Source organism: Oratosquilla oratoria, chromosome 3, assembly GCF_046742065.1.
Source record: "Oratosquilla oratoria isolate Oo_2021 chromosome 3, ASM4674206v1, whole genome shotgun sequence".
Taxonomy (NCBI): domain Eukaryota; kingdom Metazoa; phylum Arthropoda; class Malacostraca; order Stomatopoda; family Squillidae; genus Oratosquilla; species Oratosquilla oratoria.
In genome coordinates, this window is record NC_134779.1 from 65,674,868 (window position 1) to 65,746,956 (window position 72,089).

The 72,089-nt window shown below is 39.9% G+C and overlaps 3 protein-coding genes across 6 annotated transcripts in view; 2 read left to right on the forward strand and 1 right to left on the reverse strand.

Annotated features, from left to right (window-relative positions):
• The first annotated feature begins 1,982 nt into the window (after positions 1-1,982).
• Hpr1 (THO complex 1-like protein Hpr1) lies at positions 1,983-48,851 on the forward strand. Its single transcript, XM_076182045.1, has 14 exons — positions 1,983-2,145; positions 10,128-10,233; positions 14,345-14,537; positions 16,993-17,175; positions 25,448-25,590; positions 27,666-27,806; positions 34,306-34,445; positions 35,977-36,100; positions 36,808-36,909; positions 37,925-38,028; positions 38,176-38,325; positions 44,579-44,726; positions 46,148-46,405; positions 48,541-48,851. The coding sequence occupies exons 1-14, from the start codon at positions 2,027-2,029 to the stop codon at positions 48,697-48,699; spliced, it is 2,070 nt and encodes a 689-aa protein (XP_076038160.1). The 5' UTR covers positions 1,983-2,026; the 3' UTR covers positions 48,700-48,851.
• A 578-nt stretch (positions 48,852-49,429) lies between these two features.
• Positions 49,430-50,244, forward strand: LOC143018497 (uncharacterized). The gene is made up of 2 exons (XM_076173879.1): positions 49,430-49,441; positions 49,510-50,244. Exons 1-2 carry the CDS (start codon positions 49,430-49,432, stop codon positions 50,242-50,244), a joined length of 747 nt encoding a protein of 248 aa, XP_076029994.1.
• A 12,084-nt stretch (positions 50,245-62,328) lies between these two features.
• Positions 62,329-72,089, reverse strand: part of LOC143023514 (uncharacterized) — a 551,512-nt gene continuing 541,751 nt past the window's right edge. For all 4 annotated transcript variants that reach the window (XM_076182052.1, XM_076182061.1, XM_076182068.1 and 1 more), the window contains 3 exons: positions 70,746-70,873; positions 67,167-69,546; positions 62,329-63,797 (listed from right to left, as the gene is read on the reverse strand). In XM_076182052.1, the coding sequence (XP_076038167.1) occupies positions 63,466-63,797; positions 67,167-69,546; positions 70,746-70,873 (2,840 nt within the window). In that variant the 3' untranslated portion in view covers positions 62,329-63,465. The remainder of the gene's footprint in view (positions 63,798-67,166; positions 69,547-70,745; positions 70,874-72,089) is intronic.

Below are 72,089 nucleotides of genomic sequence, written 5' to 3' on the forward strand. Positions count from 1 at the left end.
TTGTACAGAAAAGCCAGAAATTTTGATCTGGAAACAAAGAAGCTTCTGGTCTCAGCCCTGTTACAACATCACTTCGATTACGCTTGTAGCTCTTGGTACAGTAGTCTGAGCAGAAAAAACCAGTCCCGGCTACAGGTTACACAGAATAAGATAATTAGATTCATACTAAACCTACCTCAACGTAGTCATATTGGTATTGAAGAATTTAGCAAGGTAGGAATGTTACCAGTAAAATATCGTGTCCAGCAGCTGAAACTAAACCAGGTTTACAATGTCATTCATAATTCTGCTCCCTCATATGTGAGCTGTAATTTTACATTATCGGCTGAGAACCGAACCCGGAACAGTCAAGAGTCTCTTATCGTACCTCATGCAGGTCCCTTCACCAAAAACAGTTTTCACTTCACAGATGCTCAACTATGGAACTCACTACCTGTGTCCATTAAGAAGACAAATAGCAAGGTTACCTTCAAGAAAAAAGTCAAGGGTTACTATATGTCTCAGCTATGGACAGAGAACAGCCTTGATTTTGTGTACTACTAGCTTAGTGAGGGATACCTGAATCCATGAGTAATACCATCCATATCTGCGTTCACTCATAACTGTTTCTGACCTCCCCTCCCCCCCTTTTTTCAGAAGTTTAGTTAAGCATAACAATGATTGATGTTTACAAATTGGTTTCCACCTTTGTTTTGCCAGTCATAATATGGCATATGCCTCAGGTAGGTTCCGAGAACAGTTATGATCTGACCTCTTTCCTCATTCTCCTTGTTGTTTTACTCATTGGAGTACTGGTCCCCTGTACCCTACCTCTGGTGCTTCAGGCTATAATGTACTACTCATAGTAATTGCCCACTCCGTCCTGAGATTCAGGTAAAATGTTAGATTTAATTGATAGGTAACCCTAGCTGCAGTGTAGGATTCACTATAACTACATGTTATTACAGATGTTGAATATTGTAGTATATCATTAATGGTCCTACTCTGATATAGTACTCACTCATACATATTGATACAGATGTAGAAAAATGCAATATATTATTAATGGTACTACTCCGATATAATACTCACTCATACTGTTTTGTTACAGTTTAACATTATTTTGTTGTTCCTTTGATTAATGCAAGGTTCCTTTTGGATGGTGCTCAAATATTCGGACTCAATGTTCCTATGTGTACAAACATTTCAGTAATATTAGCAAATCTATAACAATGTTTACGTGTCATATGTGTACTGACTGGTATTACTCATGAGTGTCTCTGGTCCCCTCAACCCCCTATGTATGTTTGTCCGTGTGACTTAATGTAGAAAAATTACCTGATGAGGACCACAATGGAAATAAGCGTTCATGCTTTTTGTGTTATCCTCGGCAATTTACATTTATTATTTCGAACTATGTGTTCTTGTCATTATTTGCACTTCATATACATTGATTTATTGCCAAATAAAGTCTATCTATCTATCTATCTATAGCAAAAGAAGTACAGAGTTGGAAAAAAATCCAAAAGAACAACAAAATTGTATTTAAAGATATAGTGACACAACAGATGAAAGAATAAACTAAGGACACTGTTATCAAAGTGATGAGAGAGAAGGAGAATATAGTAAGACTTAGCAGCTAAAAAAAATGTATGATTATATTAGGAATGGAAGAGAAGTATATCTAAATAGGACTACAAGAATACAGGAATAAAAGGAAAAAGTAAATAAGAGATTAGAAGTAGTGAATAACATCGATAATGGGGCATGGGACACTGAAAATAAGCTGCGATAATTTGTAATTACGCTTTTCTTTTACATTATAATTATAGATATTATTACCTCCGACAGTTGTAATGTTCTTTCTTCTTCTGTAAGTATAAATTACACTAACATTATATAATTCCTGATTCTTGTGTTATGTATTGTAAGCGATGAATTACAAATTGGTTCTCTCAGTAAACGACAGTTTTGTAATAAATACATACAACTTCAGATACGCGTAACGTTCGGAGTGACCGATATTGTAGTAAACAAAACTTGTGTCATGGCTGACGCTGGCGAAAGATTCAACCGAGTGTTCACGAAAGTGCAAAATGCCCTTCCAAAGTGCATAAAAAATGACACAATCGAGCCAATCGTCAGTATATTTGCTTCAAAATCAGCGTAAGTATAGGGGTCCGGGAACTTAATATGATCAGAACATGGTGATTACGACATTGCCCTGTGACACCGGGAGAAACCTTGATTATTTTGAAAAGAATTTAAGTTTGGGCAATTTTGTTTTGGCCTTTCTGGATGTAAAGAATTCAACATACAGGTTGACTACGGTCACTTCTAAGATTCATATTCGTATCCAAAAGGCTTGGGGACGAGTTGTCTACCTTGATAGGTTTGTCATTAGACATAACCGAGTACAATTATACAATAATAACAATTATATCAAATATGTTAGTAGATTTTTATATTTTTGCATGCTATGTATGCATCTACTAGGGGTTACTATAAAGCCACAAATGTGAATTGTGTGTTCAGGGGTGCTGTTTGGCCTTATGGCATGTATATTCCTAGCAAATTCTTTTCTAATAATCTTTCAATTGTGATCTACACTTCCTCCATTCCATGAATGACAGCCTTCATATGAAATTGTTCTTTGCCAAGAATATTGAGTGTATTGTGTATGGTTTGCCCTGAGAATGAATATAATGAAAACACTGGCTATTTTTACGAGTCATAAGAATAGTCCTCAGGCTATTCTTATGACTCGTAAAAATAGTCCTTTGACTATTTTCATGACAATGGATTTTGATGAAGTAGGCCTAAGAATAGTCTTTACTAGGCTATTCTTACGACTTATGATTATATGAATTTAGATGGAAGTCATAAGAATATGAATTTTGATGAAGTCATAAGAATAGGCTATTTTGACTGCATTTTTTATAAAGTCATCATAGAAATAGGCAATGGAGTTTAATGAAGTGATAAGAATACTAATGGGTTGTGGATTTTGATGACTTCATCATCAGAATAGATAGATATTTTAGTCGTAAGTAAGAGTAGGCAATTTGATAATCATAAGAATGAACTATGGAGTTTGATCAGTACAGTCCTGAAATGAGAATATGAACAGTCAGATTAATTTGGAAGCTATGAATAAGTTGATGTACTGGCACAGGGGCACAATTTCCTTTGATATACTGCGTGGCCACATGACGTCAAAGGAAGTGTCAGGCCAACTACAGTAAACTCTGCTGTAAGTCAGATTTGAGTGAACCAAAAAATTTAACCAAATGACCAAAAGATCTAACTGAAGTGGAGACTGTGTGAGCCTGGTAGTCTAATATCTGATAGTCTAATAGAGTCTAACAGCATCATGCTTCAGAGTACCTTGCATAATGGCATCCTCCCAGGAATGTTGTTTTAAAAAAAATTAAATGCACAAATTTATCTAAAGTTGCTAATGACGTATGAAGATGTCTTGGAATTGACAGAAGTCTAGTTCTTACATTTGATTTGGTCGTATCTCAGTACAGTAGTAGATTTTGGCTGGTATTTTCTACCTCCATGCTGACAGCAATAATCTATCAAAAAATACTGCAGCTCAGGTTTGCAACTTCTGTTAGGAGCATGTTAAGTAGCTGATTGTATTGTTCTGGAGTTCCTGGTATAAAGATTTACATAATTAGACTTTTCCCAGCCAGAAATCGATTCTGTTAGAGCTGCAAATGAATCAAATTCTGCACCTGCCTGCAAGTAATTTGAAATTAGTGGTAGCCATTTTGAATTAGTTCAAAAGTTCATGATAGAGGGTGCTGTCAACCATGTCATAAGAATAGCCTGAGGAGTATTCTTACAACTCGTCGTAAAAATAGCAACTGCTTAATAAAAAACAATAGATACAAAGTAATGGTGTTTTTTTAGAAGTGCACAATTACACAACATAGCAATAAGAAATTAGATATTGATTTTGTGTTGTATGTTTTCCCTGGAAATCAAAAACAAAAAATCTTTTTAAAAGTAAATACACTACTGAACGGAGCTGTGACGATAGGTTCAAGATGCTGTGTTGTCATCTGTCCAGTTTCATCAATGTCAGGTTGACAATGGAGTTGATGCATACTGGGTGTTCTACCACTCCAAGTGATGTCACCATGCTACATATTTTTAAAATGGTACTACATAGCTGAGCTTCTTGCTTTTCTTCAAGCCTTGAAACTCCTTTACACCCCATAGTCTGATTGGATGTCAAAACCAGCCATCAACATCCCTGACAATGATGACCCTGATGACCTCTAAAATTATAGGTACCAAATTACTAAATGTAGGTTAGGTTATCTTACTTTAATTTCTTTAACCTCCACATCTATCAAAACAGGTGGCATCTCAAGCTGTTGTCATGATTTCATTTGTTAGTATATCACTTTCAGCAATTTTTTCTGTCATTGACTTCCACCAAGAAAAACGTATTTTATGTTGATGTAATAGAATTTACAAAATATTTAATTTTTTGTTGCTATATTGCATAGGTGTGCACTTCTAAAAATTTACCAAAATAATATTTCGGTAAAATTTTAGAAATGCACACCTAAATGATATAGCAATAGAAAATTGAATATTAGTTTTATAGATTATGATACATCAATGTAATATATGTTTTTCTTTAAGGAAACTAATGACAGAAAGAGTTGAAAAAGCAATGCACTAATAAATGGAGCTGTGAAAACTGCTTGAGATGCCATTTTTGTTTTGATAGATGCAGAAGTCAAAGAAATTGAAGTATGATAAATTAGTCTAACCTAACTTAATCTGTATTTAGTAGTGTACCTGTAATGCTAGAGGTTATCAGGGTCGTCGTTGTCATAGTCGGATATTGACATGGTTTTGGCATCTGATTGGGCTGCAGGATGTAGATGAGTTTTAAAGCTTCATGAAAGACATGAAGTTTGGCTCTGTAGCACTATTTAAACAATATGATGTCACTTGGAGTAGGAGACACCTGGTACTCAACAGTCATTGCCATTGCCAAACTTACATTAACAGGACTGGACAAATGATAACATGGTGCCTCAAACCTATTGTTGCAGCTCCGTTCAGTAGTGTATTTGTTTTTAACAAGGTTTTGTTTTATTGATTTCCACCAAGAAAAACATATATTACATTGATGTAATAAAATTTACAAAATTAATATTTAATTTTCTATCATATTATTTATGTGTGCACTTCTAAAAAAAAATATTTCAAAAGAAAGAACATAATTTAATCCTTGCATGCCACTTTCATTGACATTAAGAGGTTGAAGGTTTCTCTAACTATTTTGTTGATATATTTATCCGGTGTCATGTCTTTGCTGATTATTACTCCAAGGTACCTTTCCGAGTACACTTTTTTTTATTTCTTCTTCACCAATTTTATAATTTTTTGAAATTCTGTTTTTAGTTTTTCCAAACTCCATTATGCTACACTTCTTGATATTGAAGTTCACTTCCCACTTTTGAGTCCATTTCCAGATTTTGTCCAGGTCTGATTGTAATGAATCACGGTCCTCTTCTGTTCTTACTTTCTTTAGTATTTTGCATCATCTGCGAAGAAATTCATATAACACTCAACTCCTTCATCCATGTCATTTATATATATGGCAAACATGATTGTAGCCAGCACCGACCCCTGTGGGACACCAATTATCATTTCTCCCCACTTCAAGTATTTGTCTCTAATTACTACCCTCATTTTTCTCCCAGTTAGGAAGTCCTCCATTCATTCTAATAATTCACCTCCGATGCCACCTATTGATTCTATTTTTCTTATTAATTTCTTGTGTGGTACCTTATCAAATGCATTTTTGTAGGTCTAGATAGGCACAGTCTGCCCATCCATCCCTCTCTTGTATCATATCTGTTAGTCTCGAATAGAAGCAGATCAGGTATGTTGCATATGATCTTCCTTGTTTAAATCCAAATTGATTTGGGTTCAGTATAGTTTTCTCTTCCAGGTGTTTAACCTATCTACTTTTGATAACTTTTTCACACATTTTTTGCTACTGTGCTTGTTAGGGAGACTGGTCTGTAGTTAGTTGGATTTTCCTTGTTTCCTCCTTTATATATTGGTACAGTGTTTGCATTTTTCCAGTCTTGTGGCATCTTTCCTTCTTTGATTGAGCATTTGATTATTGTGTATATTTTATCTGTTAACTCTTCTACGCATTCTTTCAGTATCCAACTTGCAATTCCATCTGGACCATGCGATTTTCTGACATCAAGGTTTTTTATTTGGTTGCTGATTTCCTTCTGTGTTACAGTTATTTCCTTCATTGGGGGGGATTTCTGTCTCTCTATTCCCTCACAGTTAGGCGAGTTCTCAATTGTGAAAACTGGTTTGAAATGGTTGCTCATAATTTCTGCCATTTCTTGTTCTTCTGTATATTCATGACTTCCTTGGTGAAGCTTTTCTGTTTCTTGTTTGTCCTTTAGTTTACCATTCACATATCTGTAAAATAGTTTAGGTTATTCCTTGCATTTTTTCTATTATTTCTTTTTCATAATTTCTCTTTTTTTCTCTGCGTATTTTTACATAATCGTTTCTTAGTTTGGTGTGTGTTTGCCTTTTTTTTTGTGTGTGTCTTTATTCCATTTTTTCCATGCTTTGTCTCTTTTATCCTTAGCTTCTACATTTTTGTTGTACCAGTTCTTTATGTATGCTCTTGCTTTTGTTGTGGTACATATTTGTTCACTCTCTCATTATACATTTTTTTAGTATATTCCATTTCTCTTCCATCCTTGTTTCTTCCTTTAGGAATTTTTCCCAGTTTGCATTATGAAAGAATTTTTTAGGTTTCTCAAAATTTGTTTTGTTGTACATTGGTCTTCTTATTCTATGTTTTTCATTTCTTCTTAGGTCTATTTGCTCTTTTAATTCGAATTCTATTAGTACATGGTCACTCTTTCCTATTGGTGTTTTGTAATATATTCTGTCTACAATTTCAGGTTCTGACTTAAGTATTAAATCCAGTCACAAAGGTTCCTCATTGTTTCTATGTCTAGTATTTTCCTTTATCCACTGAGTCATTGTGTATTCAATGGTCATATTGAGTAGCATGCTGCCCCATATATCTTTCCACTCTTTAATGTCATTTCTTCCCAACATATTTCTTTTGAGTTAAAATCACCCATAATAACTGTGTTTCCTCTTTCTTTCAGTATATCAGTCGGTTCATATTTAGTATCTTCCAACAATTTGGAATGATCATCTTCTGTCCAGGACTGTGTTTTGGGGGGTACATACACTACTACAAATTTTCTGCTTTTCATGTGGTTGCATTCCACTTTTATCATAATTGATTCTACATTGTTTTTTCCTTCTGTTAAATTTGTCTGTCTTTCTTGGTCAGAAATAATACTCTCACTCCTTGTTTTTCCTTTTTATTCTTCAGCAGTTGTATAGACCTTGTCCCAAAGCGTTTGGTGATAGATTACCTTTTAGTTTAGTTTCTACTATTCCTATTATGTCCAGTTTTTCTGATACCAGATAGTCATTTAATTCATTCAGTCCTGAGATCATTCCATCTATGTTGGTATAGTCTAATTTTTTTTCTTTTTTCTCGTCTTTTTCTGTCTGCTTTGTTTCCTTTTTCCTGATATACCATTTTCTCAGCCTCAGGTTCACCACTTAAAAAAGAAATCATTCTTTTCAGTCTCTTTTCATTTTTTTCATTGACTTCATTTCTAAGCTCCTTTTCTTTTTCTTTTTCTTCAGTCATTTCTTTTTTTATCCATACATTTTTGTGATGTTCACTGTTTGCTAGTTTTGCTGTTCTAGATAGTACTTCCTCTGCAATCATTTGTGACCTAAGTTTTACTTTTAGTGGCCTATATTGTTTTTCTTTTGAGTATCTACCTATTCTATAAGTTTCTTCGACTTCTTTATCTAAAGTTTGACCCTCCTCTTGAATCTCTTTCAGAATTTCTTTAGCAATCTCTTTTTCCTCTTTTTCTCTCTGATACCTAGGAACATCATGCTTTTCTTTAATACCATAGATTACAATGCATCTTTTTTTGTCCACTGTATCCCTAACCAAATTTCCTTTCTCTTTAATCACTTGGATTACCGTTTCCTTAGCATTCTCCTTGACTTGTTGTTCCACTATTTCTTTAAAAGATAATTTTTTACTTTCCTGTTCCACTTTCCACTGTTTATTTCTTGGAAGTCATTTTGATCTTTTCTTCCACTTTCTCAGTCACTGCCTATATTTGATACTTCATCTCTTTCTTTAACCCCTTCCATACGGTGCCGCACACGTAGGCGTCATGGGGAGCGAGTGTATTCGCGAGGCTGCCATATCGGCGTCTTGATTATATTTATTGTAGTCGCCCCTCCATAATGACATTCTTTCTAATTCTTTTGTAATCGCATTTTCTATGGTTATCAAAATTCACGGGTGAAGAGAGAACGATCGATATAAGCGGTGACTATATTTTATGATGCGAGTATTATTACGACACGTCGTACGGCTGGCATTGGCTGCTGCCACCGAGATCTAAGTCCATGACGCCTACGTGTGCGGCACCGTATGGAAGGGGTTAATGCCTCATTCCTATTCATATCTTAATTTTTCAATCTTTTATTTTCTCCCTTTATCCTATTTAGTTCCATTTTCAACTCGTCTATTTCCGTTATTTTCTTCATTGGCCTTTCTTAATATGGCTTTTGAGTTTGATTATTTCATCTAACAATTCATTGATTTCCCTATTGTTATATTTTTAAACCTGGGTTCTCTTTCCATATCTATCCCTCTATACATATTCCTGTTGTCTCTATTTAACCTCAAGAAGACATTTCTATCAAACCTTTGGTATGTCTTTGGGGTCTCGTTCAAGCATGTTTATTACTCCAAGTGGGGACTCAATTGTACTTATGTCAAGACATCTTTTTGTAGGTTCTTTTTCCCTAAATCCTTTGTTTTTCCCCCATTATTGTCACTGATCGTGAAAAAAGAATAAATGAACAAAGATACAAAGACTACATTGTTGGTCACTGAAACTCCCTTCCCATTTTATGTAAACAATCAAGTGACATTTATTTTGTTCCAAAATCGTTTGTGGTTTTATGCCTTTGACTTTGGCTACCTACCTTGTAAAGGGGAAAAAGCTGTTGGTATATGTATGTACATACATCATACATATACCAAGGCTTTTTCCCCCTTACAAGGGGGGTAGCCAAAAAGAAAAATGCACAAAATCGATCCCACCCATTCCACCCCTGAATACACTCCACACCCCTCCACCCTCCCTTTTATCTTAGCACCTCCTGAATGACGGGTCATCAGGAGGTGCTATATGTATGTACTATCCATATATGACACACATAGCAAGCTACAGAATTATCATTACCAAACCAGTAGTAATTGTGGCATAATGGTTTGTTGTATGGTTATATAGCAAAGCTTTTTTGATATTTCCAAAATTCTAAATATATTTTTGTTGTGTTTCTTTGTGTAAAAGGTAATAAGATATGGGAAGAGACTTCTCATATTGGACCAAGGTATATCTATGCTTATCTACCCCAGAAACAACATATAAATACACTGATATAAAACATACATACATACATATACCAAGGCTTTTTCCCCCTTACAAGGGAGGTAGCCAAAAAGGAAAAGGCATAAAATCATTCCCACCCATTCCATCCCTGAATACACTCCACACAGAGTGGCAAAACAGCCATGGTGAGATCAACCATCCTGCCATGCTACAATGGAAACAAGATCTTACTAGTGTTTCTATGGGATAGTTGCTTTGTTAGCATGTAATTATAATATCTTCCTAGTGTTTCTATGGGATAGTTGCCTTCGTTAGCATGTAATTATAATTGACAAACTGTCTATATATACTAAACTAGATGGGAATTTTTTTTACACTGATTCTCAGAGGAATCAAATTACTGATATTGTAGCTCTATGTAAAACAATGACAGTTTTAGTAGAGAGCAAGTTACTATTTTCACAATATTTTGTCATAGCAGCTATAATGTTAACAAAAAATGGCATATTTTTTATTGTTCTGGTTAATTTTCTGTCAGAAACTACTGTAGTCACTACTGGAAATTGGAGAGAAGTGTTTTGTTTCGTGTATTTGTACATAATGTTGATTTTGCAGTGAAGCAACTCGCACCACAGTGGAAGTGGCTGTCAGGGATTATGTGGTTACCAAGGTGTGCAATGGAAATGATACTGATCTATCCACACTTCACACAGTCACAAAGGTTTGTAATTCATAAGTTTTTGCTTGTTTGGTAATTAGTCATCACTCTTTTAGATGTGTTATGCATTCAATTTTTTTACTGGAGTTAACAAACAGTATTGAATTTTGAATGTGAAGATTTTACAGCAAGTTTAATGATTTATGCTTATTAAATGATTCAAATATCACTATGCAGCTTCGTCTGTTTTGTTTTTGTATATATATTTTTTGTATTACTCCAGAACTGCACACCTAAGCAATATGTCAATAAAAAATAGATATTAATTTTGTAAATTAAAATATATCAATGCAATACCTGTTTTCTTAACAGAAATGAGTAACAAAAGAAGTTTGTAAAAGTTGTATACTAACCACAACTTGGATGTTGGTGAGTATTGAGATGCCATTATTGTTTGTTGTGGAAAGACAAACTAACGGAAGTCTAATAAATTGGTCTAGTCTAGTCTGATGACCTCTAGGGATGCTAAATGCATACCCCATAGGAGGTTAGGTTAGATTAGACTAGACCAATTTATTAGACTTCCGTTAGTTTGTCTTTGACAACAAACAAAAACAAATGGCATCTTGACACTTGCCAATGTCTGCGTTGTAGTGTATATCTTTTCGCAACTTTTTTGTTATTGATTTCTGCCATCAAAAATGTGTATTATGTTGATGTATTATAATTTACAAAATTTATATTTTTTCTATTGATATATTGCTTAGGTGTGCACTTCTGGAGATTTACTTTTTTTTATCATAGGTTGTATAGATTGGTTCTTCAAATGGAAATATATTAGCTTATTAGGCAAATAATTTGACTGTTCTTGCAACAGTCTTGAACAATAGAGAGATCTGTAAAATAAGACATTATTGGAGGGCTCCAAATGCATACCTCAGCTTTGGAAATGAGAAGTTCCAAATTTTCATCTCAACCTTAGAAATCATAACTCATTGAACCTTTTCAATAAGGTTGACAAATTATACATATATTTTTTTTCTGGCTTTTATCAGATGGTTTTATTCAACTGAGAAATAGACCTCAGATTAAAAAGAATTTGTCATACAAGACTTTCAAGACCTCCCTAATGGGGAGTCCATTGAAACTTTCCTTATGATGGGGAAGAAACCCTTTGGAATATAGGTAGATAGACTCCTTTCAGTCAGGGATACCCTTGGCCTTATGAAAATGTTTGACAAAATAGTAAATAAGGTCTACAAAGTAGTAGAGCCTTTTTTAGATTGAGAAATGGAGAAAGTGAGTGGTTTGAAACAATGGTGGTACTGTGTCAGGGATGTGTCGTGTCGCCATGGTTGTTCAATGTGTACATGGATGGAGTGGTGCGTGAGGTAAAGGTGAGGGTAATGGGTAGGGGACTGGAGATGGTTAAAGAAAATGAGAGAAGTGGGAAGTGAGCCAGTTGTTGTTTGCTGATGACACTGCACTTGTGGCAGGTATTGTAAGAAATGCCTGTAGATTGAGTGTCAGTGATTCATTCTATGTTAGGGTGCATACGTGCATACATTAGCTACTCAACATCAGATCCTGGGAGTAGCAACAGATCACCTATTGTGTGATGTGACCCGTTGTCAGTTTGGCTTGACCTCAGAAATCAACCGTCAAGCCACCTGCATCCCCACCAGGGAGTCGGCCATACAGTGTTACCATACAATAGCCGCTAGGATATTTTCATCACTTCTTAGATTTAAAGGTGTATAAAAAGTTCAAGTAAATACTGAGTGTCCATACTCAGTTCCATAATGTATATGGATGTAAATAAACAGACAAAAGAAGTTAGAATATAAATTGTAAAATATTGTTGGCAATTGCTGCCATTTTCTTCGTTATCTCCGTTGATGAAAAGCACCAGTCATGAAGGCAACACAATAAAGACCAGAAGCCACAAATACTTTGTCTCCAATGCCTCCAACCAATGTAGAACAACACAAGTCAATACAGGATCAGAGGAAGGATTAAGGGAGCTAGTGACAGAGTTTGGAAAGGTATGCAATAGGGGAAAATTTAAGGTAAATGTGGGTAAAAGCAAAGTGAAAGGTGAGATGTACAAGGGTAGAGGGTGGCAGTGAGTTGGAAGCAAGTTTAAAAGGAGAGAGGCTGGAGAAAGTGGATAGCTTTAGATATTTGGGGTCACATGTGGCAGGAAAGTGAGGAGTGGAGTTGGAGGTAGATTGTAGATTGAGAGAAGCAAGTAAATGCCTTGGTAGATAAAAAAGTGTTATGAGAAATAGGCAACTGGGAATGGATGCAAAGAGGAGGTTGTATGAAGGGGTGATTGTGACAACGGCATTGTATGGAGTAGAGACATGGAATTTAAGAGAGGCAGAGAGGAAAAGTTTAAATGTGTTTGAGATGAAATGTCTGAATTATGGTAGGGGTTACTAGATTTGATAGAGTGAGAAACGAGGAGGTGAGAAAGAAAGTGGGAGAGGAAAAGGAGATGGCAGATAGAGCTAATGAAATATTATTGGGATGGTTTGGACACATGGAAAGAATGAGTTATGAAAGATTAGTAAAAAATGTCTGGAATGCAGAGGTGGAGTGAACTTGAGGGGATGACAGAGGATGAGATGGATGGATGGGGTGGAGGGGAATGTCTATTGAGCAAGGAAGGGAGAAGGCAGGAGATAGGGATGAGTGGAGAATGACTGTATGAATGATACTCTTATGCAAGGAAATGGGGGATAGGGGTGCTTGTGTATGAATGATATTTTGACGCAGCCTGAAGGGATTTCTTCCCGTCTTCTCTTATTCTGCAAGAAGGAACAGTGAGGGGGATGGTCGCTTATTAAAAGAAGCAACCTTGCTGTGGATGTACTGTCTTGCTGCATTGCGTTTGACTCAGGGCAGTTGGGAGATGCAAGGATGACCTGTCATCTATGAGGAGTGAGATGGGAGGGGTGGAGGGGGTGGTGGAATGAAGTAAAATAGGTGATAATAGGTATGTGCCTCTGACTTGGCTACCTCCCTTGTAAGGGGGAAAAAGTTCTTGGTATATACAGTGGCCGCGAAAAGTTTGGGCGCAAAATTATAGGCGCCCCAACTTTCCCCTAAACTCAAAACATGCGAAAAATACAACTTTCCACCCAAACTTTTCGCTATTTTTCAATGCTAGCGTTTGTACCCGTATTTAGCCGAGACAATACACACTATTTGGCAACTCTGTTTAGGCACACTCGATGTCACATGGAGTCAGATTCTAAACATCTCTCACGGAGAGTAGTCTTTTTTTTGCGGTGGTCTCTGTTTTTGTGCCTTGATATCTCCGTAATGGGAAATGGTAAAGAGCTGGAAAGAGACACAGTTGTTACAATCATAACCCTCTATAAGGAGGGTTATAAGTGTAAAGATATTGCTACTCGTGTGGGAATTGGAGTGCGTCAAGTGCAAAAGTGGACCAAGAAATTTCGAGACGAAGGAAGTGACATCATTCGTACTCCAAAGCATCGCTCTGGTCGGCCAAGGAAGATATCAAATCGTACTTCTACGGTTCTAACTGCCTCCTAATAACCGTAGGAGGCAGTTAGAACCGTAGAAGTACGATTTGATATCTTCTTTGGCCGACCAGAGCGATGCTTTGGAGTATGAATGATGTCACTTCCTTCGTCTCGAAATTTCTTGGTCCACTTTTGCACTTGACGCACTCCAATTCCCACACAAGTAGCAATATCTTTACACTTATAACCCTCCTTATAGAGGGTTATGATTGTAACAACTGTGTCTCTTTCCAGCTCTTTACCACTTCCCATTACGGAGATATCAAGGCACAAAAACAGAGACCACCGCAAAAAAAAGACTACTCTCCGTGAGAGATGTTTAGAATCTGACTCCATGTGACATCGAGTGTGCCTAAACAGAGTTGCCAAATAGTGTGTATTGTCTCGGCTAAATACGGGTACAAACGCTAGCATTGAAAAATAGCGAAAAGTTTGGGTGGAAAGTTGTATTTTTCGCATGTTTTGAGTTTAGGGGAAAGTTGGGGCGCCTATAATTTTGCGCCCAAACTTTTCGCGGCTACTGTAGGTAGTATATAGATAGACAAAGTATACAACTGTTTTCTGTTTTAAAGAAAATATATACTAACATTTATTTATTTATTCCCACCCACCACCAGCTGACTATAGAAATGTTCCGTCGAGACCTCTGCCCTCCAACCCTACCAGTGTTTGTTCTCTCAGATGCTTTTGACACACTCACCATCAGCTTGTGTGAACAGCTCTTTTCATTTGTGGAGGAGAATGTAGCTGTGTGGAAGGAAGAAAGTTTCTTCAGCCCTTGCAAGACCAATGTCCTCAGAATGTGCAATGGTAAGAACATAACTTACAAAAATTATACTTAATATAGTTATAGATTTTATTTGTGTATGTGTGGTGGGAGATGCAAGGATAATGACTGATAGGTGAGAATGGTGATGTTATTGCAAAAGAGGAGGTACAGTTAGCATTGAAAAAAATGAAAACTGGAAAGGTACCTGGATTGGATGAATGTCATGTGGAATGTCTGACAGTATATGAAGTAGTAATAGTGAAGTGGTTAGTGAGATTTTTCATTGTGTGTCTAAGAGAAGTGTCCCACTGGATTGGAGGAGTGCATGCATATTTGTACTACACAAAGGAAAAGAAAAAAGTATGAATATAGTACAGTAAGTCCTCGTTATATGGTACATATGCAAACCTGAAAACCTTAATGCAAATTGAAATTACCATATACCGAACCCATTAAAATATGTAATAATAGGATATGGCAGACATACCTTCTCCCTGCTCTTTCCTCTTCAAAATATCTAGCTGATACTGTATCTGTGAATTTTTCTTACCGTAAATAGAATCGAGGGTAGTAATTACCAAATACCATAACTGTGAATTTACCGGATAAAGAATTACCATATAAGAAGGACTCACTGTAGTTTAGTTTTAGAGATCAGTCTGTTCGATTTTGAAAATCCAAACAAGTACTCCTAAAGGTTGCAATATGGAACAGCTGGATGGGTCTGTAAAATGGATGCATAATTTTACTTACCCTCCCACCTTATATAGGGGAAAGGGCCTCTTGGTATGTATATATATACTGTTCTCTCATTATCTACATTAGTCAGTCCTTCAAAAAGAATATGAGAAAAAAAAATTGTCATTAGGTTGCCACAAACTGTATCATGAAGACACACTATTTACAAGTGTTCACAAGCCAGAGTATATGGAGGAGGGGTAAAAACTTTCTATATAGTGAACTTTCTCTGTAATAGATTTAATATCAAGCCTATACCATATATGTAGTAGGGGGAATCCATTGAAGATAGTTGAAAGATTTGTATGTGATTAGTAGGATATGTGTGAGGGTTTGGAAGGGAGACTTAATGGTTTGAGGTAACGAGCTGTGTCAGGGTTGTGTGATGTCACCATTGTTGTTTAATATTTATAGATTGGATGGTAAGGGAAGTAATTGCAAAAGTACTAGGCAGAAGTTTGGAATCTAAATTGAGAATGGGTTGACATAGAGAAGTGAACCAATTACAGTATTATTTGTAGATGACCGTGTACAGTGGCTGTTTAGAGGAGAGACTAAAGCAGTTTGTGACTGAGCTTTGAAGTGTATGTTAGAGTGAATGTTGGCAAAAGTGAAATTAAGAGATTTACAAAAAATTATAATGGCACGAGGTTGAGTACAAGTGTGATGGGTAAAAGGCTGGAGGAAATGGAAATTTTTAACCTCTTCAATATGAGTCAAATTCTCGCACACAGCATCGGATGCCTGAGAAATGATGATTGATGCATCACAATACTTGAATTATAAAATACAAAGTCACTGCTGTATAACTCATTCTCTTTCACTGAGTGATGATAAACACACAAAATGTGATTGAGCCAGTTAACAGAATCCAGGGGTCACTCAGCTACAACTACAAAATAAATATAATCAAGACTGGCACTGGCATCCTCGTTCCTCATGACACCTATGTAGGTGTCATTGTATGGAAGAGGTTAAGTGTTTTGAGTTGCATGTAGTGGTGAATGGAGTGGGTGTCTGAAAAGATAATTGAATGAGGCAGAATAAGGGAACTGGGGTATCTCCTCTCTGTACTTATCTCCTGTAAACAATCGAGACATGCTTTGACTCACCCACTCCCATTGCAAGGGTGAAAAGGTAATTTGTATATACATGTAGATCCACTGTACTGTACAGATAACAGCTGATTAGATGAGTGTGTTCATAGATCAAGAACTAGTCTTTCATATTTTCACCCAAATTAAGAAGGGGTGTTAGAATAATAGTAACATAAAACGGCTAACATTCCTAGTAGGCAGACAGTACAGAGTGACTTGAAACCAGCACATCTTCAAAATCAAAAAAACAATAATTCAGTGTTCCAGAAATTGCATTGCTGTCTTTAATATTGCTCTGCCTCCCCATGCATAATCTCAACCAAAACCCAAAATATTATTGTATGTACAAACCTGCCATCAGGAACATGCACAGCAACTTCCCATAGTATTTCTTGACTCCTGTCATTCCAGATTACCTTAAATCCTCAAAGCAGGGACTAGTTTCTCAGAAAAAATGATGCCTGTCAGTAAAAAGAAAATGACCTCCCATATTAACATAACCTAACCCTGATAGACCTAACTTAACCCAACTTAATCTCAAGTTGTAGTCTTCTTTTTGGAGAATTAGCAGTTACATTTTACCATTGTCAGTGGATATATTCTTTCAAAACATGAGCACAAAAAACAATATCTGCTTTACCACAAATTTTGTTTATTGCAGACTTGTTGCGGCGATTGTCCAGGTCACAGAACACGGTGTTTTGTGGACGCATTCTTCTCTTCCTGGCACGCTTCTTCCCTTTCTCAGAACGATCAGGACTGAATCTTATTTCTGAGTTCAATCTTGAGAACATTACATCATATTCAAACACAGAAAGTGAGGAAGATACAGATACTATACAAGGTATGTTACCCCACATTTCTCTTCCTCTACCTCTTCCTCCATCATATATTTTTCTCTCTTTCTCTCTCTGTCTCTCTCTCTATATCTATCTCTATCTTTCCTCTCTTCTCTATCTCTTCTCCCTCTTCTCTCCTCTCTCTCTTCTCTCCTCTCTCTCTTCTCTCTCTTTCTCTTCTCTCTCTTTCTCTCTCTCTCCTCTTGTTTCTGTCTCCTCTCTCTTTTTCTCACTCTCTTTTTCTCCCTCTTCCTCCCTTTTTCTCCCTCTTCTCCTCTCCTTTTCTCCCTCTTTCTTCCTCTCTTTTTCACCCCCTTTCTTCCTCTTTTCTTTTTTCTCTTTCCCTCTCTCTCCCCTCTCTCCCTCTGTCTCTCTCTTTCTCTCCCTCTCTTTTTCTCTCTTTCCCTCTCAATCCTCTCTCTCTTTCTCTCTTTCCTCCCTCTCTTCTTCTTTTCTCTCTCTCCTCTTTCTCTGTCATCTCTCTCTTTCTCCTCTCTCTTTCCCCTCTTTCCTCTCTTTCTCCTCTCTTTCTCTCTCCCTCCCTCCCTCCTTCCTCTACTTCCTCTCCCCCTCTCTCCCTCCCCCTTCCTTTCTCTCTCTCCCCTCCCACCCTCTCACCCTCTCCCTCCCACCCTCTCACCCTCTCCCTCCCACCCTCCCCCTCCCACCGTCTCCCTCCCACCCTCTCACCCTCTCCCTCCCGCCTTCTCACCGTCTCCCTCCCACCCTCTCTTGCTCACCCTTTCTCCCTCTCTCTCTTTCTCACTTTCTCTTTTTCTCTTTATATTTCTTTTGTCTGTTTCTCTTTCTCTCTCTCTGTCTGTCTCGCTCTCTCTCTCTCATTCTCCCTCACCATCTCTCTCTCTCTCCCCCTCTCCCCTTCTATTTCCCCCCTGCTCTTTCACTCTCCTCACTCTCTCTCTCTCTCTCTCTCTCTCTCTCTCTCTCTCTCTCTCTCTCCCTCTCTCTCTCTCTCCTCCCTCTCTCTCCTCTCTCTCTGTCTCTCCTCTCTCTCTCTCTCTCTCTCTCTCTCTCTCTCTCTCTCTCCCTCCCTCTCTCTTTGTTTCTATTTCTTTATATTTCTGTTTCTCTTCTCTCTTTCTCTCCTGCAGGGATTTTTCGGGTAGATTATGTGGGTGTCAGGGGGGGGGAGTATCTGAATATAGTTTAGGCAATAGAAACAGCCCAGAGAGGGACTGTGAAAAGAATCACCAAATCAGGTGGAGGGAGGATGAATTAAAAGTTTACTATACAAACAGCAGAAGTGTAATAAATAAAATTGATTTACTGCAAGGTAAAGCATGTGTAGATAGATTTGATATTATAGCCATTACTGAATCCTGGATCAATATGGCTAATAGATATTTCCATCCAGAAGTACGAGGCATGTTTTTTTAACAAAGGATTACAAAGGCGGAGCATACCGACAAGAGACCTTTTGATCCATATCTAGGTCGGATGCAAAAAAAAAATTCATATTAATAATAAAATAATAAATAAAAACTATAATAATGTAAATAACAAATAAAATACATAAATAAATTTTTAGGTATAGTAAAATAATAAACAAACAGGTAAATAGTAAATAATAATAAATTGACATATAACTAATGATAAATGAAAATCAGACAGACAAATGATAACAAAACAAAAACAAATAATATAAGATAAATTATAATCATTACAGCATCTTACTTAGGTATTTATCTAAATGATTCATAAAGCTTCGAACTGAACTACATTGCACTACCTGTGCAGGAAGTTTATTCCATTCATTTAATACACAGTTGGCAAAGTTGTTTCTACCCACTTCCAAATTGAATCTATTTCCAGGCAGTTTGAGACCATTGTTTCTTGTCTTATTCTCATTCAATGTGAAAATTTTGTCACTTTTGATGTTGTCAATTCCCTTTAAAATCTTAACCACTTCACTCCGGGACTTAAATCTCACGGGCAGCAGCCAATGCCAGCCGTACGATGTGTCATAATAATACTCGCATCATAAAATATAGTCACCGCTTATATTGATCGTTCTCTCTTTCACCCGTGGATTTTGAAAACCATAGAGAATGGGATTCAGTGCATATTAGGGAGAATGTAAAAATGGAGGGGTGACTACAATAAATATAATCAAGACGCCGATATGGCAGAGTCGCGAATCCACTTGCTCCTCATGACGCCTACGTGTGGCACCGTATGGTAGGGGTTAAAGACCTGTATCAAGTCACCTCTGAGTCTACGCTTTTTTAGGGAAAACAGATTCATGTGGTTTAGTCGATTTTCGTATGATTTATTTTTTATATTTGGGATCAGTTTTGTGGCTCGCCGTTGTACTTTTTCCAGTCTGTCAATGTCCTTAATGAGATTCGGTGACCATACGGAAACAGCATATTCCAAATGTGAACGAACTAACGATTTATATAGCTTGTTAATGAGTGATGGACTTTTGAAATCAAAAGATCGCGCTATCAGTCCCAGAATCTTATTTGCTTTCTCAGAGGCTGAAATACACTGCTTGGATGATTTGAGGTCGTTACTGATAATTACGCCGAGATCTTTTTCACTATCCACTTTTGTCAACGAATTTCCAAATAACTTGTAATCGTACTTACTGTTATTTTTACCTATGTGCATTACCTTGCATTTACTTGTGTTAAATTTCATTAGCCACTTTTCAGACCATTGCTGTAATTGATCTAAATCTTCTTGAATATCTAATTGGTTTGAGTGATCATTTGCCACTCCGCACAGTTTTGTATCATCAGCAAATTTGGAAACAGTAGATTTTAGTCCATGGTCTATATCATTTATATATACTATGAATAGAAGTGGCCCAAGAACGGAACCCTGAGGAACTCCACTTGTAACATTTTTCCATCCAGAAGTTTTTCCATTTAAAACAACTCTGTTTTCGACCATTCAACCAATTACTAGTTCAACCTAATAGGCTACCACTTATTCCGTGTAAAGCTAATTTAGTAATTAGTCTTTCGTGTGGGACGGTATCAAAAGCTTTTGCAAAGTCTAGATATACTAACTACCGTTTTGAAATAAAAAAAATTAAACAAATAGACTTTTCATAACAATTTTATTTTTACATGAAAGCCTGTACTGTAATCTACTTTTCAACATAATTACAGAATCATTTGACTGTGTTTAAGTTTCTGAGTATTTGAAGTGCCTCGTCCGATTGAGAGTGCCGCCAACTGTGAAATATGCGCTGTGATTCGTTTTCTTGCTGCTTAAGGCGTGAAAGCAGCTGAACTTCATCATCAGATCAGTGAAGTACATGGAGAATACATTATGAGTGATGGGATGGTGCAGAAATGGGTGAGAGTTTATAAAGATGGCCGTACAAATGTGCACCAAACCATCAGTATTGAGTGAAGGTCGTCCACTTCATTCCTCATTATGCACATATGTACGGCCATCTTTAAAAGCTCTCGCCCATTTCTGCACCATCCCATAACTCATAATGTTTTCTCCATACACTTAACTGATCTGACAATGAATTTCAGCTGCTTTCACGCCTTTAGCAGTAAGGAAACGAATCACAGTGCATTTTTCACAGTCGGTGGCATTCTCAACCAGAGGAGGTATTTCAAATACTCACAAACAAACTTAAACACAGTCAGATGATTTCATAATTATGTTGAAAAGTAGATTACAGTACAGGCTTTCATGTAAAACTAAAATTTTTACGAAAAGTCAACTTGTTTCATTTTTATTTCAAAACGATACTTAAAAAACACACCTCGTACATCTCATCACCTTTGCACACCTTTCCAAACTCTGTCACTAACTTCCTCAATCCCTCCTCTGATCCTACTTCAAGTACAGTGTTTTCACCAAACAACAACAGGCTCATCTCCCACTTTTCTCCATTTTCTTTAACCATCTCCAATCCCCAACCCATTACCCTTGCATTTATCTCTTGCACCACCCCATCCATGTATAAATTGAACAACCAAGGTGACATAACACATCCCTGGTGAAGTCCCACCTTTACCTCAAACCACTCACTCTCTCCATTTCTGATTCTAACACAGGCTCTACTACTCTTGTAAAAATTCTTGACTGCTCTTAAAATATTTCGTCCTATCCCATGTATCTGCAATACCTCCCACAGTGCCTTCCTGTCTACCCTTTCATAAGCCTTTTCCAAATCCATAAAGGCCCAATAAAGGTCCTTACCTTTTCCTAATGCTTTCTCACATATCTGTCTTACCACAAAAATCTGATCCACACAACCCCTACCCGCCCAAAACCCACACTGTTCCTCACGAATTACTGCCTCTGTTCCTCTCCTAATCCTTCCAATCAAGACCCTCCCATAAGCCTTCCCAGCTACACTTAATAAACTGATACCACCGAAACTACTACACTCACACTTGTCCCCTTTTCCCTTGTAAAGCAGAACTATACAGGAACAACACCAGCCCTCTGGCACTACCCTCTCTTAAACAAACATAAAACAACCTCACCAACCAGTCCATCATCACTGTATCACCTTTTTTTTAGATATCCTGCATAACACCCATCCAACCCAGGTGCCTTACCCGCTCTCATCTTCTTAACAATTGCCTTCACTTCATCTTTCCTTGTTTCCCCTCCATTTTCCTCATTCATCACTGTCATTTTCTTAGCACTTTCCACTGCAACTACCTTTCCCTCCCTATCCTCCTTCACATTTAGCAGCTCCCTAAAATACTCTGCCCATCTTCCTCTTACTGCCATCTCTTCCATTATCATCTATCTGCACCTTTTACCTTTTCTTCTCTACTTGATTCGCCTCCTCTTCCTCTCTTAATTTCTTTCCAAAACATCTTTTTATTACTTTCAAAAAATTTCTGTCCTACTCTTACCCCATTTCACATCTGCTCTCCTCTTTGCTTCCTTTATCTCAAGCTTTACTTCTCTTTTCTTTGTACCTCTCATATGATTCTCTCATCCTATTTTGTAACCAATCTGTGAATGTTTGCTTCTTCTCTTTTACTTTGCTTCCTCATCCCACCACTCACTTGGATGAAGAAATGGTAAAGAAAATACTAGTCATATTGATGAGGCCTAAATTGGAGTGCGCAGCGACATTATGGTCACCCAGTACAAAAAAGAATATAAAGAAGATTGAGAGAATCCAGAGAGCAGCTACGAAGATGGCCCCAGAACTATCAAAACTCTCATATGAAGAAAGATTGTTAAAATTGGAGTTGCCGACTCTGGAACAAAGAAGAGAAAGAGGTGACTTGTTGACCATCTACAGAATTATGAAAGGCATGGAAGTCCTTGATAGAGAAGACTTACTAAATTGGGATAAGAGAAACACAAGAGGACATGGAAAGAAGCTCAAAAAGGACAATTATAGAAGAGACCTGAAAAAGAACAGCTTTCCCCACAGAGTGGTGGATGTATGGAACACATTAGATGAAAGAACAGTGTGTGCAAAAACAATACAAGAATTTATAAGCAAACTAGATATGGAGAGATACAAAGATGAGACACCATGAGTATAGCTCCCCTTCTCATAAAATACAACTAAGTAAATACCTCCCTACTTTGTCTTTTTCCTGTTTTTCCATCTTCCACTCTCAATTTATCTTCCAAAAATTATCTGATATTTCCTCACTCTCTCCCCTTAGAATATGTACATTCTTAACTGTTCCTACTATTATCCTGGTTACAACTATATAGTCCATTTACACTATCTACCTCCCTTTCATCCACCACCCTCTCCCATGTGTACTTATGCTTGACTTTCTTCCTAAACACTGTTTGCTATGATCAACTCTCTAGTCACATCACCATCAACTCTCCATTATGAATTTTTCCTGGAGCTCTACACTTCCGAACTACTCTGTCTATTGGTTCATTTCCTACCCTAGCATTAAAGACTCCCAATACCACTACATTGACATTTCTCCCTAAACCCTCTATGAACACATTTAAATCTATCCAAAAAGCCTCCCTTTCCTCTACACTCTTCTCGCTACCAGGCCCATATGCACTTACAAAAACCCACATCTCCCTTCCCAGTTTCACTTTCATCCACATTAACCTTGAAGAAACCTACTCCGCCACATGCTTCACATCTTTTCACTTAGTAGTATAGCCACCCCTTCTCTTCCTTGTCCTCTCTTCACTCTGAGATCCTCTCAACTATTCTCCCAAACTTGCCCCTCCCCTCTTTTTTTTTTTTTTTTTTTTTTTTTTTTTTAGGAATGTCCCCTTTAGGCCTACATGGAAGGATGCCTAGTCCTATCCCTGTCCCATTTTTTATGCTTTATGCAACACGAGTAGAAATACTTGATAGTATTTTTTCCCCCACCACAGGGTTTGACAAAATGAGAAAATGAATATTCAGAGAAATGGTACAGGACAGTAACAATAGTGGGGGGACAGCATAATGGAGGGAAAAGGCAAAATCTGTTTTACCAGTAGAGTAGTCAAGGAATGGAATAGACTTAGTAATCATGTAATGAGAACTGAAACTGCTGTTGTAAGAAAAGATTAGACAACTTTATGGATGGGAATGATAGGTGATAATGGATGTGGAACTGCCTAGAGTAGGCCTTATGGTCTCCTGCAGTTTCCTTCATTTGTATGTTCTTATGTTCTTTCTCTTTTGCTCTCTTGCACTATCTATCTGTGTTTGTCTGTCCAACCCCCCTTCCATTCTTCACTTCTTTCTCCACCTCCCCTTTCTATTTTTTTCTCATGATTTCCAAAAGATGAATCTGCTCTGAAATAACATCACATTATTTGTGTATATTCCATTGTTACACACACACCAAAAGGCCTTTTCACCAGTATAAGGGGATTATTGAATCTGCATACATACACCGTACATCCATCCCAACTCCATCCAGCACACCTCTCATCTTAGCAGTGTGGATGAAGCACACAGGTGTCACCAACAGAATACAACAGAAAAACTACTCCAACAGCATGATAGTCAAACACTTTTAACAACATACTGCCTATACCACACAAAACATCCATACATACACACACTGATTACTAAACAAGCCCTTCAAGACAGATTGCCAAACTCAATACTCCAACAATCCCCAGACATAAGCCCCCCCCCCAAAAAAAAAAAAATAATAATAAATAGATAAAAATAAATAAATAAATAAATAAATAAAAGAAACCTGACAAGAATCACACCAGCATGCCTGCACTCAGGACACCATCCAGCATGAAAGCAACACCAAAACTGAATAGGTCTGGCCACAGATTTAAACTGCCTCAGATGTAACCAGTACACCAAGGACACAGAACACCTCAACTACAATATCCCACACTAACAATCCCCAGAGAACACAATATATCTTCTGAGTGACTTATGGCCCCACCTGGAGGCTGTTGTTGTCTACCTGAAGGCCCTGTGTCTTCTGCAAGAGACCAGGGGCAGTGGATTCATTGATAGATTGGATGGAGGGTCATCCTTCTCTCCCCTCCCAGATCACTCAAGTCATAGGCAGTGCAATAAGATACAGTGCTCCCACAGTAGGGCCCAACAGCTCGAGCTGTTTTGCCTCCACTAATTCATTAGATGGTATCCTTCCTTGTCTTTTACTCCAAATTTTAGAATAGACAAGAACATTCCTTCAGGCCACATATCCTTATTCATTTACATTTCCCATTCACTTCTGTTTTATGTACGCTTTCTTCCAGTGGATTTCATTGTTGTATATATGCACCAAAATGCCTTTACCTTCATATGTATGAAGGGTCTGATACATATACACATACCAATGGCTTTTTCCCCCTTACAAGGGAGGTAGCCAAAAACAAAGACATAAAATCCACTCCCACCCTTTCCATCCCCACACACTCCACTCCCATTCATCCCCCTCCCTCTCTCTTTTCTTGGCTCCTCCTGGATGACAGGTCATCCCTGCATCTCACCCACTTCCCAGGCTCAGAAACAATGTAGCAAGACACAACACATTCACAGCAAGGCTGCTTCATTTAATCGGTGACCCTCCCCTCTCCGTCCCCACAAAGGTCTGATACCAACACAAAAAACTGGGAAGCTGGTAACATATACCTGAGGTGCAGTTATCATATAGAAGATAAAATGTGTCATTGGATAGTGCTAACATTAAGACACTAAATTAGAAAGTTTCATGATTGATTTATGGGCCAACCTGGTGGTCATGGTCACCTAAATTGGGATCATGGGTCTCCTGTAAAGATGAGGCCACAGATTTATTGATTGACTGATACCATTCTAATTACAAAATTACTAACTTGAAAATATGTAACCTGCAGAATCAGATGACTCAAAGTCCTCTGTAGGAACCACCAAAACCAAGTTAGATTACAATGTGTACACCAAGTTTTGGGCCCTGCAAGACTTTTTCCGTAGCCCTCCACAATGCTTCCACAAGGCTCCATGGAAGATGTTTACTACTGTAAGTACAATTTAAACTTGTTTGGTTTTGTAATTAACCACTTTAGTATGAGTCAAATTCTTGTGTGCAGCATCGGCTGCCATATGTACGATGCATCACACTACCTGCATTATGAAATATAAAGTCACTGTTGTATTACTCATTCTCTTTTACTTTTGAGTAATAATAAACAGAATACATGATCAAACCAGTTCACAAAATCCAAGGTTAATTCATTTACAACTACAAAAATATATATATAATCAAGATACCAATACTGGCATCCTTGTGTACCTACTTGCACCTCATGATGCCTATGTAGCCATCATTGCACCGAAGAGGTTAAGCAATTTGATAAAGGTGTCACAGTAGTTGGTATTGGTTCATTTGTACAATTTGTGCATACATATACCAAAAGCTTTTCCCCCTTACAAGGGAGGTAGCAAAAAACTAAGGCATAAAATCTACTCCCACCCATTCTACCCTCCACATACTCCATTCCTATTCACCCCCCTCCCTCTTATCTTGGCTCCTCCTGGATGACTAGTCATCCCTGCATCTTGCCCACTGTCCTGGGTCAGAAGCAGTGTTGCAGGACACAACACATCCACAGCAAGGCCGCTTCATATAATTGGTGAACCCCCCTCTCCTTCCCTTCATACAGAAAAAGAGAAGACGGGGAAAAATTCCTTCAGGCTGCGTGAAATTATTTTTCACACATACTCCCTCACCCCCCATCCCCCACCCACTCCCTTTCATGCATCAAAGCATCATCCATACACAACCATTCTCTGTTCACCCATATCTTCTGTTTTCTCCCATCCTTCCTCAACAGACATTCCCCTTTTTACAAATGCCCCTTTTACCCCATCCATCCATCTCATCCATGGTAGCCCCCTCATGTTCACTCCTTCCACCTCTGTCTTCCACACCTCTTTTACAAATCTCTCTTCACTCATTCTTTCCATGTGTCCAAATCATTCCAATACTCTTTCATCAATTCTATTTCCCAGCTCCCTTTCCACCCCTGTTCTCCTCCTCACCTCCTCATTTCTCACTCTAGCCCAGTAACCCCTATCATACTTCTCAGGCACCTCATCACTACGTTGATATTTCTCCCTAAACCCCCTATGCACTCATTTAAATCTATCCAAAAAGCCTCCCTTTCCTGTACACTCTTCTCACTACAAGGCCAATATACACTTACAAAAACCCACAGCTCCCTTCCTAGTTTCACCTTCATCCACATTAACCTTGAAGAAATCTCCTTCCACTCCACCACACATTTACCTATCTCTTCACTTAGGAGTATAGCCACTCCTTCTCTCCCTTGTTCTCTCTTCACTCATGAGACCCTCCCACCTACACTCCCAAACTCAAACTTGCCCCTCCCTTTCAATTTAGTTTCACTCGGTGCCAACACATCCATCTTTCTTCTCACAAACATACTGCCTATCTCTACCCATTTACTCTCATCTGTAACACATCAATGCACATAAAAAGACCCAAACCTTAGGGTACTGGTTGGAAAACTCCTCCCAGACCCTCTTATGTCTTTGCTTTTTTTTTTAGGAATGTCCCCTTTAGGTCTACATGGAGAAGGATGCCTAGTCCTATCCCCATCCCATTTTTGTCACCTTTTACAACTCAAGTAGGAACACTTGGTGGCAGTATTCTTTTCCTCCACCACAGGATTCTGTGAAATATGAAAATTAATATTCAGTAATAGTAGTGGGGGGACAGCATAATGGAGTCACAATGTAATAGAATATCCTCATTTTTCTATGAATAGAGATTTCCCCTACCACAAACAAATTTATATGTGGCTCTGGTCCTTAGGGGCACTCATATAGACCCTAAAGTATCAGCTGCATGCTACTGAGCAGCTTTTAACCCCACAATAACATGCAGCCAATACCCCAGCTGGGTTGTACAATTTTTTTTTTTTTTTTTTTTTTTTTTTCTCTCTCTCTCCAAACTATGAGGTAAGATAGTTTGTTAATATGCAAAACAGTTATAGTGTATAATTTCTGCATGTGCTCATGTTTATATTGTGATAATCCTTCCTTATATTTACATGTGTCTTTGGATTACAGTATGCCAATGACATTTTGGAGACATTTGGCAGTTTCAAGTTGGACTCTGTCCAGAGGAGCAGCACTGGTTCATCTAAGTTCCACCGATCAGTCTCAGAAATAAGCAATCCAGATGCTATGGAAACAAATGGTCAACCTCAGGTATGACAATGATTTGATGTTTTACATATTTGCACCAAAGAAAGGGTGGAATGGTGTGATTGTGTCTAAGGTATTGTATGGAGCAGAGACTTGGGATATTACAAAAGCAGAAAGGCAATGTGTGAATATTTTTTAGATGAAGCATTTGAGAAATATGGTAGTTGGAGATTTGTCTAGAAAGACAGTTGATGATAGTAGATACAGTGTTTAGGAAGAAAGTCAAGCATAAGTACACATGGGAGAGGGTGGTGGATGGAAGGATGGTAGATAGGGCTTTAATGGACTATATAGTGGTAACCAGGAGAAGAGTAGGAAGAGTTTTGGATGTACATGTTCTTAGGGGAGAGAGTGGGGGAATATCAGATAATTTTTTGGTAGTGGAAGGTAAGGCGAGAGTGGAGGATAGATGGAGAAAGGAAAAGAACAGAAGGTAGGGAGGTGTTTAGAGTAAACTGTTTAAATGAGAAAGAAAAGGAGTACAAAAAGAAGTTGAGAGAGGAGTGAGAGGGAGTGAAGGATAGAGTATAACTAAGAGTGGAGGAATGGGGATGTTTCAAGGAAGGACTCATGAGGTGTGCAAAGATGGTGTGTGGAACAAGGAGGATGGGAAGAAATAGAAGGAAGAGTAGTGAGTGGTGGGATGATGAAGCAAAGATGGCTGTAGAAGAGAAGAAAGAAGTATTCACAGATAGGTTGCAAAATAGGACAAATCATATTAGAAATACAAAGAAAAGAAAGGAGAAGTAAATGATAAGATAAAGGAGGGAAAAGGAGAGCAGATGTGAAATGGGGTAAGAGTATGACAGAAATTTTTGAAAATAAAAAAAAAAAAATTTGAAGGAAATTAAGATAGGAAAGGGAGGCAAATCAAGTGGAGAAGAAAAGGTAAAAGATTCAAATGGAGAGATGATAATGGAAGAGAAGGCAGTAAGAAGATGGGTAGAGTATTTTAGGGAGTTGCTAAATGTGGAGGAGGATAGGGAGGGAAAGGTAGTTGCAGTGGGAAGTGTTAAGAAAATGACAGTGGAAAATGGGCTATAAGGGGACAAGTGTGAGTGTTGTTGTTGTTGTCGTTCCCTAGACTGTCTGTCCGAGCAGTCCCGTCTCCCCAAGGAATGCCATAGCCGAAACTGGGTTTTCCCACAAATCCTTTATAGAGCGTATGTTGTGTTGTTTGCATGCATGATTGTGTATAATGCAGTCTTCCATTATGTGTTGTATGGTATGGGGTGAAGTGTTACATCCTGGGCAGCTGTTCAGTTTAAGAAGGATCAGTTTGTTGAGTGTAGCTGGGAAGGCTTATGGGAGGATTTAGATTGAGAGGATTAGGAGAAGGAACATAGGGAGTAATTGGAGAGGAACAGTGTGGGTTGAGGTTAGGTAGGGGTTGCATGGATCAGATTTTTGTGGTAGGACAGATGTGTGAGAAAGCTTTAGGAAAAGGTAAGGATGTTTTTTGGGCCTTTATGGATATGGAAAAGGCTTATGACAGGGTAGACAGGAAGGCACTGTGGGAGGTATTACAGGTATGTGGAATAGGAGGAAAGGCATTAAGAGCAGTCAAGAGTTTTTACAAGAGTAGTAGAGCCTGTGTTACAATTAGAAATGGAGAGAGTGAATGGTTTGAGGTAAAGGTGGAACTTCACCAGGGATGTATCATGTCACCATGGTTGTTCAATTTATACATGGATGGGGTGGTGTAAGAGGTAAATGCAAAGATATGGCCAGGGATTGGAGATGGTTAAAGAAAATAGAGAAAAATGGGAGATAAGCCTGTTGTTATCTGCTGACAACACTGTGCATGTAGCAGGATCAGATGAGAGATTAAGGAAGCTAGTGACAGTTTGGGAAGATGTGTGAAAGAAAGTTGAAGATAAATGTGGGTAAAAGTAAAGTGATGAGATGAATAAGGGGAGAGTGTGCCCCCATCCCCCATCCCCCACCCACTCCCTTCCACGCATCACAGCATTATCTATACACAACCATTCTCCAGTCATCCCTATCTTCTGTCTTCTCCCTTCCTTCCTCAACAGACATTCCCCTCTTTCCCAATGCCCCATCCATCCATCCATGGTCACCCCCTCATGTTCACTCCCTCCACCTCTGCCTTCCACACCTCATTTACTAATTTTTCTTCACTCATTCTTTCCATGTTTCCAAACCATTCCAATACACTTTCATCAGCCCTACCTCCCAGCTCCCTTTCCACCCTTGCTCTCCCCCCTCACTTTGTCTCACACTTTATCTAGCCTAGTAATCCCTACCATACTACTCAAGCATTTCATCTCAAATACACTTAAATTCTTCCTCTCTTCCTTTGTTATGTTCCATGTTTCTGCCCCATACAGTGCTGTTGGCACAATCACTCCTTCATACAATCTCCTCTTAATATTCATTCCTAAATGTTACAAAGGATTACAAAGGCGGAGCATGCCGACAGGAGACCTTTTGATCCATATCTAGGTCGGATGCGTAAAAAAAAAAAAAAAAATTAAAAATAAAACTAAATAAAAACTATAATAATATAAATAACAAATAAAATACATAAATAAATGCATAGGTATAGTTAAATAATAAACAAACAGGTAAATACATACATATACCAAGGCTTTTTCCCCCTTCCAAGGGAGGTAGCCAAATAGTAAATAGTAAATAATAATAAATTGACATATAACTAATAATAAATGAAAATTAAATGTTTATTTTTATTACACTTTTTAATCCCCCAGGGAATATATTTGCTTGTCTCAATCTACATTCTACCTCTACCTCCACTTCTCCCTTTCCCACCACATTCACACCCAAGCATCTAAAACTATCCACTTCCTCCAATCTCTCTTAATACTCACTTCCAATTTGCTGCCACATTCTTCCCTTGTACATCTTATCACCTTTTACCCACATTTATCTTCAACTTCCTTCTTTTGCACACCTTCCCATACTCTGTCACTAACTTCCTCAATCCCTCCTCTGATTGTGCCACAAGCACAGTGTTGTCAGCAGACAAGAATTGGCTTATCTCCCATTTTTCTCAATTTTTTTTAACCATCCCCAATCCCTGGCCCACCTTTGTGTTTACTTCTCATACTACCTTATCCATGTATAAATTGAACAGCCAAGGCAACATAACACATCCCTGGTGAAATCTCACCTTTACCTCAAACTACTCGCTCTCTTCATTTCTGATTGTAACACAGGTTCTACAACCCTCATAAAAACTCTTGACTGTTCTCAAAATCTTTCCTCCTATCCCATATATCTTCAATACTTCTCACAATGTCATAAGCCTTTTCCAAATCCATAAAGGCCCAATAAAGATCCCTACCTTTTCCTAAAGATTTCTCACACATCTGTCTTGCCACAAAAATCTGATCCACACCACCCCTACCTGTTCTAAACCCACACTGTTCCTCACCAGTTATTCCCTCTGTTCCTTTCCTAATCCTCTCAATCAAAACCCTCTGATAAACCTTCCCAGCTGCACTTAAACTGATCCCTCTGAAACTACTTCACTCACATTTGTCCCCTTTTCCCTTGTAAAATGGAACTACAGGCACTCCTCCAGTCCTCTAGCACTCTCCCCTCTTTAAGAGAAACATTAAACAATCACCAACCAGTCCACCATCACTGTACTTCCCTTTTTAAGACACTCCGCATGACACCCATCCAACCCAGGTGCCATACCTGCTCTCATCATTTTAGTAACTGATATCTTTATTGTGTCGCAATTTACCATTTATGAACCTGGAGAACAGTTTTGGTTTATTTTTGCATTTTCCTACTAAACCTCTTTCAAAATTGCTTTCTTCCCTGCAAATTCTGGTATAGTCATTCCTAGCTTGTAAGCTTTTGCTTTATTGCTTCTTTTCTTTCTCCATTTTCCCCAAGCCGCATCCTTGTCCTTTTTCGCAATCTCACACTTTGTTAAACCAATCCTGTTTTTGCTTCTTCCCTTCTCTAGTCTTTGACATATGTTTGTTCATTTCTAGGTTGTAAATGTCAAGAAAGATTTCCCATTTCCTCTTTATTCCTGTGGTATTCATGAATTCCTCCCAGTTTGTTTCTTCAAAGAGTTTTCTCACCCCTACATAATCTGTTTTCCTAAAATTGAGTCTCCCTTGCATGTGTGATTCATTCCTTGGCTTTATTGCCATATCCTCCAGTTGAAATTCAATTGTAACTTGGTCACTTTTTCCTAATGGGCAAAGGTATTCAAGGAGTTGATGATGTGTTGCTCTTTGGTTAGTAACAGATCTAATCTTGTGGAAGTGTCATTTCCTCTTACCCAGGTCACTTCCTTTACCCACTGGGTTGTTGTGTTCTCCATTGTTATATTGAACAGTGTGTTTCCCCAGGAATCTGCTTTGCCACTAGCTTCCCATTCCTCCTAGTTGACATGTTTATTTACCTAGTTGTATCTTACGGGAAGGGGAGTTACGCTTGTGGGGTCCTGTCTCTGTATCTCGCCATATCTAATTTGCTCTTAAATTCTTGTATTGTTTTTGCACACACTATTGTTTCAGGTATGTTCCATACATCCACCGCTCTGTGGGTAAAGCTGCTGTTTTTTTATATATATATATATGTGCCTTCTATAACTGTCCTTTTTGATTTTCCTTCCATGTCCTCTTGTGTTTCTCTTATCCCAATCTAGGAATGCACAATCAGCCCATCCGTCCCTTTCTTGTATTATGTCTAGTAGTCTTGAGTAAAAACAGATCAAATTTGTGGTACATGATCTTCCCTGTCTAAATCCGAATTGTCTCAGATTTAGGATCTTGTTCTCCTCTAGATGTTTTATCCATCTACTTTTTATAACTTTTTCACAAATTTTAGCTACCGTGCTTGTGAGGGAAACCAGTCAGTAATTTGTTGGGTCGTCCTTATTTCCTCCTTATAAATTGGTACAATATCAGCATTTTTCCAGTCTTCTGGTATTTTTTCTTCTTTGAGTTAGCAACTTGTTATGTTATATATTTTGTCCATTCTTCTTTACATTTGTTTAATATCCAATTTACTATTCCATTCAGGCCGTGCAATATCCTGACATCAAGGTTCACTATATGATCCATTATTTCTTTCCGTGTTACTCTTATTTCCCTCAAGTGCATTTACTTAGTTGTATTATATGGGAAGGGGAGCTATGCTCATAGTGACCCATCTTTGTATCTTGCAATATCTATTCTGTTCTTAAATTATTGTATGGTTTTTGCACACACTATTGTTTTGTCCAATTTGTTCCAGACCACTCTGTCTGGATTTTTTTTTTTTTTTTTTTTTTTCTCTTCTATAACTATCCTTTTTGAGTTCCTTTTCATGTCCTCTTGTTTTTCTTTTATCCCACTTTAATAAGTCTTCTTTTGCAAGGACTTCCATGCCTTTCATGATTCTGTAAAAGGCCAATAGATCTCTTACTCTTCTTTGTTCCAGGGTTGGTAGTTCCAGTTTAGACAATCTTTGTTCGTATATCAGTTTTGAAAGTGTTGGTGCCATCTTTGTCGTTGCTCTTTCGATTTTTTCTAATTTCTTTGTATTCTTTTTTGTGGTGGGTGTCCATAGTGTTGCAGTGTACTCCAATCTTGATATTTTCAGTGTGACTAATATTTTTTATACCATTACTTCATCTAAGTAATTAAAAACCTCCTTTATTGATCGTAGTAAATTGAAGTTTTTTTCTGACTATTTTGTGGGAAGTGAACTTCAACATCAAGAAATGGAGTTTGAAAAAAGTAAAAATAGAATATCAGGGCAATATAAAATTTGTACAAAGGAATTAAAGAAAGTTAGAAAGGAACCTAAGAGTAATCATCAGCAATTATATGTCACCAGACAACCATATCAACAAAATAGTCAGAGAAACCATCAATTTACTAAGAGAAATGAAAGTGACCTTTGACTACTTGGATGAGGAAGTGGTAAAGAAAATATTAGTCACACTAATAAGACCAAGATTGGAGTATGCTGCAACATTATGGACGCCCAGTACAAAAAAGAATATAAATGAATTAGAAAGAATCCAAAGAGCAACAGCAAAGATGGCACCAACATTCTCAAAATTGATATACGAACAAAGATTGTCCAAACTTTGAACTACCAACACTGGAACAAAGAAAAGAAAGAGAAGATCTACTGGTCATTTACAAAGAAGATTTATTAAAGTGGGATAAAAGAAAAACAAGAGGACATGAAAAACTCAAAAAGGAAAGTTATAGAAGAGATCTGAAAAAGAATAGTTTCCCACATAGAGTGTTAGATCTCTGTAACAAGTTTGATGAGGCAACAGTGTTTGCAAAAACTATACAAGAATTTTAGAACAAACTAGATGCTGAAAGATACAAAGATGGGTCACTTCGAGCATAGTTCTCTTCCCGTACAATACAACTAGGTAAATACACAGATATAAATATATTATGGTGATGAGGTGGCAGTGAAATGATAAAGCTAGAGTTTGGAGTTTTACTCTGTTTTGTTTCATTATTGTTTTTATTTTCACTTTCAGGTTGATCAGTACTTTGCCAAGTACCTCACAAACAAGAAGCTCCTTGATCTTCAGTTCTCAGATGCCAATTTCCGCCGTTATGTACTCCTGCAAATGCTTATTTTAGCACAGTACCTTACCAGCCATGTAAAGTTTAAACAGTAAGTGCCATTGTTCTTCTGGTGACTTGGTGAAAAATCTTGCTCTTTTGGTGTATAAGGTTGATTCAGTTCAGTTCCTCTGATTTGCATTAGCTAGCTAATTAAACATATAGGATGTTTATACATCACTTTGATCCTGGTCAGGACTCATCACTGCTCAGATTTGCTTCTCGTTTGGAATTCCCCCAACCCCTGTGAAGATGTTGATATTTTTCTCAGGTGGGCCTAATACCATGTAACCTTGTAGAAGGACAGCTGTGCATCTTAGGGCACAATTTTCAAATATTTGAAAAGACTTAAGAATGAGCTGGATGAATAGGGGGAAGCTTTGAATGTGTATTTACCTAGTTGTATCTTATGGGAAGGGGAGCTACTCTCACGGTGTCCTGCCTTTGTATCTTGCAGTGTCTTTTGAGCAGGGAAGAGAGTGTGAAAGATAGGAATGAAATAAGAGATATTGTTGATGAGTGAGGAGCTGATATGGCTTGATGAAATGTTTCCTTCATTTTCATAAATGAGTGGATGAGGAAGGTCACAGATATAATGGTCAAGATAAACCAGTTTTATTTTGTTGGACCTTGCTGTCAGAAGAGCTTGCACTACTTACCCAATTATTGTGGTGGGGACAGGAATCCATCTTCAAAATGCAAAGATAGGAGGAGTATTTAAGGGAGATTTTGTTTCTGAATTGTGTTTTTGAGGATCTTTTGCCAAATACAGCTTACTCAAAGAAGCTGCCCTAAGCCTCCACCATGGCCTCCGGGCAGGACCTGAACCTGCAGCATGCGGCCTTCACGGTGTCCTTCGAGAGATGCCTGAACACCAGTTTGTTCCTGGCAATCAGCTTGCCCTTGGTGTTGCAGGAGGTACAATTGGTGTTTTTTTCAACTGTGCCCCACACATAGTCCATAGGGTTACAATCAGGCAAGTTGGGGGGGCCAGATGTTGGGCCTGGTGAAGTCGTAGAAGTTTGAGGGAACTTGGTCTTCATGAAGCATGGGACTTGGTGCGGACTGTAGGCTAGCCACCTGTTGTGCAACTGGTCCTGGCAGAAGTTCTTCTTGTCTGAGAAGAACCAGAGCACCCTTGGCTTGATTGGGTGTATGACCTTGTTGAGGAATTTCTTGGCTTTCATAAGGCAGTTCTATTGGGCCTCAGTGATGAGGAGTTGGCCCTTGTGCCTCTTGTATTAGGAGTAGTGAAGATCCTCGTTCAGCACTTTCTTCACAGTCACCACTCCGACACCCCTCTCTCTCGGCACACCTATTTTTGCAGCTTCTCGATTAATTTCTTCCAATATTCCAGTGCTTTCCAGTTGTCCATCTTTCTAGCTCTCACATCCACCAATAGTACACAGAATTAGCTATCCATTGCACTTTAACATTATTAAATCCTTCAAATGGTTCTGAAATGACAGAAGATAAAATAATTATAAAATTTATCCCGAACACCCTGTATATAGTTGCTAGGGACTGTACACACATGTGTGAAATTGTCATCTACTTTGATGAACTTTATTATGGCTTTGCAGAGAGTCATTATCAGAAGACCAGTTGGTGTGGGTGAAGGGGATGGTGGAGCGTGTGTATGGTCTTTTAGCTGAAACACCACCAGACGGACCAGCCTTTGTCAAAACTGTCAAGCATATCCTCAAGGTAAGGCATCAACTTTGCCTTTTTAAGATTTCATAATTTTTTTGGGGGGGATTCAGTTTTGATAACTAGAGAATATGGATGTTCATTACATTACCCTACTTTATATGTATATATATGTACAACACTGAATGGGTCCCAGTGACTAGAGATACATTTTTATCAACCACAATGCACTTTAATTCTAAGCCGTCAACATCAGAAGAACCGTAGAGGCACATGCAGAAATTGAAACGTAGGCCCGAGGACTCGAACCAGCGGCGGTAAGCACATGACCAGTACTGTAGTGACTTGGACCAAGTCACTACAGTACTGGTCACGTGCTTACCGCCGTTGGTTCGAGTCCTCAGGTGTACCACGTTTCAATTTCTGCATGTGCCTCCATGGTTCTTCCGATGTGGATGGCGTAGAATTAAAGTACATTGTGGTTGATAAAAAAAAATATATATATATATAGGTATACTCATTAATTTACTTCCATCCTTGCTTGGCCATTCCCTGCTACATGTGATCTTAGATACTTAAAGTTCTTCACTTCCAGCTACTCTCCATTGAAACTCGCCTCCAACTCATTGTTACTCTCTACCCTTGTACATCTCATTACAAGTTATTCAGACTTATTACAAGTATTACTATTATATCTGTCAAACTAAGTATGTTTCATTGTAAGCACTATGATCTGGGTGTTATTTTCTGTTCTGATGTTACAGCGTGAGGAGAAGTGGAATGAATGGAAGAATGATGGCTGCCCTGAGTTCAAGAAACCTGTAGGGGCAAATGCAGCCCCTGTTCATAATGGGAAGGAAACCACTGTAAGTTTACTAAGGTTCTGGTTGGAGTCATCCTCCCAGATCCTCTTATGACTTTATTTTTCTTAGGAAAAAATTGCAGAGTTGAGAGTCCCCAATTCCCATTTACATAGGAATGTGGTGGTAGCCTTTGGTTTATGTAATATAAAGGATTAATCTAATTACTTTGTTAGATATGCATTGCTGTGCACCTTTGTTTCAAAATCCATGTATGAAAATATGAAAATTATAGTTTTAATGGTGAATACAAGGTTGGGGGACTAGTATTAATGGTTTTAAGTCTGTAGAATGAGGGATATGGTTAGTAATGTGTTAGGCAGATGGTCCTGCTCCACATTGGGCAGCCAAATGTAAGGCTGGTTGAAAGCAAACTCTGACTCTGATGGAGAGTTGGTTTTATTTAGCAATGAGTGTTGGGCACCAATGGGGGGGGGGGGGGGTTGACGAGACGGCGAGGGAGGTGACAACTGTGTTTCAAGTCATGTCCCCAAGCAATCATTCTGGGGAAGGAGGTGAGAAAGCAAGGAGCAGCAAGCTAGGCTCACGTATGATGCTCTGAGGCGATCTGAATCTTTGGCGTTGGTCCATCCTTTATATATATGGGTAGGTCATGACCCATGCTCCTAATTGGTGTGAGGTCAAGTGTGATGTGAGGGAAGTCAAATGCAAAAACATTCTCAGGCTGCTGACTCGTGTAGATAGAGGATATGAAGTGGGTATTGCATGTGAGTTCCTTCAAAAGGGCTTTGTGGTGTCTCATGTGGCAGACCCTGGCACTGGTTAGTCATTCTTGGGAGGGCCTCACAGGGTTCATGCGTTTCCTCAAATGGTCTTTGTGATGGTCAGGTGGCCAGCTGTGGCTCATGTGGCTGGGTGGCATATGAGTCACACAACTGGCCCCATGAGTGATTCCCTTGGGAGGCCGCAGAGGTCAAATGTCATGGGTAGAGAACAGGTGAGGACCAGGAGTGAGGACTACTAACATAATGAAATGGTAGATGTAAGTTTGTCATTGTAGGTGGACGATGGTGAGAATAAGATGTCAGTGAGGCGTGGAAGGAAACGCAGGGTGTGTGACCTAATTCGGGAAGCTGACATTAAGAAGAGGTACATCATGGGCAAGTAAGTGTAGCCATCAGAGCAAAGAAACTGATGTTCTTTATTCATAATGCCAATTGCTGAAGTTGTGATATAAGTGCCTCTTAATACTGAAACTGCAAGAAAGAACCAGGGTAATGGATTTATTGATTGCTTCTCCACCTCCTGCAGTAGTGACATGACAAAACTGTGGAACCTGTGTCCAAACAATCTAGCAGCTTGTCGTGTCAATGAGCGAGACTTTGTACCAACACTGGAAGCCTATTTTGCCAGTGCCATTGACCAGACTTTTGCCAAGACTGAGATCAAGGAGAGTGACAGGTGAGTAAGCACAGAGAAAAGGAAGGCTTGGAGAAAGCCTGCCAAAGGGTGTTAAAGTTTGGTAGGACTGTTGGAGACTTCCAAAGAATTCTTACACTATATTTGTTAAATATAATTAAACATGTAAGGATGAGATTAATAGAACAAGAAAATATCAGCATAGTATTACAGAATGCTCTTCAGTACCAAGGGTTGCTCTTTAAACTAGAGAAACTGTTGCTTCTCCTGTATGCTCTTAGGTTGATCTTTTCCCTGCCTTTATTTATGAGGGTTTTATTTTTTCATTCTTTTCCTCACAACATACATACAAATATCAAAAGGCCTTGTCCCACTTGTAAGAGTGGGGGGGGAGGTCAAGTCAAAATATATACCCACCCTTAACCCACACCTATCCAAAACCCAATTATTGTACCTTCTATTTTAGCTCCTTGTAGATAAAGGGTTATCCTTGTCCCCTGCCCACTACTCTGGTCAGAGGCAATGCAGCAAGACACAGCACCTCTATAGCAGGGCCCGACAGATGAAGCTGGGTCACTTTCACTGCTTTTTTGAGGAAAGGTGCATTTATCAACATCTTAAGCAATTGTTGTTGATCTTTCATTCCATACCAGCAGTTCCATGTCCATTTTCCTATACCTTTTTCTCATTAGAATACCATTATCATATCTACTTTTTCGTTGCTCTCCTCAAATGTCTTTACAGGTTTGGGATCATCTTGGTTGCTACCCTTTGTATTCTGTTTTTCTGATATCCTTGTATGTGCGTGTGTAATGCACCTCAGTCATAGATCACACATTGGACCTGTAGTCAACAGCTATCACCCTCCCAGGTGAGAGCTCATATCTATGGGTAATGCTGTGACCTTGTATACTTGCGCACCTAGACAGAGATGATTTATTAAAGTGGGACAAGAGAAAAGCAAGAGGACATGAAAAGAAACACAAAAAGGATAGTTATAGAAGAGATCTGAAAAAAAAAAATAGCTTCCCACACAGAGTGGTGGATATCTGGAATAAATTGGATGAGGCACCAGTGTGTGCAAATACTATTCAAAAATTTAAGAACAAATGTAATGCTGAAAGATACAAAGACGGGTCACTATGAGCATAGCTCCCTTCCTGTATAATACAACTAGGTAAAATAAGAAAAATTTAAATGTGACAAAGGTTACAAATGGAGGGAACAGTGTGGAAATGATCACAATAAGAGTTGAAGATAAGGACATGAAAAAGAGTGTGTTTGTAGTGATTTATGTGCCCCCAAAAACAGGTTCTTGGAGAGAGAGAGATTACTCTAAAATGTTAGAAGATACAAGGATTTCATTAAATGGGGTGCTGAAAGATGGAGGAAACATGGTACTTATGGGAGATTTTAACTGCAAAGAAATCTGTTGGGAGGAGATGACAGTGAAAGGTGGAGAGGAATTATGGGGAAATGTATTACTTGATATGACTATGGAATATACAATGACACAATGGGTAAGGGAAAATGCCAGATATAGAAATAATGAAGAACCATCAAGACTATATTCTTTACATCAGAACCTAAACTTGTGGATAAATTTGAATACAAGACACCAATTGGGAAGAGTGACCACGCAATACTTGAGGTAGAACTAAAGGAGGAAATTTATGTGGAGAGAAAAGAGAGGAAGAAAATGGAAGATTATGATGGAAATATATGAAGAGGTGGATAAATATGTACATACATATACCAAAGGCTTTCCCCCATATAAGGGAGGTAGCCAAAAAACAAAGGCATAAAAACCACTCCCACCCATTCCATCTCTATCATACTCCACTCCCCTCCACCCTCTTCCCTCCCTCTTGGCACCTGGATGATGGGTCATCCCTGCATCTCGCCCAATGCCCTGGGTCAGAAGCAGTGTCACAAGACACAGCACATCCACAGCAAGGCCACTTCATTAAATCGGCAACCCCCCCCCTCTAAGTCCCCTCATGCAGAAAAGAAGACAGGGAGGAATTTCTTTGGGCTGCGTCAAATTATTTCTCACACATACTCCCTTAACCCCCATCCCCCACCCATTCCACCTCATAGATCACACCATTCTCCATTTACCCCTATCTTCTGTCTTCTCCCGTCTTTCCTCAACAGACATTCCCCTCTTCCCCAAAGCCCTTTTTACCCCATCTCATCCTAGGTAGATCCCTCATGTTCACTCCTTCCACCTCTGCCTTCCACACCTTTTTTACTAATATTCACTCTTTCCATGTGTCCAAACCATCCCAATACTCTTTCATTAACCCTATCTCCCAACTCCCTTTCCACTCCTGTTCTCCTCCTCACCTCATTTCTCACTCTATCCAGCCTAGTAACCTTTATCATACTTCTCAGGCACCTAATTTTAAACACATTCAATCTCCTCTCTTCCTCTCTTATGTTTCATGTTTCTGCCCCATACAGTGCTGTCAGCACAATCACTCCTTCATACAATCTCCTCATAGCATCCATTCCCAAATGTCTATTTCTCATTACACTTTTTAATCCCCCAAGGCATTTACTTGCTTCTCTCAATCTACATTCTACCTCCACCTCCACTCCCTTTCCCGCCACATTCACACCCAAGTATCTAAAACTATCCACTTCCTCCAGTCTCTCTCCCTTAATACTCACTTCCAGTCTGCTGCCTTTTTCTCTCCTTGTACATCTCATCACCTTACCTTTACCCACATTTATCTTCAACTTTCTTATTTCACACACCTTCCCAAACTCTGTCCCCAACTTCCTCAATCCCTCTGATTCTGCCACAAGTGCAGTGTCATCAGCAAACAACTGGCTTGTCTCCCACTTTCCGCCATTTTCTTTAACCATTTCCAATCCCTGACCCACTACCCTTGCATTTACCTTTCACACAACCCCATCCATGTATAAATTGAACAGCCAGGGTGACATAACACATCCCTGACGAAGTCCCACCTTTACCTCAAACCACTCACTTTCTTCATTTCTAATCCTAACACAAGCTCTACTACTCTAGTAAAAACTCTTGACTGCTCTTAAAAGCTTTCCTCCTATCCCACGTGCCTGGAAATCCTCCCACAGTGCCTTCCTGTCTACCCTGTCATAAGCCTTTTCCAAATCCATAAAAGTCCAAAATACATCCTTACCATTTCCTATAGCTTTCTCACATATCTGTCTTACCACAAAAATCTGATCTACACAACCCCTACCTGTCCTAAACCCACACTGTTCCTCACCAATTACTCTCTGTTCCTTTTATAGATCCTCTCTAACAAGACCCTCCCATAAGCCTTCACAATTACAGTTAACAAACTGATCCCTCTGAAACTACCACACTCATACTTGTCCTCTTTTCACTTGTAAAGTGGAACTATACAGGCATTCCTCCAGTCCCCCGTCACTCTACCCTCTGTTCAACAAACATTAAATAACCTCACCAGCCAGTCCACCATCACTGTACCTCCTTTTTTCAGGCATCCTGCATGACATCCATCCAACCCAGGTACCTTACTTGCTCTCATCTTCTTAACATCTGCCTTCACTTCATCTTTCCTTATTTTTCCTCCATTTTCCTCACTCATCACTGTCATTTTCTTAGTGCTTCCCACTGCAACAACCTTTCCCTCCCTATCCTCCTTCACGTTTGATAATTTCCCAAAATACTCTGCCCATCTTCCTCTTACTGCCTATTCTTCCATTATCATCTCTCCATCTGTCCCTTTTACCTTTTCTTCTTTACTTGATTCGCCTCCTCTTCCTCTCAAAATTTCTTTCCAAAACATTTTTTATTACTTTCAAAATTTTCTGTCCTACTCTTACCCCATTTCACATCTGCTCTCCTCTTTGCCTCCTTTACCTTATGCTTTACTTCTCTTTTCTTTGTACCTTTCATATGATTCCCTTGTCTTAAAGAAAGTATGGAAAAAGACTGTGAATCACTACAGAGACCGTGACAAAATCTGGGAATGGAGTCAAAAGTGGGAAGTGAACTTCAACATTAAGAAATGTAGTATAATAGATTTTGGAAAAAGTAAAAAAAAAAGAATATCAGGACAATATAAAATTGGTGCAAAAGAAGTAAAGAAAGTTTCAAAAAGGACCTAGGAGTAATTATCACCAAAGACATGTCCCCAAGCAAGCATACAAACAAAATAGAGAAACATATAATTTACTGAGATCAATAAAGGTGGCTTTTAACTACTTGGATGAGGAAATAGTAAAGAAAATACTAGTCACACTGATAAGATTGAGATTAGAGTATGCTGCAACACTATGGACATCCAGTATAGAAAAGAACATAAGGAAAATAGAAAAAATCCAAAGAGCAACAACAAAGATGGCCCAACACTTTCAAAATTGTCATATCAGCTAAGATTGTCTAAACTGGAACTACCAACCCTAGAACAAAGAAGAGAAAGAGATCTATTGGCCATATACAGAATCATGAAAGGCGTGGAAGTCCTTGACAGAGAAGACTTATTAAAATGGGATAAAAGAAAAAGAAGGGGACATGAAAAGAAAGTCGAAAAGGATAGTTATAGAAAAGATCTGAAGAAAAAAAGTTTTGCACTCAGAGTGGTGGATGTTTGGAACAAATTGGATGAAACAATAGTGTGTGTAAACTAGATATTGCGAGATACTAAGATGGGTCATTACGAGCATAGCTTCCCTTCCTATATAATATAACTAAATAAATAAACACACATGGAAAAAGTACTGTGAATTGATACAGAGATTGGCTAAACTGGAACTACCAACCCTGAAACAAAGAAGAGAAAGAGGCGATCTATAGGCCATTTACAGGATCATGAAAAGGCATGGAAGTCTTTGACAGAGAAGACTTATTAAAGTGGGATAAAAAAAAGGGGGGGGGAGGGACATGAAAAGAAACTTGAAAAGGATAGTTATAGAAGAGATCTGAAAAAAAAAAGTTTTTTTAAGTGGTGGATGTTTGGAATAAATTGGACAAAACAATAGTGTGTGCAAACACCATACAAGAATTTAAGAACAAACTAGATGTTGCGAGATACAAAGACGGGTCACTATGAGCATAGCTCCCCTTCCCGTATAATACAACTGGGTAAATTCACACACAATTCCTTGCCTACCAGAGTTGGAATGCCAGCTCACTGTGCAGCATTACTAAAATTTTCAGCCTTGAGCGAAACTCAAACTCAGATCATTGTATTAGTATTTATCTAGGTGTACCTAGTTGTACGTAGTTGTATTTTGCGAGAAGAGAGCTATGCTCGTAGTGACCTGCTGTTGTATCTTTCCGCATCCAGTTTTTTCTTGAAGTCATGTATTGTTTTAGCACTCACTGTTTCAGTTTGTTCCAGATATCTATCACTGTGTGGGAAGCTATTCTAATTCAGATCTCTTCTGTAACTGTCCTTCTTAAGTTTCTTCCCGTGCCCTCTTGTATTTCTTGTGTCCCATTTTAGTAGGTTATCCCTATCAAGAATTTCCATTCTTTTCATAATTCTGTAAATGGTTAGCAAATCACCTTTCTCTTCTTTGTTCCAGGGTTGGTAAATTTAGTTTATCCAATCTGTGTTCATATGTCTTTTTTTTTTTTCTTCATCCATGTAGTCAAAGGCTACTTTCGTTGATCTTAACAAGTTAAAGTTTCTGACTAGTGGTTGAGTGTGTATAAGTGCTTTGTGTGTTGTAAAGATCATCTGATTAAATCATGTCTTTAATGAACCCAGCTTAGTTTTTGTGTTTTGTGTCTATCTAGGTTTATTTTTTAAAGACTCAGGCTGTGGAATCATAGTTTAATGTTATTCATATGGTCATATTTATTAGGCTGCTAGAGTGCTTATAAAAGTCAATACATCTACTTGGAGTTGACTGGGTTTTTTTTTTATTAACACATTTTTAAACACATTTACATACATACATATACCAAAGGCTTTTTCCCCCTTACATGGGGAGTAGCCAAAAAGAAAAAGGCATAGAAATTACTCCCACTCATTTCATTTCCTATATTTTCCACTCCCCTCCTCCCTCCCTCCTATCTTGGCACTTCCTGGATGATGGGTCATCCCTGCATCCTGTCCACTGCTCTGGGTCAGAAGCATTGTCACAAGACACAGCACATCCACAACTAGGCCACTTCATAAATTCGGCGACCCCCCCCCCTCTCTGTCCCCTCATGCAGGAAAGGAGAAGATGGGGAGAATATCAATATCAGTATTGATGATATTAAACACATTTATTAACATTTGACGCATTTATTAACACATTTTTTATTAATTTTTATTAACAGAATAGTAAATGATTGCAACTTTGGATGGAGAGCTCTGCGACTCCTTGCCTGCCGTTCCCCACACTTCTTCACACATTCCCAGAATGCCATATCCACTCTTCCGGACTACCTCACCACAATGGTCAAGAAAATTGCCAAGGAAGTACCAGTAAGTTTTAAGTCAACTTGCAGCTTACCATCAGTTTTAACTCCTTTCCTTTGTGAATGGGTGACATTATGGTGGTGAGGAGCATATATCAGGAGGTCTTTATATGTGCCCAAAGCCACCTTTGCCCTATGCATTTAGGCTGTTTATGTATGTAATAGTCACTGCTGGGAACTGGGGAGAAGTGTAGGACTTGAAACTGTAACTAAGATATGAATGCCCCCTGCTTCTAATTGCACCACCAGTGTATGATGGGTAATATGGAGATATGATGGTGAGGAGAATATGCTGGGATGTGTGTAGCTGCAGCTGAAGCTGTCACCTTTTCCCTATACACTTGGACTAGTGGGGCAAGTAACAGTCACTGCTGGGAATGAAAGAGGACTGCATGATACAAACAAGCAAATGCGAGACCATGCTTTTGATTAAGCCACCAGTGCACATGGAGATGATAGCTTAATGGCAGCAAGACTAAAAGGATGAGTACCCCTTTGTACAGAAAAGGTTAATTGAGGAAGGGGCACTACAGAGATGGATAAAATAGGTTCAAGTTAAAGTTTACCTTTTTATTTGTAGCACCAGTATTATCACTTGGATTTTGTAAGGATCTTTTTTCTATATAGTGAATGCACTTGAGCTGTCTGGTTTGTGATTACACTGAGATATCTTAATCTTGCCAACCACCACTTGTGTAGACATTTAGGTCCAGGACATAAACCCCCTTTGGGAATTGGTGGTATTTTGTGTCCTGGGAGGCCAATTCCCAAAGTGGGCGTATGTCCTGGTTCCAAACATCTGCACAAGTGGCAGTTGGTGAGTGTTGAATTAAGAGACTTCAGTGTGTTATGAATGAATACATAAAATTATTTTTATTGTGTTCTATCATATTTAAAAAAAAAATCTAGTGTGAATCATGGTGGATGAATAATGAACTAAAGAGAAAGATTGAATACAAGGAATAGAATGATAATTGTTGCCTTAAATCTCATTAACTGGAAACCTGCAGTCCCACAGGAGTTGTTCTTGGGTCCTTTCACAGATCTCACTTGAAAACTCTGTATTGCCATCTATATTGTATTAGTGTGGGACTGTTTCTGTGTTGCCATCTGAAAGTAGTAGAAGGGAGGAGGGCAGTTGCTGGTCGTCAATTGTCCACATGTGAGGTGTAAAAAATATAGTTGAAGTTGATACAGAGATCTTGGGTCTAATCCAGAGATTGAGTGTTAGCCCCTCATTGCTGCACCTTTTGATGGAGGTAAGGGGGTTGATGGGTTTTGAAAATGGGTAGTGATGCAATCTGTCTTGTAGGATTACTACAAGCAGATACCCTTCAGTGGTCCCACAAGATATAAAGGAATGAAAATATTCTTTAGTATTAATGTGCCATTAATGAATTTCAAGTAAAATACTATTTTTCTTTCCAGTCACAACTTTCAGAAGATGTAAAAGTAGATGAGGAAGAAGAAGAGAAGGAAGAGAAAGTTATACCAGTATTAGAACAGGCAGTAGCAGTAAAAGAGGAAGAGGAGGAAATGGAGGAAGAGGACAGTGGAGGGCAAGAACGACCTGAGATTCGACCCCTGAATGCAGAGGAACAAGCAGCAATAGCAGCCAACCTTGCAAAAATTGGCAATGATGCATGGAAGCTACTTGCCAAGAAACTCAGCTTTGCACCAGATGAGGTTAATTTTTTTATGTATTATGGCTGAGCGTGTTAGGGCGTCGTTACTTGCGGTGAAGTTTGAGGGGATGGCAGTTCGAATCCTGCCACCAGCGAAGTTGAACCAAGGGCATGGTTCATTAAATTCCACGCTACAAAGCCTATGCCTTCTCCCTTCCCTGCTGAACAGACATTCCTCTTTTACTCAAAGCCCCTTTTACTGCATCCATCCATCACATTTTTAGTCTTCCTCTCAAGTTCACGCCATCCTCCTCTACTATTTTGATGTGGAATTGAAAGACCAAAAGTTCTTTCACTTATGTATCATCCTTAACCATAACCATATCTCCTCATCACTGGACCCTTTACCTGGTTTGAAGTGAAGATGAAGTGAAAGCAGTTATTAAAATGATGAGAGCAGTTAGATGGATGTCATGAAGAATATGAAAAAGGGAGGTCCGGTGATGGTGGACTGGCTGGTAAGGTTGTTTAATGTTTGTCTAAAAGTGGGTAGAGTGCCAGAGATCTGGAGTGCCTATATAGTTCCACTTTACAAGGGAAAAGGAGGCATGTAAGTGTAGGAGTTTCAGTGGGATCAGTTTGTTGAGTGTAGTTGGGAAGGCTTATGAGAGGGTTTTGATTGAGAGGAACAGAGGGAGTAATTGGTGAGGAGCAGTGAGAAAGCTTTAGGAAAAGCTAAGGATGTTTTTGGGACTTTATGGATTTGGAAAAGGCTTATGACAGGGTAGACAGGAAGTCACTGTGGGAGGTATTGCAGATATGTGATAGGAGGAAAGATGTTAAGACCAGTCAAGAGTTTTTACAAGTAGTAGAGCCTGTGTTAGAAATAGAATTGGAGAGAGTGAATGATTTGAGGTAAAGGTAGAACTTTGCCAGGAATGTGTCATATCACTATGGCTGTTCAAGCTATACATGGATGAGGTGGTGCAAGAGGTGAATGCAAGGATAATGGGCCTGGATTGGAGATGGTTAAAGAAAATGGAGAAAAATGGGAGATAAGTCAGGTGTTGCTTGCTGATGACACTGAGCTTGTAACAGGATCAGAGGAAGGATTAAGGAAATTAGTGATGGAGTGTGGGAAGGTGTGCGAAAGAAGGAAGTTGAAGATTGATGTGGGTAAAAGTAAGGTGATGAGATGTACAAGGGAGAGGATTGCAGCAAATTGGAAGTGAGCATTAATGGAAAGAGACTGGATGAAGTGGATAACTTTAGATACTTGGGTGTGAATGTGGTAGGAAAGGGAGGAGTGGAGGTGGAGGTAGAATGTAGATTGATAGAAGTAAGTAAATGCCTTGGAAGTTAAAAAATGTAATGAGAAATAGACATTTAGGAATGGATGCTAAGACGAGATTGTATGAAAGTGTGATTGTGCCAACAGCACTGTATGGGTAGAAACATGTAACATAAGTAACATACATACATACATATACATAAGTAACATAAGAGAGAAAAAAAGTTTGAATGTGTTTGAGATGAAATGCCTAAGAAGTATGGTAATGGTTACTAGGCTGGATAGAGTGAGAAATGAGGAGGAGAGCAGGGATGGAAAGGGAGTTGGGATATAGGGTTGATGAGAGATTATTGGGATGGTTTGGACACCTGGAAAGAATGAGTGAAGAAAGATTAGTAAAAGAGGTGTGGAAGGCAGAGATGGAGGGAGTGAACATGAGGGGGCAACCAAGGATGAGATGGATGGATGGAGCAAGAGGGGAATGTGTTGAGGAAGGAAGGGAGAAGACAGAAGATAGGGGTGAGAATAGTTGTGTTTGGATGATGCTATGATGCATGGAAGGGAGTGGGTTGGGTTAAAGGAGTATGTGTGAATATTTTGATGCAGCCTAAAAGGATTTTGCCCCATCTTTTCTTTTTCTGGATGAGGGGACAGGGAGGGGAGTCGCCAATTAAATGAAGTGGCCTTGCTGCATTGCTTCTGATTCAGGGATGACCCGTCATCCAAGAGGACCCAAGAAAAGAGGGAGGGGTGGTGAATGAGAGTGGAGTATGTGGGGATGAAATGGATGGGAGTGGATTTTATGCCTTTGACTTTGGTTACCTCCTTTGTAAGGGGGGAAAAGCCCTTTGTGTATGTGTATACTAATTTTATTACAGCATTTTCTTTTCTTTTTTCTTTTGTAGATCTTATACATGAGTGAGAAGCCAACTGAAGAGGAGCAGGCAGCCTTCTTGTTGCAGCTTTGGGTGGAGAACGAGAGGGAGGATGCCAACAAAGAGGAACTCCTTTACAAATTAGAGGGCCTGAAGATGGCTCATGTAGCCGAAGGTGTCTTTACATAAACAATTAATGCTAGAAAATTAAAGTGTCATTATGGAATACCAGAATTTACCATTTTTTAAGTTTAGTAGTGGTATAATCTTATAATGAAGGAGAACTTAAATCCCATGTATGGTTATGCCTTTCTGTACTTTCTACTAAAATATTCTCAGGAGCACTTATTTTATTAACCTTTCTGTAGTTGAAATGGATGATGATGTGATGCATGAGGTGGAATGGGTGAGGTAGTATGTGTGAGAAAAATTTGACGCAGCCCGAAGGGATTTCTCCGCGTCTTCTCCTTTTCTGTATATATGTATGTATGTATCATAGATATGCAAACAAAATTAAACTGTCAGAAAAAGAGTGGGAGAGTGTGTTGAAGCTATTTATAACTTTTTTAAGGCCATGTACCGTTTTCTATATTTAAGACCAGGCATTTCTTGATAAAAGTATTAAAAGTTCACTCCAGTTTTATAATTCATTTGAATTTCAAAGAGAATCTTTATATGTCTACAAGCTTATTAAAAGAATGCATCAATTGTCATATTTAAGAATATGTATCACATGTTAAGATTATTTCAACATCATTCGCTTTTCGCTATTCATACAATGTTCATAGTACAATCTGGAATGGGTGGGAATGATTTTATGCCTTTTCTTTTTGGCTACCCCCCTTGTAAGGGGGAAAAAGCCTTGGTATATGTATGTATGTACAATCTGCATTAGACTTCTTGGATAAATATGCGCTCCATGGCTGCCACAGTAACTTTAGAAGATTGGGTTTCTTTTTTACAATGGCTTTCTTGAATGCATGCTTCAAATGACTTCAGCGATGGATTTCGAAAAAAGTGAAGAAATGCTGCGACAGGAAAGAAAACAAAACAGGTTCCTCCAAAAAAACACCTGAAGAAGACAAAGGCTTCAAGAACCTCATCACCAGAATCCCAAAGGAGGAAATTCTACAGGAAAACAAGAAGAAGGCTGAGACTTACCTGTGTTCCTCGGACTGGTGCGAGGTCAAATTTCTTGGAAGGGGAGCCTTCGGAAAAGTCGTGCTCATGAAGAACATGACTTCGAAGGAACTAGTAGCACATAAAATTGTTCATCGGTTCTTCCTGTTGACGTCTCTTTGGGAGGCATTTGTCCACTACCAGATCCAACACAGCAACGTCGTCCAGTTGATCTGCTTCAAAAGGGCGCTCAACAAAACTGTTCTGTGTTTGGAGTACCGTGCACAAGGAACTGTCTTCAACGTCTGCAGCCACATCAATGAAGAGGAAGCCCACAAACTCTTCAGTCAACTGATGGAGGCAGTCGAGCATCTGCACTCCAGAGGAGTCGTGCACCGAGACCTGAAACCGAAGAACCTCCTTCTAATGGAGGAAAAGGTACTCAAGGTTGCCGACTTCAGTATCGCTAGGATCTACATCGTCGAGAAGAAAGAGGTCCTTTTCAAAGGATGCGTTGGGACAAGGGCATACATAGCCCCCGAGATCCTCGCCTGCTTAAAATACTCGGGTCCTCTGGCGGATTTGTGGTCCTGCGGCCAGTGCTTCCACTTTTAGGATAATTACCCTATTTTAGGGTAATCAAACCTATGCTGGGGTAGAGTTTAGGGTAATGTTTTTTTTTAGGGTAATGGGCAAATTTTGGGGTACAAATAAAGAATCTAGGGCAATCAGACACATTCACATTCCTTTAGAACAAAACCAATTTAGAATATTTTTTTTTATCTTTTCGACATTGATAAATAACGAATATATATGATGGACAGGCATGACAATGTTATGTCCAGTAACTCCTTGGCCTTTTAAAATTGTGGAGCTTATTCCTAAATCTCTTGTGGATGTAATTAATGCTTTACCACAATTATCAAAATTTGTAGACAACCAAAAGCTAGATGATGAGTAGAGATCTCACTATTTAGTAGATGGATTATCCAAACATATTTCTTGTGATGAGTACAGGAACATGATTTTTAACAAAAGAAATGCAGCTGGAATTATATGCTTTCCCAACCTAAAAACTGTTTTCAGTAGCTTACTGTCGCTGCCCTTTTCAAACACATCTGTTGAAAGGTTTTCTAGCAAACTAAATTTAACCAAAACATCCCAAAGGAACAGTCTGAAAAATGAAACAATCTGTGGGCTCGTGCACACAATTTACCACATGAAGAACAACAATGCAAGAGCAAATACCTTAATTATTGACGAAAGTTTACTTAAAGCTGTTAGAAATGTGAAAAGCAGTGCTACTTGCAAAGAATCTGCTGCTCTAAGGGGAGAACCTAGCTCCAGTACTTCATAAAATAGCATGTTGCACCTATTTGGAACCAGGAATTCTGTCTTTATTTTCTTAATTACGGTCTCCAGTACTTCATAAAATAACATGTTGCACCTATTTGGAAGCAGGAGTTCTGTCTTCATTTTCTGGATTACGCTCAGTATTGTACTTGTTATTTTTATAAAAATACCTAAATCTTTACATAAAGGTGACTTTGACTTACATAATACTGTTCTTATGCAGTTCTATTATTTGCCAGCAAATTTTTTTTTTATAATATATATGTATATATATTAGATAAAGTTATAATTTAGGGTAATTGACAATTGTCTGGGGTAACAAAATTTTTTGCTGTGGAAGCACTGCCTGCAGCGTGACCCTTTTCCTTATCTTGGCAGATGGTAATTGATCCAGATGTAGGAAGGAGCAACTCAAATTTCGTAACTGTTTGGGAATTGTATTTTGATAGCCCGAATGCCATGAAATACATAATGCATAGATAATAAATAAACGCTTTGTAAAGCGTATGCAAATAATAGTATATACAAATAGTTTCCGCTAAGCGATGGCAATGTATGGATATGGTAAATTATTTACAATATAATGTTTTGATTATGATGGATGTGTACAATTTGATGAAGATAAACAATTTTATGTACAATTAAGGGACACTGCAGCAGATGTGGCATGTTGCCACATTACTCCCCCCCCGAGTGACTGGTGAAATAAACCAGTCTTGGATGTCCGGGGATGGAAGCGCAGTTGACGGGAGTGTTAGCCTGGGAACCACGTCCATGATGGTTGAGGCGTCGGCAGCGGCTGGTCGATGATGGCTGCGGCGGCGGGCGGAGGTTGGTGCTGCGGCGCCGGCGTTAGTCGATGATGGTTGCGGCGGCAGGCGGAGGTTGGTGCTGCGGCGCCGGCGTTAGTCGATGATGGTTGCGGCGGCAGGCGGAGGTTGGTGCTGCGGCGCCGGTGGTGGGGGTTGCGGCGGCAGACTAGTGCTGCGGTGGTTGTGGCGGCAGGCTGGTGCTGCGGCGCCCGCGGTGTGTGCGGCGGCAGGCTGGTGCTGCGGCGCCGGCGGTGTGTGCGGCGGCAGGCTGATGCTGCGGCGCGGCGGCTGGGGCAGGGGTGGTCCTCGGCGGCGTTGACTGCGGCGGCGGCGGCTGGGCAGGGGCGGTCCTCGGCGGAGTTAACCGCGGCGGCTGCGGCGGCGTCGGCTGGGCAGTCCTCGGTGGCTGCGGCGGTGGCGGCAGCACTCCGGGGTTACCAATCAATGAGGTTGGTTACCTCAATTTGGTAGATGGTAATCGTCCCAGTTGTAGGAAGGAGTAACTCAAAATTCGTAACTGTTTGGGGCTTGTATTTGCTAGCTAGCTAAGATAGGATAGGTAAGATGGAGGAGAGGAGGGATGGGTGTGTGTGTATGTGCAAGAGGTAAGGAGGAAATAGAAGGAAGTTAGAGTAATAACAGATGTGGGGCAGACCCACTTGCTACTTTGATACTTATTTGATTTAATTTGGTTATAGAAGCAAGTGCCTTTGCATGTAATATAAGGCTGGTCCATCTTCTTAGGGTCGGGGATGTTGTTGTTCTTGAGTTGTTTATGATGGTTTTGGCTGTTTTTTTTGTAAAAAAGTATACTATTCTCGCCTATCTGTAGGTTTTTGAATTCCTAGGGGTATATTCTTGTCTTCCTTTAAATAGTTGTGACGGTGGGGGGGGGGGTGTCTTGAATCCAATACTTCGTCTGCTTTTTTTTTTCTTTTCTTTTCTTTTTACATATATATAAATATATATCAATGAGTATGTTCTTTTTTTCCATTGGGGTGACGTCTAGTGATATTTGTTTTTTATCTATACATACGATGTTGGGGGGAGGGTAGTGACTCCTATTTATCATACTCATTGATTTAGATGATATCACGTGCGATTGGTTCGCACGTGCTGTCATCTTTTATTAATAATAACAATAATAATAGTTAGTAGGGTTAGTAGAACGATTAAGGTAGTGATATGTTTTTGTGTCTTATCGTGTGTGTTTGTTTATGTTTAGAGTATGTATTTTGGTTAGGGTGGGGGGCTGTTTATGATGGGGGACACTCTAGGCCACCAGTTGTGATCGTGTCCGTGTTCTGTGTCTATGTCTTCGCTGGTTTGTACTAATTCTGGGTTTATGATTGTGAGTCTGTTCCATGTTCTGTAAGCTAGTCTGTATAGTCTTGTGTTAAGTGGTTCGAGTTTGTGTTGTATGTGTAGTTCCTCTATTGTGTTAAGGTAGGTTGTGTCAGTGTGTGGCGAATCGTAGTGTTTTGTTTTGTACTGACTGTAGTTTCTGGAGTTGACTTGGTTTTAATGTGATTGTTGTTATTGGAATGTATTCAAGTTGAGGTCGTATAAGTACTTTGTATAGTCTTAATATTAGTTTGGTGTCTAGGTTTCTGAATCGTTTTAGTGTGTAATGTTTTTTTTCTGCTTGTAGTTTCCTGTTGTTTGTGTGTGTATGTAGACCTCTGAGACTGTTTCCAAGTGTTAGTCCTAGTATTTTTATGTTTCTTTGTTTGTGTATATGCGTGTCTCCTATCCATATTTCTGCTGGTTTCTGTGTTGATATGTTTAGTAGTTGGAATTTTTTTGTGTTTGTTTGTATTTTCCATTGTTGTTCGTAAGTGTTTATTGTTTCTATTGTTCTGCTTGTTTTTAGTGCTAACATGTTTTTGCCTTTTTTGTTTGGGTATGTTATTATCTGTGCTAGGTCATCAGCAAATTGTATGTGTGTGACTCTGTGTGTTGGTGTGGGGGGTGTCGTGTGTGTAGAGGTTGAATAATGCTGGTGAAAGGATGCTTCCTTGGGGGACTCCGCTGTATATGTTAAAGGGTCTTCCTGTATAATGATGTATTTGTATTTGTGCTTGTCTGTTGTCGATGTAATTGCAAAGTATTCTTGTTAATATGTCTGGAAGGTGTGTTTGGTGTATTTTGTATTTGAGTCCTGTGTGCCATATTTTGTCAAATGCTTTGATTATGTCTCGTGATACTATGTTACATCCGTGTTTGCGTCGTTGGCTTATGGCTATTGTTTCGTATAGTGTGGCTATGGCTGTGTGTGTTCCTCATCCTCTTGTATATCCATGTTGGTTTTCGTTTAGTAGGTTGTTATTGTGTAAGTGTTTGCGTAGTCTTTGTAGTAGGAGTTTTTCTAGTATTTTACCTGGGACTTCGAGTAGTGATATTGGTCTGTAGTTGTTTATGTCTGCGAGGTTTTTTCCATGTTTGGGTATGAATGTTAGTGTAGCTGTTTTGAATGTGTCGGGGAAGTACCCCATGCTGAATGTTTCATTGAATATTTCTGTGAGTAATTGTAGTGTTGAGTCGGGAATGTTAGTTAATGTTATTTTGTTTATTTGTGATTGTCCAGGTGCCTTGTCTTTGAAGTTCTTTATTATGTGTTTGATGTTAGTGTAAAGGGTTTTGTGAGTGTGTTGTCTGGGTCAAGTCGTCTCATGTCAGCTAAGCTGTTAGGGTTAATGTCGTTTTGTATTTCTTGCACTTGTGCTGTGATTGTTCTTTCGTGTTCCATGTCAAATGTTGCGTTTTCTGCTGGTGTGATTCGAAATATGTTTCTCCAGTGTTGTCTGAATATGTGTTCTTTGTCTTTGTCTTTATGTATCTTGTGGTTATTGTGTATGATGTAAGGGGTGGTGTTAGTAGGTGTTCCTGTTAGTCATTTAATTTGTGTCCAGAAGTATTTGGTGTCCTTGTGTTGTAGGTTTATCTTTCGTATTTCATTGTTCCAGTGTTCGTCGTATAGTTGTTTGTTCTCTTCTAATAGTTGGTTTTTGATGTCGCGTAGTGCTTGTTTTGCTTGTGGTGTCCATGTGCCGGTAATGTGTGCTTGTGTTTGTAGTTGTTGATATTGCCATTGTATAAGTTTTAATGTATCTGATTGTCTTGGGTGTGGTAGAGTTTTATGTTTTGTTTTGGGAATATGTTTGTCCATGGCTTGTTGTTGTTGTTGTTGTCATTCCCTAGACTGTCTGTCCGAGCAGTCCCGTCTCCCCAAGGAAGGCCACAGCCGAAACTGGGTTTTCCCACAAATCCTTTATAGAGTGTATGTTGTGTTGTTTGCGTGCATGATTGTGTATAATGCAGTCTTCCATTATGTGTTGTATGGTATGGGGTGAAGTGTTACATCCTGGGCAGCTGTTCACAACACGGTTGTCCAGCCTCTTCTGGTAGCTTAGAAGTGCTGGGTGGTGACCGCATCGCAGTCTGGCCAAGTGGACTCTGTCCTTTCGTGGGAGAGAGGATTCAGAAGGGTGGATATCAGGGGGTCTGGCATGCAGCAGTGTGTTGTCTTTCAGTGTGTTAATGGAGCGGTGAGTGATATGATTATGAATATGTTTCCGGAGGCTGGTATTTGGTGGTTGTGGAGGAAGAGAAGAGAGTATCTGTGCGTAATAAAGGTCTTTGGGTGTAGTTTTAATGTTTCTTGGTGTGTGTGGGTGTTCTGCTATGTAGTGTAGCGGGTGTGATGTGTTTGTGGTGGCTGCAGCAAGTGTTTGTGTGGCTTGTTGGCTTGTTGTATCATAGTGTACCATGTGTTGAGTTTGTTGTTGATGTATTGTTTATTTCATGTTGTTCTTTGTCTTTGTCATATTTGGTTCTTTCTATGTCGAGTGTGGTCTTGAATCCTATCCAGTCTACTTTGTGGAATATGTATCTTTCTGGTGTAGGTATTGTTATTGGTTTTGTTGCCAGTGTTAAGTGTATTGGGATGTGGTCTGATGTAGTTAGTTGTCCTGGTGTGATACTGTAGTTTAGGTGATAATGTCTGTTTGTTAGTATTATGTCTGGTGTTCCTTGTCCGTTGTGTGTGATGCAGGTGGGGAAGTCTGGCCCTAAATGTGTTAAGTGTGAAAAACCCGTCTGCCATGAAATACATAATGCATAGATAATGAATAAACACTTTGTAAAGCGTATGCAAATAATAGTATATACAAATAGTTTCCGCTAAGCGATGGCAATGTATGGATATGGTAAATTATTTACAATATAATGTTTTGATTATGATGTGTACAATGATTTGATGAAGATAAACAATTTTATGTACAGTTAACATATGTACAATTAGGGGACACTACAGCAGATGTGGCGTGTTGCCAGAGTCCTGACCTCGAGAATCGCTTCTACAAGCTGAGGGTGGAGGGAGACGAAGCCGTCAACGATTTCAGGGTCTGGAATCGACTAAGCAAATCCTTACAGGATGTTCTGAGAGCTCTTCTTACGGTGGACCCTTTCCAGTGTCTCCTCCAATGGTGCACTCTTCGGGCCCTTCGAACTGGCTGAACGCTCTGCCTCTAACTCGAAATAAAAAAAGATTAATGTACAAAAGAAAAAAAAAGGAAAAAAAGAATCGGGCTGCCATCAACTGTCAGTTTGGAAATGTCGCTTAATCTAGCCCACTGCAACTTTAGATCTTAAAAGATCTTTCCCTCAGCTGAATAAAATCACTTGGCATCATTGAATGAAATATAAAAGAGAACAGTAATATTCTCTGTCTTATATAGTAGAACTTACATCTTTTGAACAAAATCATTTATGAAGCATATAAAAACAACTATCGATGTTTTTATTGTATGCTCATAGAATGTGCATCTATAGGTATATGTATGTATGCATGCATATATGTACATATTCAAATATATACATACACATACAAACACACACACACATATATATACATATATGTGCGTGTATATAAGTGCACACACACGCACATATATGTATATATATGTGTGTGTGCACTTATATACTCATATATACCACAATTCACTTTAATTCTAAGCCATCAACATCGAGAAACTCGAGGAGGCATACATGCAGGAAGTGAACAGTGATACAGTCAAAGACTCAAACTTCCTCTAGCACGTGACAGGTGGTAGTGACTTACCGATTGTGCCATCTATCTATACACGAAGAGCTTTATAAGGGAAAGCCATGTCTGTTGATGGTGCAATCGGTTAGGTCACTATCACTTGTCACATGCTTGCGGTGATTGAATCCTTGGCTGTACCACACTTCAATTTCTGCATGTATGCATACATGTGTGTACATATATATATATATATATATATATATATATATATATATATATATATATATATGTGCATACATACATATATATATATATAGGCACAGCGGGATACCCACCAAACTGGGAGAAATCCCTTCGAGCTGTGTCAATTTATTATTTACACATACTCCCTCACCCCCTCCTTTCCATACATTACATATCATCCATACATAACCATTCTACATTCGCCCCTATTTTCTGTCTTCCCCCATCATTCCTCAGCATTAAATTTAAAGTTGAATGGGAATAGCACAGTCTGCTTTCTTTCCTTGATATATTATCAGAAAAAGGACAAATCTTTACAACTTTTTATAGAAAGACAACCCATACTGGTAGCTATCTACATTTTTTCAGCTACCATCCAAACCACATAATGGAAGAGAAGGCAGTAAGGGGAAGATTGGCAGAATATTTTAGGGAGTTCCTAAATGTGAAGGAGGATAGGGAGGGAAAGATAGTTGCAGTGGGAAATGCTAGGAAAATGACCGTGATGAGTGAGGATAATGGAGGAGAAATAAGGAAGAAGTGAAGGCAGTTGTTAAGATGATGAAAGCAGGTAAGGCACCTGGTCTGGATGGATGCCATGCAGAATGTCTAAAAAAAAGGAGGTACAGTGATGGTGGACTGGCTGGTGAGGTTATTTAATGTTTGCTGGAGAGAGGGTAGAGTGCCAGAGGACTAGAGGAGTGCCTGTATAGTTCCACTTTACAAGGGAAAAGGGGACAAGTGTGAATGTAGTAGTTTCAGAGGGATTAGCTTGTTAAGTGTAGTTGGGAATGCTTATGGGAGGATCTTGATTGAGAGGATTAGGAGAGGAACAGAGGGAGAATGGGGCAACTTGAACAGGTTTTAGACATTTCTGGCCATAGGCAAATATCTTTCGGCTAAACTTATGTTTCTTCCATGCCATATTTATCTTCATCCTATTACACAAATTTGACAACAGTTAAGTTTAATGTATCTTACTTTTATAGTGGAAAATTTGGCAGCTGAAATGTTTTTCTAAATGGGTTCAAACCCCATAGGTGGGGTACATTGAACCATGTTAAGGGGTAGGTTGAACCATGTCTTTAAACTTTACTAATGAAAAAGGATTGTGGTACTCCCCAAGGCAGATGTAGCACTTCTTAGCTACCAGAAGAGGTTGGATGACCGCATTGCGAACAGCTGCCCAGGATGTAACACTTCACCCCATACCATACAACACATAATGGAAGACTGCATTATACACAATCATGCACGCAAACAACACAACATACACTCTATAAAGGATTTGTGGGAAAACCCAGTTTCGGCTGTGGCATTCCCTGGGGAGACGGGACTGCTCGGACAGACAGTCTAGGGAATGACAACAACAACTTTACTAATGAAGGCAAAATAAAATACAGTGCCTAGAAATCAAAATATTTTATTTTATCATTCAGAATACACACACGTGTCCCTCTTTTAATGTATAAAAAATATGTAGATTTTTTTTATTGTAATCCTACATTGCATATTTAATGTAGAAGGTAAGTATAAAAAATAAAAGCTATTACTCTCCTTGGTATGAATGACTCATAATGTAAGCAGCATTAATGTGCCCCTAATTTAACAGTTCAAAGTGCCCAATTTCTAGCCATTACAAAAACATGTGTTTCACAGAATGGCAAAGTTGTATTCAAATTGGTTTAGCATTCCTTAATTAACTTTACTTATCACATAACTCATTTGAATAGTTTGATCATAATTATCAGTTATGTGGAGAGTGTTAGAAGGTTTGGTACTTACCTCAACAGATTTACAAAGTAGGTCAAATTTCAAAGAAAGGCCCACCAGCACGTACTTCCTCAATGAAGGCTGCCACTCAACTGGTGCCTGAGTAAGGATTCTGAAGAGAGTTGTACACAAGAGACATCTGTTTGTTGGGAGACAAACTATTCCTGAAAAATCCAATGATTCAATGTGCCCCACTCTCCCCTAATTGGTGAGAAACAGTGTAGATTTAGGACAGGTAGAGGTTGTGTAGATCAGATCTTTGTGGTAAGACAGATATGTGAGAAAGCTATAGGAAAGGGGAAGGATGTTTTTTTGGGCTTTTATGGATATGAAAAAGACTTATGACATGGTAGACAGAAAGGCACTGTGGGAGGTTTTGCGGATATACGGGATAGGAGGAAAGCTTCTAGGAGCTGTCAAGAGTTTTTATGAGGGTAGTAGAGCTTGTGTCAGGATTAGAAATGGAGAGAGTGGTTCAAGGTAAAGGTGGGACTTCGTCAGGGATGCGTTATGTCGCCCTGGCTATTCAACTTATACATGGATGGGGTAGTGCGAGAGGTAAATGCAAGGGTAGTGGGTCAGGGATTGGAGATGGTTAAAGAAAATGGAGAAAAGTGGGAGGTGAGCCAGCTGTTGTTTGTGGACGACACTGCGCTTGTGGCAGGATCGGAGGAGGGATTGAGGAAGTTGGTGACAGAGTTTGGGAGAGTGTGTGATAGAAGAAAGCTGAAGATAAATGTGGGTAAAAGTAAGGTGATGAGATGTACAAGGGGTGAAAGTGGCAGTAGACTGGAAGTGAGCATTAAGGGAGAGCGACTGGAGGAAGTGGATAGTTTTAGATACTTGGGTGCAAATGTGGCAGGAAAAGGTGGAGTGAAGGTGGAGGTAGAATGTAGATTGAGAGAAGAGAGTAAATGCCTTGGTGGATTAAAAAGTGTAATGAGGAATAGACATTTGGGAATGGATGCTAAGAGGAGACTGTATGAAGGAGTGATTGTGCCAACAGCACTGTATGGGGCAAAACATGGAACATAAGAGAGAAGGAGTTTGAATGTGTTTGAGATGAGGTGTCTGAGAAGTATGATGGGGGTTACTAGGCTAGATAAATTGAGAAATGAGGAGGTGAGGAGGAGAACAGGGGTGGAAAGGGAGTTGGGAGATAGGAAAGAATGAGTGAAGAAAGACTAGTAAAAGAGGTATGGAAGGCAGATATGGAGGGAGTGAACATGAAGGGATGTCCTAGGATGAGGTGGATGAATGGGGTGAAGGGGACTTTGGGGAAGAGGGGAAAGTCTGTTGCGGAAGGACGGGAGAGGACAGAAGACGGGTGAATGGAGAATGGTTGTATATGGATGATGTTGTGATGCATGAGGTGGAATGGGTGGGGGGATGTGGGGTGAGGTAGTGTGAGCAAGATTTGACGCAGCCCGAAGGGCTTCTCCTTTTATGCATGGGGGGGACAGAGAGGGGGGTCGCAGATTTAATGAAGTGCCCTTGCTGTGGATGTGCTGTGTCTAGCGACACTACTTCTGCCCCAGGGCAGTGGACAAGGTGCAGGGATGACCCATCATCCAGGAGGTGCTAAGATAAGTGAGGGTGGAGTGTATTCAGGGATGGAATGGGTGGGAGTGATTTAATGCCTTTTCCTTTTTGGCTACCTCCCTTGTAAGGGGGAAAAAGCCTTGGTATATGTATGATCCAAACAACATCAAACTTAGTGTAGCTTCAGGTCATTACTTAAGAGTGCAGAGAATTTGTAGCCCCCCATTACTTAGACATTGAAACTAATACCATAACATCTCATCTACAAAATATGATACCCACCTTGGTGTCTAATTTAAGCCTTCAGCCAAGCTAAAATTTCTACAAATTGTCTCCCCAGAACCAATTTAATTTGAACAAAAAACACTAATAATTCCATATAATGTCTTTCTGTACACCTCCAATTATCTTCTCCCAAATGTTACACACACATACCAAAGGCTTTTTCCCCCCTTATAAGGGAGGTAGCCAAAAAACAATGGCATAAAAATGGGTAGCAGTGGTTTTTATGCCTTCCCAGATACCAAAATAATATACATTATAAAAAAACACTATAAATGTCCACCATAGGTCTAAAGATATTAGAAGTCTAAAGTGTATTGGGGCCAAATAGGAAGGGACCTTCCCCCTAGGATCAGGGAGCAGAAAAATTCAGTTAAATATGCCATGGAAAATTCAGCAGTATTCCTCCATACTGCTGAATTAAATTGCCAAATGGACTGGGACAAGGCTGATCTAATGTACAAACCACGCTGTAAACACTGAAGAAAATTTTTTGAGTCCTCACTGATCAAATAACTACCTAATTTAAATACCTCAGAAGAACAATGGTCCCCCAATGTAATTACCAACAATATATGTTAAGTTGTCCACCCAAACTGAACATACCGCCTGTCTCGCAAACACTTGATCCAGCATCAGTTTGACCTTGGGGTCTTCACAACTTGGGCTCAATCTGACCACGCACTAGTATAGTATGTAGAATTTTCCATGTCCTCTTTATGTACTGTATCTCCTCTTAGTTCATCCAAATTAGCCCACCCTCTGTAAAACCACTAGAATCAGTGATTGCAAATATCTTCAAACATCTTTTCTCCAGTATTCAGTCTATTTTACTAATCCATTAGAACATTCACTTGCTTGTGATGCATTATACATACATGTGCATAGTTTGGGATCATGCCCTGTTGAGGGTCTGTCCCATACCCTGATGATGTTGAACTTCCCCCCCCTATCCTTTGATGTGCACGTGTACCAGCTTGTTACATACATACACCAAAGGCTTTTTTTCTTACAAGGGAGGTAGCCAAAGTCAAAAGGCATAATTCCACTCCTATCCACCACCACTTCTTTTCTTGGCCCCTTTTGGATGATGGGTCATCTATGCATCTCACCCATTGACCTGGGTCAGCAGCAATGCAGGAAGATACAGCAAGACAGCTTCATTTAATCTGCAACCTCACCTTTGTCCCTTCGTGGAGCAGAGATGATGATGAGAAACCCCTTCAGGCTTTATCAAAACATCATTCACTCGTAACCACTCCCATGCATCACAGCATCATCTATTTACAATCATTCTCCACTCATCTCTATCTTCAGTCTTCTCCCTTCTACTGACATCCCCCCCCTTTCTCCAATTTGTTACCATTAGCATTTTATTGGTTACCTGGAGTTGACAGGCAAAGTTGGAGAATATGAATTTGTACCTATGGTTTAGAATGACTGACTAATGTCCTTGATTTCCATCACACTGCCTAATTTATTTGATTCTTTTCATAAAACTAGGCCATTTTCACACGAGTTTGAAAATCAAGGGGACTTCCAAATACAAGGCTTAGCATGTTGAACTGTAGGTAATGTATTGCAAGTGTAGAAATTAGAGTTGAAAATTATAAGGCACATCTCGATTACTTATGGGAATAAATCAAATTGTTTGGGACTGTAGGTTGCTTTATTCTATAATTACAGTCGTTTCCTTTGACAGAACAGGGTTGTGCAAAAACCAACAGATACATGACTGGTTGCAAGAAGCACAACTTGTTTTAAAATTTACAAAAGTGAATAAAGAGCTGCCAGTGTATAAAGATGTTAGAAATGCAAATAAATAATGCCAGTTCTCATCAGTTTAGCTTGGGAGAAACCCATCTGGGCAATCATCACTCACTCAAATTTGGGCAAAGGCACTGATTTCCACAGCAAATATGGTACAAACAAGATCTGTCTCCACTTTGTCCACTACCGCTGCCACAGAGGTTCGGTCACAGGGAGCAAGAGAGCCAGGTAAGCTTTCAAGTGCCGGATAAGGCAAACCCAACACAGGCGCCTTGTGCTCATCTGCCCGTTGCCCAATTAAAAAGAAACGACATAGGAATGCAGTGAGGGGAACTAGCACCTCCGAACTATACCTTGCAATCCAACCTATGTACAACAAATTGCCAACTTAAAGCTTGTGTTAAATGGAAAGCAACAAACTGCTACTGGATAAATTATAAAGCAGCTTTTTAGTGAGGCTTAATCCTAGGTAGGGAGCGCAGGATATCGAGACAGCCTTACACAGCAGTAGGAGTGCAGCCACTGGCTGCCAGATCACCACCTAGGAATATCGATTTAAATATCAAGAATAGCGATGATCTTTTTTTATTTTGTAATTAGAACCTCAAAACACCAAACACTTGTACATATCTAAATAATATTGGCATAGTAGCATAAATATAAATGGTTAAAGTCTATGTGAATGATAACATAATCGAATAGCAGTAATGACTAATATCGAAGACATACACAAATCGCACATAATTGAAATAGATTATCATATTCATTATACTTTTGTTGAATCAGACTAGGGAACCATCCATCTTGCACAACTCACGAAAGGAAGTAAGCTCACGTTTGGACCCCAAGACATGTGTGCACACAGGCATACTTCTGCAAAATCTGTTTTTTGTATTCCAATTGTAAACCATACTTCCTCTTATCAGGCAATGCACTTCATTGCTGTACTATATATTCAAATAAAAGCCCTTCTTGGACAAAATTGTAAAAATGATGAAATCCGCTCCTGCCCACCTAATGGTCACCATTGACCAACAACTCTGTGCTCATCTGTTCTGCAGTAACAACTTGCTCTGAGGAACTGGTTTCACAAATTATTTTTTCCACAACTTGGCTACTAGTAATGCTAGACTCCTCCACAACTTCGGTACTCGTAATGCTAGACTTCTCTGCCTCTAACTTCTCCACTACCTCAACACTCGTCTCTTCGTCCACTATTTTATTCTCCCCATTAAGAATTGGCTCCATTTTGACCTCTGTGGCTGATGCTGCAACTTCTGTTATTTTTGTCTTCGTTCCTGTAGTCTTGGCAGTCGCGCTGACAGCTGTCTTCTTGATGCCAACACCTGTAAATAAAACAAGTGCTTACAAAATTTTCTCTAAACTTTGTTAGCCACCATATGAAATCCAGACAATGCTGGATTTTACCATTCATACACAAGGAGCCAAGACAGGACTGTGTGTGTATGTGTCTGGTGTGCGTGCACGTGTCTGGTGTGCGTGCACGTGTCTGGTGTGTGCATGTGTGTGTGTGTCTAGTGTGCATGTGTGTGTGTGTGTGTGTCTGGTGTGTGTGTGTGTGTCTGGTGTGTGCATGTGTGTGTGTGTGTGTGTGTGTGCATGTGTGCGCGTGTGTGTGTGTGATTCACTATGGTCTTTGATCATGTGTTGGACTTGTGATCGACAGTTATACACACACACACACACACACACACACACACACACGACTCCCCGCCCATGAGAGTTGGAGTAACACCCTGCAGTGCAGCAATACTGAAATTTCAGCCCCGCGCGGGATAAGAATCCAGACCACCATGGCGGCAGGTGAGAACTCTAACCACAGTGCCACAAGGTAGGTAGGGGTAGGTGTAGGTGTGTGTGTGTGTGTGTGCGCGCGCACGCGCACACGTGCGGTGAGTGTGCATGTGTATGTTAGGTGTGATGTACATGTGAGTGTGCCCATACATGCATGTGGCATGGAATGTAAACTTGAGATTAGCTTCTGACCCCTCGGGAACAAGGTAGTTTCTCAAATCTCACCATTAAAATGTTACTTACAAGGATATTTGGTCTGCCTGACTGTTGGAGTGGTTGTGTGTATGAAGGCAATTCAGGATAGATTTCAAAAGGTACTAAGGAATATACACATTATGTTGACATACATATACCAAAAGCTTTTTTCCCCCCTTACAAGGGAGGGAGGGAGGGAGGGAGGGAGAGAGAGGGAGAGAGAGGGAGGGAGAGAGAGAGAGAGAGAGAGAGAGAGAGAGAGAGAGAGAGAGAGAGAGAGAGAGAGAGAGAGAGGAAAAGAAAGAGGAGAGAGAGGAAAAGAAAGAGGAGAGTGACAGGTCATCCCTGCATCTTGCCCACTGTCCTGGGTCAGCAAGAGTGCTGCAGGACACAGCACATCCACAGCAAGGCCACTTCATTAAATCGGCAACCTCCACCTCTCCTTCCCCTCATGCAAAAAAGACTGGGAGAAATCCCTTTGGGCTGCATCAATTTATTTCTCACACATACTCCCTCATCCCCTATCCCCCAACCAACCCCATCTCATGCATCACAGTATCATTCATACACACCCATTCTCCATTCATCCTTATCCTTCCTCAACAGATGTTCCCCTTTTTCCCCCATCCATCTATCTCACCCTAGGTTGTCCCTTCATGTTCACTCCTTCCACCTCTGCCTTCTATACATCTTTTGCTCATCTTTCTTCATGCATTCCTTCATGTCCAAACCATTCCAATACTCTTTCATCAATCCCATCTCCAAACTCCCTTTCCACTGCACATTCTCCTCCTAATCTCCTCATTTCTCACTCTATCCAGCCTAGTAACTCCTATCACTTCTCGGGCACCTCTTCTCAAACACATTCAAACTCCTCTCTTCCTCTTATGTATCGTGTTTCTGCCCTGTACAGTGCTGTTGAGTTTTCTTTAGGTTAACTGTATATGGATAGGAAGATCCCGAGTACTCATCTTAGGGGACAATGCTGCACAAGTTAGAAAAGGTAGATGGTACATCAAAGGGTTCTAGAGGGGTACCAGACCATGGGAATGGTAGAAGGTGCAAATACCTCTGGTCCCTAAAATATTTATATTAATTGCTTCTGACCCAGGGCAGTGGGTGGGATAACCCAACATCCATGAGGAGCAGAGATGAGAGGGAGGAAAGTATGCTGGGTGGGAGTGGATGTGCCTTTTGACTTTGTTACCTCCCTGGCAAGACAGAAAAGCCCTTGGTATATAGATTAATCAATCCACTTCCCTAGATCTCTTGTAAGAGGACCACAGCTCTCAGAAAGAAAAGAAAAGGGGAGGAAGGCAGTTCATAGGTATGCACCCACACGCACCCACCACCTTTCCCTTTCATCTTTGCTCATTGTGAATGAAGTGTCATCCCTGTCTCCTGCCCACCACCCTGGTCAGAAGCAATGCAGCAAGACAGTACAACCAGAGCTAGGCTGCTTCACTTAATGAAACCCCTCCTATTTGGCCCCTCATGCAAAAAATAAAGATGGGGAGAAATCCCTTCCAGCTGCATCAAAGTATCATCCATACAGCCACTCTCCACTCACCCCTGCCTCCTTTCCCTGTTCAACAATCATTCCCCTCCTCCTCAAAGCCCCTTTTAGCCCATCCATCCAACTCATCCCCTCAAGTTCACTCCATCTACAAAGGGATTTCTCCCTCCCAGTCTTCATTTTTCTGCACAAGGGACTCCCCCCCCCCAATTTAGCGAAGAGGCCTTGCTGTGGATACAGTCTTACTGCATTGTGTTTGACCCAGGGCAGTTTGTAAATGCAGGGATGACCATACACAAGGAGCTGAAATGGGAGGGTTGGAAAGGGTGGAAGGGCATGAAATAGGTATGTGCCTCTGACTTACCTACCTACATTGGAAGGGGGGTAAAGCTCTTGCTATAGACTTCCCTCATTTGCTCCATGTATCCAAACAATCTCAACAATTATCTGCCATTGCCTTTCCCCCCTCACTCTCCTCTTTTCTCACTATCCAACCTTGTAACTACCATCATACTTCTCAGACACTTCATCTCAAACACTTGAACCTCTCCTTTCTGCCTCTCTCAAACTCCAAGCCCCCTATAGTGTCATCAGCACAATCACACCTTCATATAAGACATTTCCTCGTTTCTCTCAATCCAGACCATCCTAATACTCTTATCAGCCCTATCTGCCATCTTTTCCAACCCCACTCTCCTCATTTCTAACTATCCAACCTTGTAACTCCTATAATACTTCAAGACCCTTCATCTTGAAACATGTTTAAGATTCTTCCTGCCTCTCTCAAACTCCAAGTCTCTGCCATGTACAGTATTGTCAGCAAAATCTCCCCTCCATGTAATTTTCATTTTGCATCCATTCCTAGATGGCTTTCTTATTTTTCAACCCCAAGACTGTCTCTATTAATCTACCATTTACCCCTAACCCCACTCCTCCATTTCTTGCCACATGCAACCCCATATGCATAAAATTATCCACTTCCTCCAGCCCCTTCTACAACTTCCAGATTGTTGCCATCCTCTCCCATTGTACATCTTATTTTTACCATATTTACCTTCCACTTTCTCCTATTGCATACCTTCCCTATTCCAGTCACTGCCTTATTCTCCCTCTCTGACCCTGCTACAAGCAGTGTCACCCAATACAGCAAATATTTTATCTTACATATGCCAACTCCTATTGAACTTACCTGATGACGTCTTGGTGGCTGTCTTTGAGGCAGCTGTGGTGGTTCTGGTCTTGGAGGGTGCTGTAGTTCCATTCATTTTGCTGGTTGTGGTCGTGCTTGTTCTGGAAGCTATGCTCTTGGTAGTGCTTGAAGTCTTTGTGGCTGTGGCAGATTTGGTAGTACTTGTGGTGCGAGATGCTGACAGGATCCTATTTGTTGTATTCTTAGAATCTTTTGAATCTACAGCAGTCTTGGTTGTCATGGGTTTGCGGGCAGTTAACGACCTTGAAGGACCATCAGTGGCAGACTTCCCATCTGTTCTTGGAGCAGTGGTTGGTCGCCTGGCTGTGGTGGTGGTTCTGGAAGAAGCTGTTCCTACTGTGGAGGAGGTTGGGCGAGGAGTTGGCCTGGTAGTGGTAGGTTTCTTGGCCTCACCTGGACCTGTAGGTTTGGTAGTGGGTCGAGAGGTAGGTGTAGGTTTTGTAGCAGTTGGGCGGGTGGTAGTCGTTCGAGAGGTGGTTGTTGGTTTCGAGGTTGGTGCAGTCTTTGGAGTAGGCTTTGTGGTTGTACGAGGAGCTGCTGTGGGTCGTGTAGAAGGCTTTGGAGCTGTAGTTGTAGGAGCAGGTTTAGCAGATGTGGTCTTGCTAAGTGTGGACTTTTTGACATCAGGCTTGCTGGGTGCAGTCTTTGAGGTTTCAGCCCTTGAGGGAGTTGTTGTTTTGCCTGTGGTAGGCTTTGTGCCTGGAGTGGACGTTGTGCCTCGGGTGGCCCTGGGTGTGGTGCCTGGGGTGGCCCTGGGTGTGGTGCCTGGGGTGCCCCTGGATGTGGTGCCTGGGGTGCCCCTGGATGGGGTGGCCCTGGATGTGGTGCCTGGGGTACCTTTGGCTGTAGCTTCTCTGGCAGGAGTGGTTCTGTTTGCAGCTCTACCTGGTGTAGGTGTTGCTTTTCCAGGGGTGGCTTTACCCGGAGTGGCCTTGACTCCTTTTGTAGCTTTCTTTGCTCCAACTGGAGTTTCTGGCGTTTTAACTGGGGCCACTTCTGGGGATTTTACTGGAACCTCTTCAGTTGATTTGACTGGGGTCTCTCTAAGAGATTCTACTAGAACCACTTCTGGGGATTCTACTGGAGCAACTTGTGGGGATTCTACTGGAACCACATCAGGGGATTCTACCGAAGCCATTTCAGGGGATGTTGGAGCAAACAATCCAGAAGAGAATTCATCAGGAACTTTAGGTGAAATGATAGCCTCTTGAGCAGCAGTGGTGGTTTCTACAGGTTCTCTGTAATCCCCAGATTTATTCATCTGTGGTGCCAACAAGTCTCTCTCATAATCATTGGGGCTTTCCATTTCTACAGATGTCGGTATTGGTTCATCAAAGTGCATAGACTGGGTCATAGGATCAAGCATGGGATGGGGCATATGACCTGGTATAAACTCGGACTCAAAAGGCCTAGACATGAATTGATCTTCAATTTTGCCTTCATTTTGTTCCATCTGGTCCAGTAGGTCAAGTTGTGGTGAAACAGGTGTTGCAGGGGTCAGTGGAGCTCCAGGCGAATCTGCTGCTTCACGTGGTTGTATGTCTGCCTTAGAGGCAAAGTCTACCAAGGCATCAGTAATTGGTTCTGTAACAGGTTCATCAGTGAATGAGTTGTCCGCCAAGAGGGAATCAGATTGAACTGGGTCCGATGGGTGTGAGGGTGCTGGAGAGTCTGCCCCAAGGTCTAGACTGGAGGGGAATGCCGTGGGAGCATCAACAGGTGAAGGTGGAGAGTCCACTTCAACAAGTGACTGGGCATGGACTATTTCTACTGTGGGTTCAGCACTTGACTTGGGAGATGCAGGTGCTTCTACCTCTGAACCTAATGCAGGGGAGGCAGCTGCTGTGGGAGAGGATGGCTCCAGGTGGGCAGGTGGCCCAGCAGGGAAAGTAGGTGGATCCATGCTGGCAGGTTCAGGCGAGTTGCTCACATAAACACTGAAAGGACCTGACTGCTCAACCCCTGGATTAGTAAACATGTCTGCACTTTGGTTGATGGAAACACTGGTGGCAAAACTCTCCTCTGGTGTATTCACTTCCACCGAGGTGATGAAGCCTTCTACAGAACGAGGTGGGCTTCCAGCACGAGGACTGCTAGGAGATGCATCTAAACCAAAGCTCTTCTCCATGACTGGAGCCACAGCAGCTTCCATAGGCATAGCATGTTCCACATCCATGGCTTGGGGAATACCAAATGGAGCATCAAGTTCTTCTGGGGTCATGGGAGGACCTCCAAAGTGGGTTGGTGCTAGATCATTATTGTACTCTACCACGTCCTGCTGCTGCTGCTGCTCCTGTTGTCCTCCAACCTCTGGCATATCAGATTCTGGCATGGTGTTGCTCACAAACTCTTCCTCAGCCTGGAACACATTAAAAGCAATTTAGTATAGGAAATTGCAATTATTCAGATTTCAAGATGACCCAGCAATTCTAACCTTAAATACATACAAAACCATGGAACAATACATTTTGTGAACTGTTACCAGGTTTTAGCCATTATCTATTAAATACCAGTTCAATCAAAAAGTACACTAGTAAAGCAGCAATTCCATAAATAATAGCATCAAGACTTGACATGAAATCAGTCAGATCAAGTTATAATTTTAGAGTTCTAAAAGCACCAACTGTTCATTTTCATTTGAAATAAAATTGTGAAAATTTGTGTTGTGCACATTTTATACTAGGTGGGCAAACATAATTTGAAGTTTTTCTTCCCCAAGTAATTTAAGGATCTACCTGGTGACTATTGCTGATATGGGAGCCACAGGTCTTCTGCATGAGATTGGAATACTTGATGCATTTTTTTTGTACTCATCAATAACTGCACCTATATGGGCTTGCTAATTTTGTACTTTCAATAATTTTATGCTATGCAGCACTTGAACAATGTCTCTTATCTGATCAAAATTGATCTCAAATATGTATTAAAGCAAAATCTGAAGATAGGCAATTGAGTGTTCCATTGGTATACATAAAATTTTCATGTATGCATGAAGTGTTTAGTGTACAACATTATCAAATAACTGCAGCTTTAGTCAATGGTAACACTTCCTTTGCAGTATTCATACAAAAGTTACAGTTAACTACAGGTGGCCCTGCATATCCTATAAGCATACTAAATACTGAGGGTTCCTACTATGCAACTTAACAGTTTACTTTTAAACTGCTCTCCAGGTACCATGAATGGATTGCAAGCAGGTGGTGGTTTCCAATCATCTACTGGTTTTCATACCATTTTAAAACAAAATATTCACCTGAAAATACTGAACCTCTAGTTTTACTAGCCTTCCTTAAATCTCTACTTAATCACCCCTGCTTTCACCTTGTCATGTAAATTTCCAAAAATAGAAATGTGTACCATGAAGATTAAATGCAAATATTAAAATTCATTCCCAACGCTGTTCCACTAAGCCCTAAATAACTCTTGGCAACTTAATTCCAATACTATATTTCACATTTGAAATTATCCATCAGTGGCTCCACTGGTTGTAACATGTACTACACAAGTTCCAAAGCTCTTAACAAATGACCTTGACAAACACTTCCTTTGTTTACTTACTCTCTTGTGAGTCTGAGGCTCCATGCGGAAGTAAGACCACTCCTCCTCTTCCTCTTCCTCCTCCTCTACGTCACCAGATTCACAGACTTCCTCTGGGAGGCTGTCCAACTCCGCTAAAGCAGCGTCCACTGCAATAAAAAGGACAAAGTTATTTGTTTTGAAATTATCTTCCTACTTGACACATCAAGTTCTGAAATTTGGATTACAAGGTAATATACACAATTTGGGTTTGCTAATATATGTATGAATATCCTCTCTATTATCAAACATGTTATGGTGTGTAGCTATGGTCCAATTGGGGCATGGCATATAGAAATCAGGGTATGTAATGAGCTTGTTATAATATCAAGAAACTTGGCAGAGCACAAGTTCAAGTGCTATTAATAGGATGTGGTACACAATACTTCACTGCCTCTGTATAACAATTTTAACGAGCTTTGACGTCTGTTGTACTGGTCCATAGTATCAATGATGGGTACTAGCAAGACATGTCCTGCAAGACACCCAAGAATCTTTTTTCCTGCCACTTGCCTTCAAAACATCAATCTCACCTATACGCAGTTGCAATCCTATGGGTAGTTGTTGGACCCCAAGTTCGACTGTGCTATCAATATCTAGACCTTTCTTTAACTCCCGAGGATCATGTGCGGGGGCAGTCTTGAAGTTAGCCCATCTGTTATCCCTGATCCACCTAGAGGTACAATAGATAACCCCGAGTCTTTGTCAACACGAGTTTGCTTCAATATATAATCCATAGTTTCTAAACCCAAAACCTCTTGGTCTCAAGGGATCAAAAGAGTGAAAAAAATTCCCATTCAACCTCGTTGATAAAAATGTAACACCGTACAGCTTATCTCGCCTACTTAAGTCACTAATATACGTCTTAAGTGCTATTTTAGTATCACTGACACGTTAGTGCTTCTGTAGTGGAGAAATCTGCTACATGGTCATGTCTTAAAGATGACACTGCGCGTTACCATGTTTTGGCATCGAATATTTATACCCGTCCCCCCTGTCTGCGCAACCATACCCGGTCCCTCTGGTGCTCTGTAATCTTCTTACGGAGGGCAGTACAACTTTTCGAAGTAAAACTGGAATTCAGGCGTTTGGTTCCACGTAGTAAACTGCTACATCAACGACTTCCTTTACTCATTTGTGTCCATTCCAGCTGATGCAAGATTTGCTCACCCAAAGAATAGCTTCGATCGTTTAGGCTAAAGTATCGACCAACCTAGTATTAGTAAAAGATGTACTTGTGTTTATATTTAGTCTATTTTGATAAGCTTATGAAAGTCCTAGTTCGTGTTCTATACACCTACTGTAAAATCAAAAGCCAGAACAAAA

Bases quoted from the DNA above. Each gene is read 5' to 3' on its own strand.
- Hpr1 (XM_076182045.1), top strand. From the start codon at position 2,027: ATGGCTGACGCTGGCGAAAGATTCAACCGAGTGTTCACGAAAGTGCAA. The intron at 2,146-10,127 runs GTAAGTATAGGG...TTGATTTTGCAG, and splicing joins ATATTTGCTTCAAAATCAGC to TGAAGCAACTCGCACCACAG. The intron at 14,538-16,992 runs GTAAGAACATAA...TGTTTATTGCAG, and splicing joins TGTCCTCAGAATGTGCAATG to ACTTGTTGCGGCGATTGTCC.